We start from the raw sequence: 71,626 nt of genomic DNA, 5'->3' as shown, positions 1-71,626 counted from the left end.
TAATATTCGACATATTATTCTTACGCATTAATGCTTGTTTTATTATGTGTTAACACTTGTTTCGTTGTTCGATTCTTTATGTGTTATTCTTGACATATTTCTCTATGTGTTAATACTTGTTTTATCTCATTATTTAAGTATCATCCTTGATATGCTTTCTTATGTGTTTATACTTGTTTGTGTATCTCCTTCGACATACACTTCCCTCATGCATTTTACTCGATTATTCTAAATCCGACAACACTCATATTGTACAAATGAGACGAATTCACCAAAATAGGCGTGAAACCCACAATTTGGTGAACGACTCTCAATCTACCTATTCTTTTTTTTACACGAGATATCGCGATTAAGCTAGGAGTGAAATCCACATCTTAATGGTAAATCTCAAATTTCAAGTTCTAGTGGACCCTCGTCAACACGTCGAAATTAAATTTTGACCCGACGAGTACCAACCACACTTAGGATACGAAATCGTCAAGTTAGGGGTGAAACCCGCACCTTGTCGACTAGTTCCACTCCTTGGCATTTTTTTCATAAATCCCGCCAAGTCTCGAAATTTCGATTGATTTGGGACATGTAGTAACCGGAAGGGTAAATACCGTTAACCGACTTGTCGGCGAGAGTATTTTACCTATTAGGCCAAAACATGCTCCTCAAATTCAAAAGACTTTTCGACCACTTTGGTTAGTCAAAGTTCCGTTTTGGAACACTCCAAACTTTGGTCAAACATGTGTTTCTATTGTTTATTTTATACGATGCAATCTTTCAACCTCGAGTTTACCTTTGATTTCTCTTTTCACACGCACAACATATCGAACCTTTTCGATACACTTATATACGCATGATTTTCATATAATTTAAATTCATATTCCTTGTAACAACTAGTGGAGATGTATCATCGAGATTGGAGTGACTTCCTTACTTTGACGATTGACTCCACCCCTCTTCCCTTAAAACGACTTCACCAACGAGTTAGGGGTGATTCCCTTACTTAGGTGACCGTTACCCAAAACTTATCTTTCAAAATATTTTATTATGCAAACCCGATCATGTTTTATACCTAAATCATTTATCATTATTCAAAATACCTACTTATACCGATTTCAAAATACATTGTTTATCAAACGTACTTCTTATTCTACCATCCATTTTCACTCAAATCATATACACGAGATTCTTAATCATGTCTTTACCGTTTTACTACACGAATTTCCAAACCTTACGAAATGCTACCTATCAATTTAATCGGTCTAATGAATCTCTTGCCCATGAACTTCACATCTGATTTATTAACTGAAACACGTTCACATTATATCATCATACTAGAGACTTCCACTCTTAATCGAAATCAAACTAACCTTTCTCAATTACTTATAAGACCTCATAGATGTTATATGACCGTTTACCAAATACTCTTTCCAACATCAATAAATCCTTTGTTAAAATTATTTTTAAACAATCACTAAGTTCTTTTACTAAATTTCTTTTCTAAGGGTCGACGTTTTCACAAGAACTTTCAAAGTCCAAATTTTCATGTTTTGATGCAAATGAAACAAACCCGTTATTTAAAAAAAAAAAAAAAACCTTCTCTACAACGCTTAACTCGTCATCCAAATTTCAAAACACGTGGGCTAGAAGACTTCATGGGGACCGACAATTTTTAACATACGCGAACTCCTTTTTTTTAAACAAAAGTAGCATTTCAATCATTACAAAATACGTTAAGCATGACCAATGAGTACTTTATGTTCCTTTACATATACAAACTATATTCTACCTTTCAAACCAAGCTCAATCTAATTTTGATTTGACAAACTCAACGTTTTGTTTAAACAACTATACATGCACATCATCATACACATTTTAGTCGATATCTCGCGATAACATCATTTATATCGTTCGTATCTACATACTTAACCTTTTTTTTCTCTACAATGTCTCAACGTACACCATATACGCAATATTTATTTTTCATACCTACACCTATGTTCATACGTTTTATGCTTGTACTCATACACATACTACTTATACGTTTTACGCTTCTGCTTGTACACATACTACTAACACGTTTTATGTTTATGCTCATACATACATGCGTATTCATACTTAAACTTATGCTCATACTTTCATCCTTACTCATGATTCGTACATTCGTACCTATACGCGAGCGTAATCCGAGGGATTCGCTTACGTGGGTCCCATACATGCTTAAACATAAACATGCTTACATACGACATTCTTCTACGTACACATTCTTATTTTCAAATTCATGTATACCTTGATTCATACATAACTAGTACAAGCTATGTGGATCATGCGACAATCAGTATAATCGCGGGTGCACACGGGATTATAGTGATAGGCGTATGAGAACCATAGAGTGTACTACTGTGTATGGTAAGACACGGAACGTAACATGACCCCAAGTAACGAAACGGACGTAATGTGGTTAAAACATGGTGGATACGCCGCTGGTACTTCCTATATATAAGTGTTTTCACCATGTTACCAAACTTTCGTAAAACGTGCCATGAGAAATTCAGTGTGTTGCAGACCTTTTGGACCTAATACAACTTCACGCAACTCACAAACGCATTATATCCAATTATTCATGACGAGACTTCATCCTTAACACACTACGTTCATCTATCCAACACTTATGCTATTCACATACTTGTACTCTTTAAGAGTCATTCGTTCATTCTATACTCGTATTATTTTATACAAAACTCGTTCGCAATCCAGCTTGTTTAAACATTTGAGTCCTAACTTACCTCGTTACCTATAAAATAGCCTCCCTATTCTTGATTCTTGTGAAACTATACTTAGTATACCTCTATTGCTTTATTTAAAGTAACAAACCTTGTCGTTCCTCTCAATAAACAGGTTTTACGAAAGTATGATTTTTTTATACTATCCTTAAAAACTTCCCCTTGCAAATCTACCTTGACGTTCTCCAAAATTTGGTACTTTTCAAAACTTTCAAACTTCCCAAGTTTCAATTCTTAATGATCACCTTTATGCCAAAAACTCTTTCAAGCCTTCCTCTTGAATAAATTTCGGGACGAAATTTCCTAAAGGAGGGGAGACTGTAACGCCCTGCGTTTTCAAACATCCTACATTTAGAAACCTTACGTGAAATTCTATCTTTGGAAATCTTGTGTTCTTATAACCATTCTTTCATCGTAATCGTTGTAAAATACGGAACTTGCTTCGTAAATAAAACTTGTACATTACACTTTTTACCTAGTTAAATCATGTTTTATTTCATATTTTACCTTGTTACAAGTTAGGGGAAACATTGTTGCATATTATTACACAACTTAATTAACAAAATTACTCATTATAATGTTTTAAAAAAATAAAAAAAAATAAAGAAATATGGCAGCCCAATTCAGCAAAATTCAGCCCCATATAGTTGGGTTTTGTGGGCTAGTTTCAAGGTGTAACCCCTTCTAAACACTTCCAAAGCCCAACCCATTGAAACCCTAATCCTTCCCCCTATAAATACCACTTATAACCAGCCTCCCTACCACTTTTGCAACCCTAAAAACTCACAAAACATCCACCAAACCGTAGCTGAAAGCAAGGGTTCGAGTAGATTGACACCCCTTCACGAAAATGAGCATAACTCACTCAATTCTTATCCGATTCACTCGATTCTTTTTCCTACTTGCTTGTATAATCATGGGGTTCGATTCCTAGACTTCTCCTTGGAGAAATCAGACCTGGAAATGCCCCGAAATAGTCCATAAACTTTCTGTTTGTTTTTATGTTCATCAAAAACTTGTTTAAACCTATGCAACTTGTGTCTAACACATCTCATACCTATGTCCTAATGCTTACAACTTATCCCATGGTTGGTTAAGCTTAAAAACAAGGTTGAGACATTTAAAATCAGAGGATTAAACCTCATAAACTTGGTGTTTTGTTTAGGGTTTTTAACCCACAAGTCATGTCAAACTTTGTCTTTGATACATGAGTGATTATGGAACAACTTGGGTTGTCCAAACATACAATCCTCACATGATTTGATGATTTCTCTTAGTTAGTGTGTATATTTCTTATTCTTTATTGTATGTTCATGACCCTCCTTGGTTGTTTTTTTTTACATCAAGTGTAGTGGTGAACACATAGAGGTGCCTAAATGGAAGACTTGATCTTCCTACCTCCTACATGACTTCTATGACATTTAGAGGTACCAAAATGAAGATTTTAATCTTCTACCTCATGCTTGAACTATTGGACATATATTATATAACCTAAATATATTATTCGAATAATCGAATCTTTGATGATGAACTAGTGTTCATATGTCGGGGTACTAGATTACATCATCCTAGACTATGATAACTTGTCACGATTCTAATGGAACCTTGTTCCATGAAAACATCTAAACTCCTTCGAGTTTCCTAGTGTCAAGAACAAGCATCATATGTACTAAATGATTATTTTCCATGTTATTCTCATATCTTATTTTTATGTTGTTTTGAACACCGAATCTCGACTCTAAACATACTTGAACCTTAACCCTTATACATTCGGACTCTAAATCTCTACTCGTCAACAATTGGATAATCGGAAAACATATGCAAACTTTGTGAGTATACTCGTACTTTTCCCCTTTTTACTTTTACTACTTTTGGGGTGTAACATGTTTACCTATTGAAACTTACACATGAACTTTTGTCTAAACACATGAACATTCCTATAACATGCTTGTATATGTGATGACTTGATACTTTAAATTTGGGTGATTCTTATGTGTTGAACTTATCATTAACTTCGTACGAGCCAAACCTTGACATATGTAGCGCTATAGGATTAACGACCCGCCTCTACTGAAACTTTGGTTATGTCATGAGCAAGTTGCGTTTTCTTGGTTTGATATGTTAGACACATGCCATGTTTAAATGTTTATCTTGAATCACATGCTTGCTATGAGGAATTGTTCAAACTTATCTTTTGCTATGTACGTATCAAACTTGTATACTCGCCTTTGCTTTTGCATTGAACTTTATTTTAAACATGTTACAGGTTGAGGACGATGATGCTATGAAATGAAGTAGCGTTGATGCCTAGATACACATATAGACGTTAGGGTTTAAAATGTTGTATCAAAATTTTGATATGTTATCATGTTGTTTTGTTAAACTTGTCGTATTTGAATTTCTTGTAACGTTGACTATTTGAAGTTATGAAATAAAATGAAATTTGGATTTTCTAAATATTGTCACAAATAGCGTTATGATGTCTCTAGCAATCTTCACACTTCGTCTCATCCCGATGTTTCCGCCATTGGTTGGGGTGTGACATGACGCTTGCTTTAATTTCTGGGGCTAGACCCCCAATGAAACGGGCTATCCTTTTTGGTTCAGGTGTTACAAGGTAGGGAACTAGCCTTGACAAGGAATTGAAGGTTGTGAGGTAAGCCTGGCAGTCCAGGTTCTTCATCACCAGAGACAGAAAATCAGACTCTATTCCTTCGGCCTCGTGCTGGGGACAGTAATTCTCCTTGATTAGGGCAAAAAATTGTTCCCAAGACATGTTGTATAGCGGTATCTTTCCGGTGGCTTGAATCAGCGACTTCCACCATTGCAGTGCATCACCTTTAAAGGATTGTGTCACGAACTTCACAATATCTCTTTCAGCACAGCCACTTATATCCATCACTGTCTCCATCTCATCAAGCGAAGTCATACAGTCCACTGCCCCCTTCTCCCCAGTGAAATCCCGGGGTTTACAAGACACAAAGTATTTATACGTGCAACCCTTGGCACGTGGGGCATCATAAAGCACAATCTTCTTGGAATGATTATCATTTTCATTCGAAGAATGTCTATCATCCTCCTTCTTGGATTCCTCCTTCTTGGATTCCTCCTTTTTAGACTTGGGTTTGACAGAAGGTAGCTTGCTGTGAGCCTCTGAATGAGTCTTAGATTTATTATGCGGTGTAGACAAGGTTTTACTATGGGTCCCGCTGTACTCACTGTACTGTCTTTCTAATGCCTTAGTAACCGCATCATCTACCAGTGCTTTCAACTCCGCACCAGTTAACTGTATCTTGGTGTTATCGTGGTTTTCCACCGGACGACTATTTACCTCGTCCGACCTAGCCATGTAGCTTCACTGCTACATATAAACAATAATGGGCAAGGTTTTATTTAACAGCTAATACAGTATTTTATGTAATTTATTAACCATGGTTTTAAATAGCCATTGTAGGTTAATTTATTAATCAAATATTAATTCAGGACCTGTATTGTAATCCTATATTATAGTTAAGAATTAACATATAACTTAGTCACAAGGACAGTGTTAGTCAATAACCCGGATTCTTACAGAATCAAGGTATTAGGGTTTGAATCACAGTTCATCACCCTATTCTAGACAGTGAGTTGCAGACTCTAACTGTCCCTTAGTCCCTAGGACATTAATTATTACCCGTAGGCACTTCATTCCCAAGGAATGGACATTTACTTACAGGGAATTTCAAATTAACCCAATTTTCAATGATGGCCTATGTGACTTTTACTGTGTCACAATTTGCCCATTATGTTAACATACTTACAGATGTTAACGGAATTTGGAATCTTCTAGACAGGTTATGCCATCTTGGCCATGTCTGCAACGACACGTGGCTAGGCTTTTACCCCTTAGATTCTCTTTATAACGCAGATCAATCCTAAGTTGAGACATTAATTATGGACCTGAATCTAATTATAGAGATACCATCTTGGCCTTGTCTTAAAATGACATGTGGCTAGGTCTTGCCCCCTTTTAGATTTTGTCATTTTATATTAATGGTAGGTCTTCTTTTAATTTAGGAAATGTTATTTTCATTTTATTTTAAGTTTATTCATATACTTATTTATAACAACAATCATGAAAATTTCAATGCAACATTTCACTAAATAAAGATTTAACGGTACAATACTTGCCCTAAACGGGACTTCTACAACAACATGCCCACGCAGGGGCGAAATACAACAAATAAAACAACAAACAAACCCACGCAGGGGTCAACTGAAAGACACGCCCACGTAGGGGCAGAATACTAAAAGACAAGCTCGCGTAGGAGCTGAATACAGAAACAACAAGTCCACGCAGGGACTGACTACAACTAAGCAATAAACAACAAGGTCTTCAGTGACCCCTCCTCTTGGACTTCCCCTTTAGCAAGTCTGACAGACCCTTGAAGAAGCCTTGCCGCTCTATGCGGTCTTCTCGAACTTCTCGTTCGACCTGGTTCAACCTATCAAGAACCTCCTGCTGACGCTCCGGTGGGATAAGCTGTGGCTGCGGTGGCTGGTACAACGGCTGAGGAGGTGGTGGCTGCTGGAACACATATGGAGGGTACCCGGTAGTCCAAGGACCACCATAGGGCCCTTCAGGGTGTCGCGCGTTGTAATCCCAAGCCTCCTGATATGGGTCCACGTTGGCATAGTTAAAGCTGTTGTGGCCCGGCATTTCAAACGGGTTGTACGCCGCAGAATAAGCAGGAATTGGGTTGTCAAAACCCAACGGAGGCACCTCAGGCACTGAGTTAACATCTGGAATGGGGTTTGATGGAACCCCCATCTGTGGTTCTTCTTCTTCCTCCTGCAGTGGCGGATAATGGCTGCCACTTGACGGTTGGGGTGTGCTGATACGGACACCCCCTCGCACGGACATCCGTGCGTTCGACCTCCTCCGCCTCGGCGGCTCCGGAGGCGGCTGCTGTTCCACTGGTGGTGGTGGTGGCGGGGTGACTACCACGAATCGTTGATCCTCAGAAGGATCTTGCTGTTGCTGTTGCTGCTGTTGCTGATACGGGGACGAGTGTTCAGAAGGCGTGAAGTACCAGTCCCACTGCTTGAACCTCTCTTGATAACTATCCGGACCGCGGTATGGTGATCCGTGAAAAGATGACCCATCCGAGATTTCGATGGGGTGGTTTGGCGTTCCTGTAGCAGGCTCCATTGGATTAGTATCCTCGTCCATGTCGTTTTCCCCAGAGAAGTGGTCTTCTGGTCCGAGTGGGTTAAAGCCTCCAGGTTCTGGAAAAATGTTGGCCGGGTTGAATCGGCTTTGGAAAACTGGGGTTGGGTCACCAAAGGAATGGTGGGAGTTGGATCTCTGTAATGGTATGAAAGAGGGTGGTTGTTCGTTGGGCTCGTTTTCCGATTGAGGCCCAGAGGAGTGCTGGTAAGAAGGCGAAGAGCTGAGGGAAACTGACCGTCTCCCGGGTTCAACATAGAGCCTCCACGGCTCTTGTGGACTAGTGCTCATGGTAATGGACGGGGTACGCCGGTGCGAAGGCCCGGCTTCGTGGTCGTGACCCGTGACAGGGGCCTTGCCTCGTCCGCGAAGAAATCTTGGTGGCATGTTGACCTGCATACACGTTTTAGATAACAACAATATAATAAACTAAGACCCAAAATAAAACAAAACAGAGTTTGTCCTATGTTCTTTGTCTAGACTCGGAACTCGAAGAATGTGCAATTCGTGCACTGAGACTAAACACAAAAGGCTAGTGTTTAATTCACTCAGTGTTGGCTCTGATACCAACCTGTCACACCCCTAATTTCCACGTGTCACCGGTAGGCCCGGTGGGGGACTAACGTGACGTAGTTGGTATCATCATAGTCAAACAACACAAATTATAATGCACAGCGGAAGCAAAGATAGATTTATTTCAACTTAATTTATTGTAATATTCGAGTATCACAAAATGTCGAAATAGAATCCACAGGCAGAATCAAATAAAAAGGAAACTTCATTTCAACAGACTTCATGCATCCTAAGCTTGCGAGACTTCTATGGATGCTTAAGGAGTGACCAGCCTATTACGCGTAGTACCTGCACTTAGTCTTTTTGGAAAATACGTCAGTTTACACTGGTAAATACAATTTAACTGACTCATTTTGAAAACGTTTAAAAATGATTTAAATGCACGTGGCATAAAACTTTTTATAACTTGGGATAATTATTTGCTTAATAATCTTGTAAAAGAATTACATGTTCGTTCTGCGTTCAGTAGCCCGGGTTCGTTCCGGGTTAAGGATTAATAGACACACCACTTAATATAATTCCGCCGCGAGACTTCTCTCGTACCGACGATTATACATGTTATACAGCGCTACGGGTGTACGCCTACACCCGAGTGCTAAGGTCGTGGCCATTCTTTGAATGATGCCAAGGATATCCGGGACATGGTCATTAAGCCCCCAAAGGCGTTAAACAAACAAAACAGCATTTTCAAACGGGTTCAATTGACTGCACATAACCAAGACCGGTTATGGTCAATTTCCCGACCAAGCGGTATTTTATATACCGTACCCCAAGCCCGTATAGGGAAAATAAGTTAAACGTATTTACCTGAGCAAGTATAAACCAAATATAACGAGTGCAAGTAGCTTTTACTGGGCTCCTAGATCTGGAAATTAAGGTTTTAATAACCTATTAGAATCCTAACGAGTCTTAAGCTTAGACCTGTTAGTTTTATATAAAGATTACGGTTTTAAACGCACAATAAGGCGAAGACCGTTTTAGAATGTGGTTTTGCCCCAACAAGCTTGCACACTTGTTTTATATGGGTAACATAATCACATTCTGGATTTTGAGACCAAAAAGATATGGTTTGACCCTTTTCGGCTAAAATGGCCAAACTAGTCACTTAAGCCGATCCGAACGCGTATAATGCGTAACGAGTAATCATAAGAGTCAAATACAAGTTTCTGAAGTCAATATGCTTAAAATATGTTGTGATATCAGAATGATACCTTTCATTATGCCCCAAATGATTATGAACCAAAACTATGCCTCAAAAGGGCGTTTTGGTCATTTTATAAGGTGAAAAAGGGTTAAAATGATAACCTGAGTTACAGGTCTGATTAAATTAGTAAATATACTTAATTTACTAAGTTATAACAGTAGGGTATCAAATTTATGTGAAATTTATTATCTTTAACCTTACTATGCACAGTAGGGGCATTTTGGTAATTTCACATGTGCCTAAAAGGTCAATTCTGGAAATTCTGAGTTCAAAACATTTGCCTACTGTTTAAAATATAAAAGTATACTAATTACATCAGTAGGTTCAAACCCTTATGCTAAATAAGGTTCTAGTGCACACTTATGTGTTAAAAATGCCTAAAAAGGCGATTTGGAGCCATTTACGGGTTTTCTGTAAAAAGCTGATATTTTCAATATTCCAGAAGGCTCAAAATAATTTATTTATCATAACAAATCAGTAGGAATTGGTTTGAGGTCAAAAGGATTTGTAAAACTCAATTTATGGCTAAAAAGGGCAAAACCGGCATAAACCGAATTAATCTTAGAACACTAAGTTATGCTCAGCCTAAAAATAAATAAAAATCACCAAAAATCCCAAAATATTATTTTATAACAGTGGGTAAAAAGTTTGGTATAAAAATTTGGGTTTTAATAGGCTATACGTAATTTACGCCATTTAATTAGTAAGGAAGCTCTTAATTATGCTATTGAGCATAACTCTTAATCTAGACCTCAAACTGACTTCAAATTTTGGGTGCAAGTTTATAAATCAGTAGCTAAGGTGCCTACCCTTTTATATTTTCAAAAATCCCCTTTTAAGGTCAAATGGGCATAATGGTCAACATATAAGCGATTAACGGAAACATGCATGTGAATAGGATATCTAATGAACCAAGTTGTATAATCTCAGAGAGTTATACTAACATGTAAATAGGTTCAAAAGAAGCTCTAAGGCAATCCTAATCTTGGCTTAAACGGGTCAGAGCTGAAAGTCAAAGCAGAAGTCAAACTTTGCGACTTTCGGTTCCAAACCGAGCCTAACTGAAAATTGTCGAGTTGAACATGTTGGAACATGTTCTTACCTTAATTACCAAGTTATTTTAATTATCAAACAGATTGCATGTAACCTACATTGCTAATTATGCATTAATTCGCAAATAGTCATTTCTGTTGACTTTTTATAATGTACTTTGACTCGACAATTAGCATAGTTAGAGTGGGATTCTGGAATTACCCTTTTAAGGGTTTGTTACCCACATAATTACCTACTTAAAGGTATTTTTAATTCGGGATATTAGTGAGTAATTATGGACTAATCCCGAAGTCAAACCTTAATTACGTTGGTTTGACTTTTAGCTAATTAACTAAGCTAAAAGTAATTAGAGGGGATTAAGGACACTTACAAGAGTCCTAAGAATGCTTATGAGGCCTAAGAAAGATTTGTTGTAGTCCAGGAGCTCCAGAGAAGTCTTGAACCAAAGTTGCAAATGAGCATACCAAGTGTTCACAACAACAAGTTCTTATATAGTGAACCTTGAGGTCCAAGATGATGCCAAGGTAGTCTAGAGTGGTTACAAGATCACCCCAGGTGTCTCTATGATGCTATAAACTGCCTAGCAAGCCCCTGGTTTCGAAAACCATTCATTTAAGTCGGTTTAACAGGTTGAACGGGCAGCTGTCCATTTCCTGCTGCCAGCGACTGCCTTACGGACCGTAAGCTTAAGGCCTTGCGGTCCGTAAGCATTTCTTGCGGACCGTATGCTGAACAGTTACGGTCCGTAACCGACCCTTGCTGAAATCGCCCAGGTACCCTCCTTACGGACCGTAAGACTAGGGCCTTGCGGTCCGTAACCGTTGGTCAGAAACAAAATTTTCACAAACTTCAAGTCTTGACCATGCAATCTCGTGGATTCCGAACTTCATGCTACTTTCTCAGTTGTGGGACCTATTGGCTCAGCCATTGCATGCTTGTATGTCCCTTACATGTTTCTACACTTTGGCATCTTGTAATTTCTTAAAGTGACGGACATTTCCAAGGATTTAAATCTTGGATTCTCACAAGAGTTGGTTATGCTAGTTAACCATTATTAATTTTCTTTTTCACAAGAATTCTATTCAGCATTTTAGTAGCAACATTCCCAATAATCCAAATTCCATATAAAAGACGGACTTTAGAAACGACCGGTTAATATATATATAAGATGTTTGTCAAACGATTTAAGGATCTTGGGATTTATAAATTTGGGTCGCTCAGAGGTATTTTAATAACATGTCGCCCTTGGGGTCGTTCAGAGGTATTTTAATAACATGACGCCCTTTTTAAATCCTACCATACATCTTTTTATTTGATCCGGTTTGCCTGACACATCTGTCTCTCATGACACGTGTCTTTATTTTATTGGACAGGAATTTCCGAGGTGTTACAATGAGGGAGGAGAAGGTCTCTGGCATTCGTTATCATGACAATACGGTGCAGCTAGACTTGAATATCCCACCTGTCTGCGGCCATTAGATCGAATACATTAGGCCTACATCAGGTATTGGCCATGTGGATGGCGCACACTTTCCAGGGCATCGGTCTTTGGTTTCGAACGCGAGACTACATAGTTTTTGTCCCGAGGGAGTTACCGGAGGAGATACCGGTTTATCTTGAGCTGAAGCCTGGAGTACCAGCGCCAGCTCAGCCTTAGCCTCAGCAGCAGCAGGAGCATCAGCCTGATGATGATCTCCCACCACCACCGCCTCCCCCCAACATCCACCGCAGTACCCACAGCATGTCTTCGACGATTTGCCTCCTGCTGCTCAAGCGGTCGCTCAGGACTTCGATCGTCGCCTCTGACGTGTAGAAGGCTATCACATGTGAACGGTTCAGACGCTGATAGTTATGGTGGGCCGCGGGACTGGCGGAGTCACCAGCGCCAGGGGATGACGACTAGCCTATGTTAGTTTAGTTTTTATTTTGTATTAGACATTCAGTTGTACTTTTGTTTTGTATGTACAAACTGATTATATATTTATGCAATTAGTCTTTTATTTATACGATGTTTGTTTGGAATCTTTTCGGATGTTTCTTTCACGACATGTTGTACGATGTTTAATTAAGAGTTAAATGCTTAGTTGGTTCCTGTGGTTTGCAAAAATTTCATACTTGGTCCTACTGGTTTACTAATTACATGTATGGTCCCAAAAGTTGTCAAAAATAAACTCGGTTGGTCCCCTGACGTAACCTGTATTAAATTTCTCAGTTAACTATGTGTGAAATGACTATATTACCCTTGAACAATTAAAAAAAATAAAAATATATATAAAGAACCTGCGACTACCCCTGTCTTCTTCAACCCATCTCTCTAAAAAACTCTAACATCACCACCTCATCTTCTTCCTCCCCTCTCTCTATAACCCACTTCAAACACTCAAAACTCACTCACCACCACCACCACTACACTCATCATCAAACAATCAATCAATCAATCGACTTCCCAACTCACCGATCGATCATCTTCCGATGAACAACAACAACTACAACAACAACAATCGTCGCTATCCTCCAGGTGGCACCGGCAACAGCGGCAGCAACCACCACAGTCCGGACAACAACAACACAATCAGCAGCAGTTGTGGTTGCAACGGAACCCTAATCCTGTTGGTTCTTCTTCTGCTAACGAAATTGATAAGTCCATACAGTTAGATGCTGGCATCAAGAACTTCTGCAGCAGCTCGATCTGATGACAGATCTGTCACACCCCCAAAATCCACATGCGGAGTATCACCGCTTAGAGGCGTGACGGACCAGGATCAAGCCACCAATCATATTGAACAAGCATGTAAAAAATATAAAACCCAACACAATATAATTGGTGTCCAAACAAAACATAGTTTAAGTAATCAGCGGAAGCATAATGTTTAAAACCAAAGTAAAGTTCAAATGTATCAAACGTTTAATATGGCGTACAACTATCCATGTCCCACAACGATCACGCCTCCTCGTGCAAGTTCCATAAATACCTAACGACCTGCAAGGCATGTAACGAGTCAACAACAAAGTTGAGCGAGTTCACAGTTGGTGTTCTTTGTTAAGTTGTTTCGAAAACCATGAGTTCATTTGTAAGACATAAGTTAACCAGTTTACCCTGTTTCCCAAACATATCCATAACCAGTGGGGGCTTCCCCATGTGAACCACTAGACCCTACCATATCGACCACTGACTAAAGTAAGTTGGTGCCCTGACGTCAATGTCTATCATCATTGACTAGTGCCCAGGTCCATTAGTTCACGCCCGTCCTCTGCAGCACGGTGTGAGGCTTGTCAAACCTAAATAGCGCTATCTAACTAATGACCCGCTCGCCATTGGCCCGACGATTAAGTCGATATAAAAGGAGGGACTTCATGATAGAAAGTTTTGGTCTAGTATCCGTGTTGTCACCCTTCAGTAAAGAGGGTGTGTACGTAATCTCCAAACCAGGAGATTACACAGGTTCTGATTAAATACTTATCACATGTTGTCACCCTTCAATAAAGAGGGTGTGTACGTGTTCCAAACCAGGAGATCACACAGTTTTGGTTTCAATCCTTTACCCATTCCCAACCCTTGGGAATCCCATGCCTTGTGGAAAGTGTGAACTCACCTCGGTTTGCTCGGTTTGCTAAATTACGTGCTCACAAATAATCAGTCAAGGCCTATAGTATGCACGTATACACAATCAGTTTAAGTTCGTAACGGTTCACATGCAATCTATGTCACAAAGTGTGCTTAGGCAAACATTATCAAGTAACACATAACAGTTATCTCATGTTGATATAATTCATGTTTCACATAGTTGAGTTTTCAGTCTATTCTAACATGGGTTGTTAGTTAATAGACTTAACAGAGTTTACATACTAACAGATAGGGCTGGCAATTTTGACACGAACACGATAACACGAGACGAACCTACATGAAGTTAACAGGTTTCGTGTTTGACCTTAACAGGTTTTGTGTCTAAACAGGTCGACACGATAAGACCTGCTTAAATTTCGTGTCTAAACAGGTTAAAACCCGTTAACCTGTTAAGACCTGTTAATGACCTGTTAATAGTTTTAAATTAAAAAATCTATGAAATATATGGGGTGTGTCATGTGTGGACCCGGACATATGAGGCGGTATACAATCCAAAATTTTGAAATCTTTCTAACTTCTTCACTGTTCACGCTCAGACCCAAATAAACCCTACTTCTTTCATTCGCCGGCCGCCGCTCAACCTTCACAGTTCACCATCGCCGGCGCCGCTCAACCCTTCGTCGTCGGCCGCTGCTCACCTTCATCGCCGCTCACAGTTAAGGTAAATCGAACCTGTTAATTTCATCTGCTCACTGAACAAGGACAATAAAGATGGATCTGTTTATTAATATGCATATTATTTTTGAAATTGAATTTATGGTTTCAGCTAGTATGAAGAACTTGAACAAGGACAATAAAGACGAACCTGATTATTGATATATAGGGTTCTTAATATGTTTATTTGGGGTTCAATGTCAGTGAAACTGATTATGTGATGATTGTCATGGTGGTTTTCTTTTATGTAGATAATGAAAAGTGAATCCATAAAAAATGACTGGCATGGTTTATTGGTTTTAGATCAGCTTGTCTTTATTGGCTCATCATGAATTGTAAATGATGAAATTGAGTCTTTGTGTTGATATAGTTGCTGTTCAATCAGATTAAGAACTGATTGCTAATTGCTAATTCCATTAAACATGTTCCTTAATTGCTAATTCCAAATATGGAATTATAGGTCATGTTCGTGTCTTAACAGGTCGTGTTCGGGTCTTAACAGGTAGTGTTTGTGTCTTAAACAGGTCATATGATATGTTGGCAACATTTTCGTGTCTTAACAGGTCATTTCGTGTAACCTGTTTATTAACAGGTTCGTGTTCGTGTTTGGAAAATCTGACACGATAAGATTTCGTGTCGTGTTCGTGTTTACAGGTTCCGTGTTCGTGTTTTATCGTGTTCGTGTCTTAACAGATCGGGTTGACCCGATATGCCAGCCCTACTAACAGAGTTATCATACTAACAGGGTTAACATACTAACAGGGTTAACATACTTAACAGGGTTAACATACTTAACATACTTAACTACTGTTACTTAGAAGTTTCACGAGGAACCTTAAGGTTCGTCTAGAAGGAGGTTCGTCAACTGAAGGTTCCCCAACTGAAGGTTCCCCGGGTAAGCATGATCATCATTAACAGTTACAGGTTCAATATGACATTAGCAGATTTAATCAGTTACAAAACACAGAAACCCTAATCACGATTCTAGCAGTTAATCATGAATCATCATACCTAGCCGCGACATGTTACCAGATCATCATATCAAAGGCATCACAGTATTTATCATCTAGCATGAACCCTAAATCATCAAATAATCATATATTGATCAAGATTGTAACATGAAGGAATACAATTTCGTAAATCATCATCATGCAATTTCTCAATAAATCGATTTGCACTAGAACAGAAAACCCTAATTTCATGATTTCAAATTTAAGTCTCAATCATAGTAAAATCTTTCAACAATCGAACTCACTTATAAGAATAGTATTCTACACAAACGGTAACACGTAAATCAAATCGACCATCGTGACTAACCGGTTACGAGACGAACAAGCAAGGTTTTCGAGAGCTTGGGGTTGCCGTCACGCAGAGGAGAGGAAGAGAGAAAGACCTTAGGGTTTTCTAATGGCAGTTTACGTAACCTACAATCGTTTATACAGAAGTTATAAAATGTTGGGCCCTTAATGGGTTTTGGCGAAGACTGGGCTGGCGAAGGTTGTGAGTGTGAGGAAGGTTAAGCTTCCTCGGCAAAGGTTATGAGTGTGAGGAAGATTAAGCTTCCTCGGCGAAGGTTGTGAGTGTGAGGAAGGTTAAGCTTCCTCGAGTGGTTATTGTGGCGAAGCTTTCAAGCTTCGTCGCGTGTGTGTGGGTGGCGAAGGTTAATACTTATATCACATAGTCAAATTTCACAATTTAATAGTTAAAGCAACTTATAACCTAACTACATCAACACATGATAACCATGAACAAGTTATACTCAAGTAAAAACCTTGGAAACTCGGGTTGTCACAAGATCATCATCTAAATCATTGCCGGTTGGTTCTGTAAGCAATGGGCGAATAGCTTGGAGGATTGGAATGATCAAATGGTGCTTCTTGATTGAACTAGATCTATATTTTGCAGGCCATGAAATAATTTGAATAGCCTGATGAACCGTGCTAATTTTGTATACTTGAACTAGAGCAAACCTAACAAGAGAACTGGACTATGGCTTTGATTGATTCTCTAGGAATGGCAGGTGGAGATTCAATCAGTTCATCAAATATCTCAAAACCAATTGACGGATATTTTCTCAAATAATTTAAAGAGAGATGGGAGGAAGAAGATGAGGGTGGGTCATATTTCTTTTAATTGTTCAAGGGTAATATAGTCATTTCACATATAGTTAACTGAGAAATTTAACAGAGGTTACGTCAGGGGACCAACCGAGTTCATTTTTGACAACTTTTGGGACCACGCGTGTAATTAGTAAACCACTAGGAACAAGTATGAAATTTTTGCAAACCATAGGGACCAACCAAACATTTAACTCTTTAATTAAACATGTTTGTGTAATTTAATAAAATTGAAGATCTATAAATTGTTAAAATAATAAATAATATAGAACCAATGTAGCAATAAAATTGGTTAAAATTTATAAAAGAATAACATAATGAGTCAAATCTTCAACTTTTCAAACAAAAATGTACAACTTTTAAAAATATATATTTAAAAAAAAAAACTAAAATCTACAGATTATAAAAAAACACAACATTTTGTTAACTTTGTTTGGGTAAATAAGTTTTAGTTGTGTATGATTAATGGTCAAAATACACCTAAACAAAACATCACATCACATCACATACCCATGCGCTACTCTTTGGGCCTAAGACCAGCATATAGGTCCCGCCCATAGACAAAGACTGACGGGTGTCAGTCGCTGGTCGTTGACCTGGTACCTATGCGCTACTCTTCTGCCAAAGTGCAGCGCGTGGGGTGTACAAATAGACTAGAGGGGTGTAGGAATAGACCGGGCCAAAAAAAGGTATGGTGAAATATGTTAACTAAAAGATGTTAAAAGGTGATCTTTCTGATTCAGACATTAAAAATACTCTATACGGGTACGTTTAGCATCACCCGATTTAAATGTTTTAAAAGATGCTGGTAAGGTGCATCAACACAAATTTAATTATATATGTCATTCTGTATGCTACCCACTCATCAAGGGCATTTACCTGCACCAACAACAGAAAAAAGATATGAAATTTTATAAACATATTGCCAGGCAATAATGCAACAAAACTGGATTTGACATCTAAAAATGAACCCCGGAAACTCTTGTTTAACATGCTTTCCCACAGTTTAACGCCATTTGTGTCGAACATCAAAATCTCTCTTTGACAAGAAAAGCTGGTATATACCGGGTCAAAATGATAACATGTCCATCTGCACAATTGCCTGTGAATGAAAGTCATTTTTACAAATTTTTCCCTCGAAACAGTTTACATGCTGATGCGGATGCCACATAGGCTACTTTGCTTATTAATATTTATTGACGATAGAAACTTACTTGTAACGGAGCATGTGAAATTATATGATGTATCCGCAATCAAGAACCGTCTCCCTCATCTTCCATATCTTCAAGAATTACGTATTTTGCAGGGACGTTACTGTGATTTTCTCCCATGTCACCTCCACTTGCTATTTTATTTTGGAGTTTTTGGTACCTAACAAATGATCCAAAAGGCATGAGAAATATTATGTATGAACATTACAAGGAACCACTCAAAAATGCATATGAGCGTTCGTTAAGAATAATGTAATATTATTTTCATTTTTTGAAGAGAATATTTCCATGATATTAATTAAGCCCAGAATAACGAGGGGTATTGGGTATGTGGTCGAAAGGGATTCTAGCCAAAATGGGTTCAGGTCAAAACGGTTCATTTCAAGAAGTCTATCCAGATCACTTACTTGTACCAGTTGAATAGACTCACACCAAACATAATCGTGACAAGACCAGCTCCTTTCAGCCATGTAAATTCATCATGGAAGTAAAATACCGCTACCTGAAAATAAAAATTAGTAACAAAATTAGATATGAAATTATCTGTCATTAGCATGCTTAATGCCTGACGATACGCATATGAAGTTTGATAATCAGAAGAGTGTGATATTTTATTTGTTTAAAGTTTGGGATATCTGGAACAGAAACACTTAAAAAGAATCATTATAATTAACTTTTGGAAAATCAATACACAAGCATCTTTGATCTTTCAGTCATAATTATATTGATTCAGATGTTATCATTTCGTATTGCAATGTATTCAAGGTTCCCAATTGAACTTTCTGAATGTTGAGTTTTTTTTTTCAAAATATTTAGTTGGGGTTCATGAGTCAAAGATGATGTCATACCAGTATTGTGACAGCTTCCTTCACAACTCCAGCTATAGTTACTGTTACTGCACTTGTTATCGAAACAAGAACGAACTCTGTCAACACCTGCAACAAATAACACAAGTAAGCATAATAGTTCTGAAAGATATATTTTTAGAACATACGGCATTACAATAGTTCTGAAAGACAAATTTTTGGAATATATAGTAAACGCCGTAAAAAACCAACATGCTTTCTTACTTTCTTATTTTGCATAAAAAAACCCTCAATTTCTTGAATTCTTAAATTTGTCAAATAATACACAAAATATGGTCCTTTAGTTTTGTTACCCATTAATCAGTCAAAATTTAATGAACTATTTAACAATTTTGTCATAAAATAAATGATTTTATTTTGACCATTTTAAGTGGTAACAAGTTTAAAGACTTTAATATACCAAACTTTGACAAATTTTAAGACTTTAATATACAAAACTTAGCTTGAGGGATTTTTTACAATTTTAGGGACTTTAATATGCTAAAAACTAGCTTGAAAGACTTTTTTTGTCGAAAAGAATAAAACATGTTGGTTTTTTATTGTACTAACCCTAGAATATGCCATAAAGTGACAGTACAATAGTACTAAAAGAAGTAAGTTACCATAAAAAAAGCAAGAGTTCCCCCCAAAAGCATGAGTAGGGCACTTCGGTAAATATGCCATGTGCTATCAAAATAACTACTTTTTCTAAATTCATCCCATGGATCCAACATGAGAGAGAACAAAGCCGTTGCAACTGCCATTACTGGAGTTACATAGCTCATCAGCACCAGGGGATTTTTCAAACCTGTTCCAGAAATAACAATAAATAAATGAGTAAAATGCCATTTTTGTCCCTGAGGTTTGGCCAGTTTTGCGATTTTTGTCCAAAGGTTTGTTTTTTCGCATCTGGATCCAAAAGGTTTGAAATCTTGCCATTTTCATCCGGCTTGTTAACTCCATCCATTTTTCTCCGTTAAATCAGGGGTATTTTCGTCTTTTTTGTAAACTTAAAGGGGAATTTGGTCTTTTGAATACTTGTACATTATGCTAAATGCTTGTACATAAAGAGATAATGATTGAATTGCTCTTAAAGTTAACAAAAAAGACGGAAATACCCTGACTTAACGGAGATAAATGGATGAAGTTAACAAGCTGGATGAAACTGACAAGATTACAAACTTTTTGGATCCAGATGCGGAAAAACAAAACTTTGGACAAAAGTCGGAAAACTGGAAAACCTCAGGGACGAAAATGACATTTTACTCTATATAAATTTATACATACACACACACAAATATACATGTATAAATGCCGAAGTAATCAAGGGGAGGTGTGTACCGTAAACTTCTTTCTGTAGGTTTATAGGGTATCAGCAGTAATCAATATTTTTTCCAACCCAGCAAAAATAAAACATGACGTAAGTGCAAACGATTAACTAAATATAGATATGAATTTAGTCAAAAAAAACTAAATCATTGCATTCGAACATTCACAATACCTGAAGAAGGATCTGAGTCATGGTCCACCGAAAACCAGACATAACAGCAGCAAGCATGACAAATATGAAGCCCCAAAATTCAAATGCAGTCTCTTTTGCAACTGTAACAGATAACAGATTATTACACGTATACAAGCATTAACAATATTTGTATATTTATGCTCATAATTAATAAGCATAAATATTTATACTGGTGTGTGCAGTCAAATTCAGAGTTCAAGCAACCCATTCCATAAATACACTAGAGATTCCATCATCGAAAAAGTTGAGATGGAGAATTAGATCATTTTAACGCCACATGTATTACATAATCAGTGGTTGCATATTACTTATACATATATAAATACATTGCACCACGAAATGTTCAAATTTACCTGTTAATAAAATCCCAACCGATATTATCAACATAATGCCTAAAAGTTTGAGACTTGGAGTCTCCAACCTACAAGGTAAACTTGATATTAGTGTCCAAACGAGAATATTAGTGTAGCATTCAGTGATGTAAGAGGGTTGAAATTCATCCATAATTCTGGTTTGAAAAAGTTAAAAGTGGTGTTTTTTGGGTAAAAAGTAATACAGTTCAAAAATAAACGATCATGTAACAATCTGAAACACAGCAATTACGTTCATGTTTACGTTGGCTAAATTAACATCCAAGCCTTTTTCCATCACTTGGTGTGTATGTTGGACAAGTTTAATATATATAAGCTTCACATGGGATGTAAAATCAATTTTGTGATTTATTCCACTGGTCACATATAAAACATATATTATTATGGACTGTTATGAAAAGGGTCTTTGCAAAAGTAGAGAGATAAATAGATGAAACTCCTGGAAACAGCCAATTTGTAAATAAGTAGAAAGTAAACAATACCTGAATGCAAAAGCAAATATCAAGAGAAATATAGGAGATGCAGATTTGCACTGCAAACAGGAAAAAGATTATCAAAAATCATACCCGCTTCCCACAGTGCATTTTAGCATTAAAGATAGAGTAAAATGTCATTTTCGTCCCTAAGGTTTGGTCAGTTTTGCGACTTTCGTCCAAAGGTTTATTTTTTTGCATCTGGATCCAAAAGGTTTGAAAGCTTGCCATTTTCATCCGGCCCGTTAACTCCGTCCATTTTTTCTCCGTTAAGTTAGGGGTATTTCCGTCTTTTTGTTAACTTAAAGGCAATTCGGTCTAATGGATTCGGTCAGGGTATTTTAAATGCTTGTACATAAAGTGAAAAAGACCGAAAATGGCAAGATTTCAAACCATTCGGATGCAGATGTGGAAAAACAATCCTTTGGACGAAAGTCGCAAAACTGACCAAACCTCAAGGACGAAAATGGCATTTTACTCTTAAAGATATTTCAGCATAACATGAATAGAGAAAGCTGACTTACCATGGTGGCAAATGTAACGGAAATAAAAACAAGGGATGCATTGCTCAAGTTGACATCCAGTGCTGTTGCAAAAGCCGTAGGTACAACTGTGAAAGGCAAAATCCCTCTGTAGCATTAGTTATTAGAAAAGTTAATTGAAATAGCAACAGATAGGAAGAACAAGGACTTATATTTAGATCAAACGTTCTGCCGTAATATAAAATAAACCTATTGTTTAAGAGCACCTTGTAAAAACTAAAAAGTAACCATTTGATTTTCTAAAATAGTGTCAAGAAAGCCACACAACACTCAGAAAGATGACAATAACAACACTTTAAAGTGTATAAAGTAATCATTTGCTTATCTCAAATAGCAAACGAAGTTTATTACATCTATGATATCAACAAAATGGGACCCTATTTTCTTTTTGAGACTTCTAAACAGCTTTTTCGTTCAAACAATAAAAGAGGGTACCCACTTACCTCTCATAAAGTAATCCTTTCGTGCCATAGGCACTGTAGGTTCAAATTTGTGTGACCAAAAGTATGTGATGCCCCTTGATAAAACAGCTTGCATTGTAAAATGAATCGTATTCATTAATAACGGAGCAGGGAATCTTCCCATATCATCTCCCAGTAGAGTCTTATTGTACCTATTTACCGTTAAGAAACACATTATATAACTGCAACTCAAGATGGAAGACATACCAAGCTTGTAATATCAAACAATAAAAGGAGACTTACAGGGTCAATAATGTACTGAATATGTACCACATAAGTATCAAAAACAACGTCTTGAGTATATCAGAAACAGCTATAGGATTCTTGGAGCTCGATAAACCCTCTTTATGTTTGTGAACAAAATCGGTGTCATAAGCATTTTCGATATCAAAAGAAGTATAATTCTCATTTTTGTTTCCTCTTCCAGAGCTAGGAGCAGAAACCATGCCCACATGACCATTACCATTCATATTTACATCACGCAAATGAGATCGGTCTCCGCCACTCTGTATCTCTTCCCTATTAAAACCAATGTCTTGAAGCACTGGCAGTTCAAAATCATCGTCCACTTCAGACGTATTCACAATTTCCACATCTTTCACACCGTTTGGATTATTTTTCCCATCACTTACACCCCATCCAGAAAACGAAGGATCCCTATGGAAACCAAATCTTTGACTATGACCGCCTTTTCCTGTGTTCAACTCACTTTCCACCATCTTATTCCAAAATTGCAGTCAAAGCTACTTAAACCCTAACTTCAATTACATCCATTTGACTGATAAATATCAGCAACAAAACAGCACATGAATCAAGCCTCTGCAGCAACGATCGGCTCTATATAGTATCAAGTTTGACCTTAATCTTATAGTTCTGAACTCCTACTGATCAAAGTTCCTCAAATGTCACAGGCACTGATCCATTTCAGCAATATAAACACAGAATCAACCTCCTAATCTCAAAATACAACAAACATTGAATCTCAGAATCAATTGGTTACTTTCTAATTCATTCAAAACACAAACAATTTCATTCAATCATCAGCTAAATCATTGTAAAATTTCATCATACCTTGAGTCAGTTATTTCATGCAATATCCTTGCTATAATGCCACATACATGATACGATACGAACGAATTCAAACGCCAATGAAATTCGTAGAGTTTAGCATCAAGTTTGACCTAAATCGTACAGTTCTGAAGTTCTACTGATCAAAGTTCCACAAATACTAACTAACAGTTGTGATCTGTTCCAACAATATAATCAGAATCAACGTCCTAATCTAGATGTAGAGCAAACATTGAATGTTATAATCGATTGCTTACTATCTAATTCAATCGATACATGAACAATTTCGTTTAATCAGCTAAAGCATTGTAAGATTTTGATTGAAACGCATACCTTGTGTGAGTTATTTGAGGAGATGTCGTTGATAATGCAGATATGGATGAATTCAAACGCCAATGGAATTCGCAAGAGTTTCAAAATTGTGGATCTTCGAATGCTTTGTCAGAAGAGAGAGAGAGAGTTTTGTATAATATAACGATTTATTAACACATATAGTCCTTATATTACTGCATAAAATCTGATGAGGTCCTTACATAAAGAGTAAATTACAAAAATGGTCCTTTATGTATGTCATTTATTGCAAACTGTGTGCTTTATTTTCAATAATTACAGAAAACGTACTCGATGTTTGCAAACCCTTGCAAGTTATGTCCTTTACCCCTAACTCAGTTAACTTTTTGTGGTTAAATCTGACAAAATGGACCCCACATGAAGTTAATTGAAGGGCAAAATGGTCAGATTTTTAAAATTTGTTATAATAAAACTATAAAAGACCATTTTACCCTTTATTAAAAGGGAGGAAAAAGACAAAAAAAAGCTGAATGTTAATTGAAAATTTTGAGCAGGATTTGATTTTGGATGAAAATGGCAACAAAATTGAAACCACATGGACCCAGATTCAAAAAGGTTGAGTTTTAGACTAAAGTGGCAAAAGTGACCAAACCTCATGTATCATTTTGGCAATTTACTCTAACACAAATCCTATGTATCTTTATTAATCACTATTTTTTAGAAATATGTCTTGTTTGACAACTGAATACTATTATCCTCTTCAAAAGATACATTTCATGTTAAAGCAATGGAGTCTTACGAAACCGTGCGAACCACAGATGCCACATTGGGTGGCCTTGTCCGTGGATTGTTTTGATAGACATGACTGTGGGAGTGAACGACTACGTGCTGTGTTCCAGAGATCCACTTAACAGGGGAAGGGGAGGCGAGGGAAGGGAAAATGGGGTTTTTTTTTTGCCTGATAATAATCTTTCCAATTTGGAAAGACATAGAGGGGAGGGGAGGAATGGTGAGGGATTTTTAACTCGGGAACACACAGTGTCAACCCTTACGAGTTAAGTGCTAACCCTTTCAATGTATTTTTTTCAACTTTTGTTTGGTTGGCGTTTGGTGTGGTGTAAGTATTAAAATTATCACACTTAAATAACAAGAAGTGAGAGAGATCAAGAGATAACAACAATAATATTAATTATTATTTGAATTTTGAGTTTATCTTCTTAGCTTATTTATTTATTTTTTTTTACTTTTAATTATTGTTTACGTATTTGGGTAGGTTTATGGTTAGTGGTAGTATATATAAACTCTCATCTTCATAGTTTTTTAATGCTTAAATATGTAAGTTTCGTGTGTAGAAGAAATACACATATTGTTTGATCAAACCTTATTACTATTCAGTAGGCCATCGATAATCCAAATTTGCCGTAAAAAAATAAATAAATAAAATATTCTTAATATTGAAAAGTCGGCAAACATAAAAAAATGGGCTAATCACGAGAATAGCCAAGACTTGGTCAAAATTTCAAAAATGGCCAGTTGACACCCCATAAAATGGGCTTTCACGAATTCTCACGTGGCTCAAATTAAAATTTAAGAACTTTCCCCATGACCAATCACCTTTTGCCACGTATGTTGCTGTGATCACCATGTTCCCTTAGTCTCTCTCTCTCTCTCTCTCATCTTGTCTGTCATCCTGTCATCTTGTACTGCTGATTAATATTTGTCTGTCATCTGGTCATTTACATTTGCCAAAGATGTGACAACTCGTTCCTACCCACTCAGAGAACGCACACACCAAACCTTCATTACCACCATTAATGGCGGCATCTACAGATACAACCTCAGCAGCACCGTCGTTGACTCTACGTCACGCCTGCAACCACCACCCTCACCGAGCACCACCACCCTCCACCCACCACAACCACCACTGTAAACTACAACCACCCTGCAACCAACCACCACCTGATATGAACCAATCGGTTGATAGATAATCCGTTGAGTGGATCAAGCTCAAAAGAAATTAGCAAGATGTAAGACTTGAGATAATTCTCTATAATTTTCATTCCTCATTAAAATAAACAACTAGTTGGCTTTATATAGCCTTCAAGAAAGGAAATTACATAAGAAAATAATACTCCACTAACCCACTAACACTCTTAATTAACTAACCACTAAACATGAAATAAGGAAATTAATAGAATTGCATGGGAACATGTCATTGAGATCATGGGCACGTATCATTCCACCCCACTCGAACTCGACTTGTCCGCAAGGCGAAAATCAGTATACGACTTGGTGGAAACCACGACGGTCACCACTCGACTCGTACTATAGAATTCGGAGTTGTTTCCAATATCAAGCGCCACAGTGGGCGCCACTCAGGTTTCCCGAACGCCCCTTTGCCTGATGTCAATTTTTTCTTTGTCGGCACTAAACACACAACCTTCTTCAATGGGTTCGTAACATTCTTCGTGCTACTGATTGTGAAGGTAGCAGCGGTCATGGCAGGTGCTTTTCTTGTTAGGGTCGCCAGTGAAGGGTAAGGGCCAAAGACACTTGATGACGGTGCCAAATTAGGTATTGGAGCCACTGATTTGTTGTTTTTTTGTGATGTAGGGTGAAAAGGAGGGACAATTGGTGGTTCCAATGGTGTGTTTGGGTTTGTTTTCTAAGGTGGTGCTAGCGTGGGGAGGGGTTTCTTGTCATCTTCAAGTGTGTTGGTCACAAACGGAAAGGTTAAAGGTAGTTGTTTAGGAGACAAAATGGTGGCAGAAGCGGGCGGTGGTGTGGCTGTCGGACCAAGTGTTGCGGTGGTGGGATTGGAAGTGGGTGGTAGAGTTTGTGGTGGTGTGGCGGAAGCGGGTCTCGGGGAGGGTGGTGTCAACCGAGTTCGGTTCTTGAGAAAATTAATAATCTCAACAAGCATTGACTCGATTCGCTCCATCGAAGCATTCCATTCACGAGCGTCCATGATTGACGGGTGGATCACGGTGGCTCTGATACCAATTGATATGAACCAATCGGTTGATAGATAATCCGTTGAGTGGATCAAGCTCAAAATAAATTAGCAAGATGTAAGACTTGAGATAATTCTCTATAATTTTCATTCCTCATTAAAATAAACAACTAGTTGGCTTTATATAGCCTTCAAGAAAGGAAATTACATAAGAAAATAATACTCCACTAACCCACTAACACTCTTAATTAACTAACCACTAAACATGAAATAAGGAAATTAATAGAATTGCATGGGAACATATCATTGAGATCATGGGCACGTATCATTCCACCCCACTCGAACTCGACTTGTCCGCAAGGCGAAAATCAGAATACGACTTGGTGGAAACCACGACGGTCACCACTCGACTCGTACTATAGAATTCGGAGCTGTTTCCAATATCAAGCGCCACAGTGGGCGCCACTCAGGTTTCCCGAACGCCCCTTTGCCTGATGTCAATTTTTTCTTTGTCGGCACTAAACACACAACCTTCTTCAACGGGTTCGTAACATTCTTCGTGCTACTGATTGTGAAGGTAGCAGCGGTCATGGCAGGTGCTTTTCTTGTTAGGGTCGCCAGTGAAGGGTAAGGGCCAAAGACACTTGATGACGGTGCCAAATTAGGTGTTGGAGCCACTGATTTGTTGCTTTTTTGTGATGTAGGGTGAAAAGGAGGGACAATTGGTGGTGCCAATGGTGTGTTTGGGTTTGTTTTCTGAGGTGGTGCTAGCGTGGGGAGGGGTTTCTTGTCATCTTCAAGTGTGTTGGTCACAAACGGAAAGGTTAAAGGTAGTTGTTTAGGAGACAAAATGGTGGCAGAAGCGGGCAGTGGTGTGGCTGTCGGACCAAGTGTTGCGGTGGCGGGATTGGAAGTGGGTGGTAGAGTTTGTGGTGGTGTGGCGGAAGCGGGTCTCGGGGAGGGTGGTGTCAACCGAGTTCGGTTCTTGAGAAAATTAATAATCTCAACAAGCATTGACTCGAGCCATCGAAGCATTCCATTCACGAGCGTCCATGATTGACGGGTGGATCACGGTGGCTCTGATACCAATTGATATGAACCAATCGGTTGATAGATAATCCGTTGAGTGGATCAAGCTCAAAATAAATTAGCAAGATGTAAGACTTGAGATAATTCTCTATAATTTTCATTCCTCATTAAAATAAACAACTAGTTGGCTTTATATAGCCTTCAAGAAAGGAAATTATATAAGAAAATAATACTCCACTAACCCACTAACACTCTTAATTAACTAACCACTAAACATGAAATAAGGAAATTAATAGAATTGCATGGGAACATGTCATTGAGATCATGGGCACGTATCACCACCCTCCACCCACCACAACCACCACCGTAAACCACCACCACTCTGTAACCAACCACCACCCTCACCGAGCACCACCACCCTCCACCCACCACAACCATTACCTTAAACCACCACTCAGCAGCCATAGGTTTAGCAAGAGACAAAGTAGAGCTGACGATGGAGTTGGGGTTTAAAGAATTTTGGGGTTTTGTTGTTTGCGTTCCCCATACATAAAAATTGAGTTTACACAGCAGGTGAACTTGATGAGTGAAGTAGGTTTAAGCAAAAGACAAAGTAGAGCTGGTCTCCATGGACAGAACGCAGACAAGATGAGAGAGAGAGAGAGAGAGACTGAGAGAACATGGTGATGACAGCAGCACACGTGACAAAAAGTGATTGGTTATGAGGAAAGTTCTTAACTTTTAATTTGAGTCGCGTAGGAATTCGTGACAAAAAGTGATTGGTTGTGAGGAAAGTTATTAACTTTAAATTTGAGTCGCGTAAAAATTCGTGAAAACTCATTTTATTATGAAATATCAACTGGCTATTTTTGAAAATTTGACCAAATTTTAGTTATTCTCGTGATTAGCCCTAAAAAAATATACAGATTTTGATACCCTTCAAATAGCAAATTCTTTTTACCTTTCCAAAAGAATCGGATCTTTACCCATTCGGGCCGGACTGGAAACCACTTGAAGTACTCGAGGGTCTAAACACATTATTTCACCCACAGCAATAGCACCAACAAAATAACAAATACCAATATTGCCCTTGGTAGCACAGCCACCGTAACACCACCGGCCGGAAAATATCTTCATCGGCCTCCGATCGTCATGCCTCTTATGGTAATCGATTGATTCCGATCTTCTTCAATTCTCAATCTAACGTCTGAACTTTGTCTACAACAGCGTTTATTCTCCGATCTCCGATCATCGTCTCCGACGCCGCCTGCAGCTACAGGTAACCGTCATCTATCCTTTCTCCGATCGAATTGAGCCAGTAATTTGACCTAATTTTGTTCGTAAATCGTTTATCTAGTTCTTAATCAGTTTCAGAATCGTAAATTTGTTCGAAACTCGAACAATTCATCAGAATCGTTAGGGTTTTTAATGTGTCTAAACGTTATCTATCAATTCGCGAACGAATTGAGCCGGAGTTTGACCTGATTTTGTTCGTAAATCGTTAATCTAGTTATTATTCTGTTTCATAATCGTAAATTTGTTCGAAGATCGGCTAGTTTATCTGAATTGTTAGGGTTTAAACGTGTTTTTTAACCTAATATGTTAATAATACGTAATTGATAGTATAAAATTTCGTTGAAATAACCTGAGCATAAAATTAGGGCTGACGTTTGAATTTGTATCATAGTGTCATGTCAGGTAGAATCACACAAGTTTTATAATTTGTCTTTGATAACTAACAATAACTGTAACAATTTCACCATTTGATATCAAAATAAATGCAACATTTAAAGTTTTATTGTTTAATTTAAAAGAATGAATGTAAGAATTTTGATTTGTGTTTTGAAATAACTTCTAAATGCTTTGCTTCAGGGCTGTAAACCAAAAAAGAGATCAAGTCACCAAACAATGGAAGAATGGGGTACAAAGCCGATAAGAAGAATCCCTACCTTGGTTGATCTTTGTGTTCAAAAAGCTATAGATAATGTTAGGTATTTAGGTGATGTGGGAGAGACGGACCCGTATCTTTTAGACCTGTTTTTACCGCATTGTACTGTAGAACAGTTGACGCATATTGAGGATTCAACCGTGGTAATTGATTTCTTTTGACATAGTCTTTTTCTAACTAGATGAGTGTTTATATTCGAGATGTTTTTAATATTGTATGATATGCAGGACCGGGATTTAAGCCCAGTTACTAATAAGCTGTGGAAGAACTTTTACACGCAACAGTTTGGCTCTAAGAGCACCAATGTTGTAGTTGAAAGAATGAAAGAAAAGAGAGTTTCGTTTAAATGGAGACAATTGTATGAGGTGTTGATATTTTCTTTCCCACCAACTTATGGGTTTATTTTATTAGTGAAAAATAGCAATGCTAATATGTAGGTTGCTCAATTTGCAGGCAAAGTTAAAGGACGTGGAGGAGGCTCAACAGAAATCATTTGAACGAATAAAGCAATTGTATAAAAAAGAAGATGCCAGTAAGTTATTCATTTATCATGCTTGGGGACCATTTTGTGTTCACCTTTTTGCCATGTGTTACTTGATTTTGTTTCTTGCACCGCTGACTTTTGTTTAGTGAACTTTACGTTGCATTTCACGATGCTGAAGTCAATTTTAATTTAGATTTTATTTCATTGTATTGTTTTTAGTTGGTCTTAGTCAGGCTATTTGGTGTGGAGGAGGGTAGTCCTCAAAGGATGATCCGCCACGTAGGCGTCCACGTAAGCTGGTGTGGGGATGAGCCTAAAGGGGATGGACCTAGGGTGTGGGGATGAGCCTCAATATATTTATATATGTGTGTGTGTGTGTGTTAGTATAAAGAAGAAAGAGAGAGGGGAGCGTCGAGAATGGCAGGAGGAGGACTTTGGCGATGTGCCGACCCGGAGGGGGGCGGTGTGGACGGAGCTCGCCGGCTCCGGGACGAGCCCCACACCGCACAGTCTTAGCGGGTTGTTTTCTAGTGAAGTAGTTTTTGCCATGTTATCCTTCTAGAGGATGAGCATATGGTGGTTTTTACTACAACAATAAGGTTGTTGTGACAAGTGCTGATAGGAACCTGGGGGAAATTAATTGGAAAAAAAACAAATAATAATGTTTAAAAGTTTAGGGGATGGGGCTGGTCCACGAAACCAGGAAGAAGTGGGGATAACTGCTCCCACTAAGTTTTAGTTTAAGTATCTTGTTTCTGCATTTGTTTGATTAGTCGATGTTCGTTTTATAAAAATTAGGGTTCTAAACTTTTGTTCTTGGAGATCAACCCATCTCGAATTGGGTCACTATTTGTATTGTTCTTATTTCAATCCAATTGGAATTTTAGATTATATCAATGGTTTCATTGCTGGGAAATTCGAAGGTGGTGCAGACCTGGTACAGTTCCTGCGATCACATCACCACACAATTGGATGTAAAGTTGGATACGAGAGAGTCATTGAAGGAAGGAATTTCTACTCAATTAGCCACCCCAACCAGTCCGATTCTACCATCAACTGATCAGGCTGTGCTTGCTTCTCAATTAGCATCAATTGTAGCCAGATTAGACTCTATGCGGAAGGATATCGCAGAGATCAAGGCTTGGTGGATTATTAAGGAATCTTGGGAGGAGCCCCACGACCCACGACCAGATTTGGCTAAAGAGGAAACACCTGACGACAGCCCTAGCGATCACGAAGATCGATCTGCTCATGTTTTGGGTGTCCAATTTAAGATCGCAGTTTTAGAAACAACCCAAGATAGCGTGAAGTTGTTGTCTACCAATTTGCATACAAACAGGGATCACATGAAAACCTTGGTCAACCTAAAATGGCGTGAACTGAATTTTGAGGTTGGAGATGTAGTTTCTTCTCGAATTCAGCCTTATCAACATTTAAAAACTGTACCACATCAATTCTTTGTTGGGGGCAGTCACTTACGAACTCGAAGCACCACCAGACTCACGAGTTCATCCGGTCTCCCTTGTATCCTTGCTGAAATCTGCAGCGGTTCAAGTTCCCGCGACACCTTTAGCTCTCTTACCGATTACCACAGATTCGGAAATTGATCTTCGATCTCATCCTATAATTGAATGGCTTATTGCGTGGCACAATAATTCCATTTTGTCTGACTTGAGGAGAAGTCGTTTGTCGATGTATTGATAGGAACATGGGGGAAATTAATCGGAAAAAAAAAACAAATAATAATGTTCGAAAGTTTAGGGGATGGGGCTGGTCCACGAAACCAGGAAGAAGTGGGGATAACTGCTCCCACTAAGTTTTAATTTAAGTATCTTGTTTCTGCATTTGTTTAATTAGTCGATGTTCGTTTTATAAAATAGGCTTCTAAACTTTTGTTCTTGGAGATCAACCCATCTCGAATTGGGTCACTATTTGTATTGTTCTTATTTCAACCCATAACATCGACCATGAGAGATTCAGTTTAAATTTCAGCAAATCTCTTGTTATAGAGGTTGTGGACGTGGTAAAGTTATGAAGAATTCAAAGTTTATACTCATATATGTCAATTATATGAATATTATTCTAGATTTCTAGTAAATGCAGAACAAGGAATATAACTGCTTTGCTGGTGAGGAAAAAGAAAACAAACAAATATTGTGTAAAAGGGGGTGGTGAAGATGGAGAGTATGCTACTGCACATGCAGTGGCGAAGCTTGAGATTTTCGACCGTGGGAGCGGAAGTCACCGGACCTAAGAGTTTCTATAAAACTGGGGGGTCGAAAATGAATATACCCAAAAATTTCTATACGAAAACTACATACTCTCCACAACTGAGCGAAAAGTTTGGGGGGTCGGCCGCCCCCTCCCGCCCCTTAAAAGCTTCGCCCATGTGCACATGGTTTCTTGACACCAGGTGTACCAATCATATGTGTAGAATAAGGATTGCTTTATAGAGCTCGATGATACGGAAAGGAGGAATTCTTATCAAGTTGAGAAATGGAAATCATTAGTATATTCGGGATGTCTTTGTATGTGCCAGATGTGAAGACTAACTCACTAGGAATGGGTCTTAACTCTTAGAATAGGTTATAACATGCATTGGCTTGATATACTCAACTTTCCTTTTTGACAAAAGAGGCACGCTTGAGGCTCCACTAACTAGTGTTTTGAGTTAACATTTTGTGTGGTGTTTATTCTTGTTATAGTGTTGTTATTAAAGAGGAGTTTTAGTTGTGGCATTTTCGTACGACCATATGATGTTTTAAAACCTTGAATTTGGAAACAATGCAAGTTGTCTCTTGTTGGTAGAAGAAATCAAAGTGCAACAAAACCTCTTGAACGTATATGTGGTCCTACGTCGTGTATCATGTCAAGTGGCAATGATAGGTATTTTCATACCTTTACTTATTTAGCCATATACTATTTGGGTTTATTAAGATTTAAAGGTGGTGAATGTACTTCTAATGAGTTCAACAAGTATTTTTGATGCAGATAGACCTGGTCTCTTTAATTATCGCTTTATTTGAATTTAATATTTTATCTTATTTTGTTTCCTTTTGAACTATGATTCGTATCTTATAAATAGGATGTTTAGGGTTATTGTTTAGACAGTTTTTGATTATCTTTTAAATGAAGAACTTTGTCCTTGAACCTTTCGGTTCGTTTATCGTCTTTGATTAATCATTACGCTTTTCGCTTTTGAGTCATTTGATTGCACGCGAAACTGCATCAATTTTTAAGATGGGAGAAAACATAACAAAGAAAGTGGGTACAGGTCATTCAATACAATAACAAAGAAAGTAGTCATCAACAAAGATGTGACTTTTGCAGATGATGAAAGTGAGAAACGGGATACCAATAAATAAAGTGATCATTTAACGGATTCGATTTTTATCTGTTAAGAAGATAAGGAAGATGAAGTTGTTCATAATCCCATCATGAATGAAGACAAGACTCTGAGGTCACTAGTGATGATGATATTCACGGCTCAAAAAAAATTAAGTTATTTGAAATTTCAGTTGTGATATCTTTATATCCGTAGGGTAATTTAGGAATGAAATTTAACTTTCTCTATGAATATGATTTCTGTTATATATGTTGTATATATTGTTATCTTACGTTAATCGTTCTTATGTTATGACAGAGAAACAAAGTCGGCAAGTTCAACTGTGCACCAAGGTGCCTCCCTCCAGCAGCTATAAAAGGAGCTTCTTTGGAGGTACCCTATACAAGTTGCAGGCTTGCAGCTTTATGACATTCAATTTTTTTTTTTTTTTTTTTTTTTTTTTTTTTTTTTTTTTGTGAAATGTGACTGTTATGCGACTTCTGTAGGCCCCGGTAGCAGCGGCAATACAAAGAGTGGCATAATGAAGAAGGCCAAACAAGAATTTCTTAACAGGTACTTGTTGCCACCATTGAAATATTTATGGTTCATTTTTGAAAATATATTATTTTATCACTTAAAGTCCTTATTAGAGATGGCAATCCATGATATAACCTGAAACATGACATGAAAATAACCTGTTTAATTAACATGTTGACCCGCCTACCCGTTTATGATTAGAAATACAAAATATTAAAATTATATATAAGCTCAACCAACCAACTCGTTTACGACTCATTTAAGCCGTTTACAACCTGATTACTACCTATTGTTAACCCGTCAACCCTTTTTGACTTGTTTAGATGATTGGGTTACACAGGCCGTGTTCGGGTTACACGATCTTAAATGTTTGGGTTAGGGTGGATGTTTGACACAAATAAGTGTATGGGTCGTGTTCGGGTTCATCAGTTCAACCCGCCAACCTTACACATTTGACAGCGCTAGTTATTATCTGGTTTGGTTGTTTTCTTGACAGCCGAGAGGTCCAAAACCGATCTGCTATGAAGAAGGTTACGGTGCATAACAATCGCAGGTATCTTTCTAGTTGGTTAATATCTACATAGAAATAATAACCCATCTTCATGGATCGTGACCCAACGGTTGAAATCTTAATTTTATTGTACAGTACACCAACAGCAAGGAGACCAATTCATTCGAACCCGTCTATAAGGAAACCAACTCATTTACCTGGAAAATCTGCTGCCTCTAGTTCCAAATTTAGCACACCAACAGCAAGGAGATTCTGAAAAGCGTATACAAGTCGCGTAAAAAATGATTTAAACGTTCAAAAGTCAGTGTTTGTTTCTCTATTTACTTAATACACCCAGTTTTCTTTACTAGTGTTGTACCAACCAATATGTTTGATAATCTGTATCCCAAAAGTATTCAGTTTGACATGCATATCATTCAATTTCAATTTTTTAAGTGTTGGTTAGAACATAGTTATTAATAGCACTCATAGCGAGCGCTATAGCGAACAACGCAGCGTAGCACTTATGTGTCGCTATTTGATTTTGGCGCCTCCATAGCGGGCAATAGCGAGACTTTAGGTTTTTTTGTTTCTTTTTTCTGTTTTAATATAAATAGCGATATTTTATAGGTATAAAATAGCAGGATCCTTAGGTTTTCTATCAAGCATACACAAAAAACAACGCTTTATAGGTATAAAATAGCAGGATCCTTGGGTTTTCTATCAAGCATACACATAAAACAACGCATAAAATAGCTTATTTGGATATAATATACAAATCAAGGGTTGAGATTGGGTCTGTTATACTTTTTGTTTTTTCAGAAAAAGCTGAAAGTCTGCAAAAGATGTTACCCGTAACACGTCAACAAAATGTGTAACATGTGGCATAAGGGGGTCCATTCATTTGGGTTTCAAAGTTTTCTTAACTAATATGAGATTTCTTCCTATCATTTGTGTGTGTACGAGCGCGCTTGCACTATTTTAGAAGAAAGACTACTCCTAAATGGAAGTTGGTTCTTTATCATCGGTAAAATATCTTTCTAGCTCGCTTATTTCTTCCGATGTTCCAGCTTCCAAGTGTGACGTGCATTCTAGCCTACGCCTCTCTTGTGTGCTAAGACGCGCACTAATTCAACCCAAGGTATAACCTTAGTTCAAGGAAGAATCTTTGGCATGCATAGGATCTTTTGGACAACAGGTGTCATAAGTCATAAACTTTAGTCTAAAGTATTTTTTTTAACTTTTGCATTCCAAGTGTGACATTTTAACTTGTAGCGAGTAAGATGTTTTTATTACCCATTAACAACCGAATATAAATTTCATATGATGAGCAAGCGTCACTGGTGACTCGTAGATCAAAACAACAGTTCAACATGACCTTGCCTTGATTATACATATAGTACAAGAACCAAACAACAATCATTAAAATGAATTATGAAAAGGAACTTAAACAAGATTCGGCCCGGCCTTCTTTCAACTTCCCTTAAAGTCAACGCACAATGACAACCAAGTCAAACCGCAGACCCCGATAACCGCCGCTTTGTGGCATTGGAGACTGACACCTGTCCTAGTTTATCCGCAACAACTCCAGGTGATGACATCCGTTCTTGAGCAGGAATGTAATGTCGCATCCATACACCCGTGTACACCTAAGGACATCCCACCAAGGTTTTATATATACGTCGCAACATATGTGAATAGGTACGTGTTGCAATGGGTTTTTTTAGTACAAGTTGGGTTGACCCGCAAACTCTTTTTTATCCCATTTACATCGTTTCATTTCGTAGCTAAATCTTTGATTTAACCCCTTTGAGATAGCACGCAATCCAAATCAACCCGTTTCAAAAGTAAAAAGGTGGAAACTGAACATACCTGTGCGGGCCTCATGATCTTTGTGTCGGGATCATCAAGGGACTCGCGCCAGTGTGACAAATAACCCGCCATTCGAGGTATGGCAAACAAAACAGGAAAGAATTCTGTTGGGAAACCCATTGCCCTGGTTGCAAAACATATAGCACATCGATATACAATTTTATAATTTTTATTAATCAGCAAACGGAAATGGATGAAAACGTCATAACAACATACCTATAAATTAGCCCAGAATAAAAATCAACATTCGGGTACAACTTTCGTTTAACAAAGTACTCATCTGATAATGCAGCTTGTTCCAACGCAATAGCCACCTGTTGACAGCACGTTAATCAATGAATATCCTAAACAATATGAACAAGAAGATATCATTTTATAAAGAGTTAATTACTATTTTCGTCCCTGTGGTTTGTCAAAAATCACTATTTCAGTCCATTAGTTTAAAAATTGCGATTTCAGTCCCTGTGGTTTCACTTTCGTAACCATTTCAGTCCACCTCGTAACCATTTCAGTCCCTATACTTAACATAATAATGGATTGAAATGGTTACGAAAGTGAAACCACAGGGACTGAAATGGTTACTAAAGTGAAACCTCAAGGACTGAAATAGCAATTTTTAAAGTAATGGACTAAAATAGTGATTTTTGACAAACCACAGGGACGAAAACAGTAATTAACTCTTTTATAAACTTCAAAATACCTCGATAAGGGGATCCCTGCCTACAATTGAGAAAACCTCTTCTGCTAGTTTTTTAATAACCTTTGCTCTCGGATCATAGTTTTTGTACACTCGGTGCCCAAAACCTGACATTTTTCGTTTCCTGTAGACATCGACCGTGAAAAACAATCATCGTTAAGTTCACATTCACTAGGTTATTGTGTCGACGGTTCAGTAACTATATCAGAGAAAAAAACCAACCTGTTTTTCACACCTTCAATGAACTCTGGGATATTGTCAACAGTTCCAATCTCATTTAGCATCTTTAGGACCGCCTGTGACACAAAGATACCACAAGAAATTTAAATAAATTCATTTTGCAGGTTCATTTATTATAGAGTTAAATGCCATTTTAGTCCCTGTGGTTTGGGCCATTTTAGTCCAAAGGTTTGAAACGTTGCCATTTTAGTCCAAATAATTTCAAGCGTTGCCATTTTAGTCCACTGGGTTAACTCCATCCCTTTATTCTGTTAGGTAGAAGGGCATTTCGGTCATTTTACATGTAATTAAGTTAACTAGAAGGGCAATTCGACCATATAAAATGATCGGATTACCCTTCTAGCTAACAGAAAAAATGGACGGAGTTAACCCGATGGACTAAATGGCAACGCTTGAAATTATTTGGACTAAAATGGCAACGTCTCAAACCTTTGGACTAAACTGGCAAAATGGTCCAAACCACATGGACTAAAATGGCATTTAACTCTTTATTATAAAAAAAAAAAACATGAATGTGTTGAAAAAAGGAACCCTAAGTGTTTTTTATGCATACATGATACAACCTTCTATAACATGTTTATTTAAAACTTTACTTTGTCATTTGTAATAATTCTTTTTTTTTTTTTTTTGTAAATAAAATAAAACACAATAACTGTCTATATAAATAATATCAGCATACCTCATTTGCTCCACCATGGAGAGGCCCGTATAATGCTCCAACAGCTCCAGCAAGAGCCGTGTATACATCAACACCACTGCATGCACATCAGAAAACTATTTTTTATATTTCTATTTTTAATTTGTCTCAATATAATTGTCCAATTTCAATACCTTGATGCAAGATGTCTTGCTGCTGCTGTGGAGCAGTTCATCTCATGTTCAGCATGTAAAATAAAGAGAATATCGAGCACTCGAGCAAGTCGGGGATTTGGTTTATAAGACTTGTCACCTCTGCAAGTTTATAAAGTGTATATCTCAACTTTGTTTACATAATCAAAATACGCAACGATAGCATTTCCATAATAAAAATAGCCAAACAGGTAATAATGTTATTTACAATGAATCTAGCATGTATAAGAAGTTCTCCGAGTACGAAAGGTTGCTGGAAGGAAGAACAGGAGGCCTCCCTGCCATTCTTAAATAAGCCGCTGCTGCTATAGTTGGCGCCTGTGATTAATTAATAACGTATAAGCTCAAATCATCAAAAAAAGTACGATAAACAGCCTTAAAAACAGGTCAAAATCAAAGTCAAAAGTCAAACCTTCCCGAGTATGCGCACTATTTGCTTGTCTCTCACTGGCTTAGACTGGTACAGGTCTTGACCCTATATCAACAAAGTAAAAACTGAGAATGTATTCAAAATGATATAGAAAAAACCGAAAATCAGCGTATTGAGTTGATAATGTTTGAAAGTGGAATTACTTACTTTAAGAGCAGGGTTAGCATCGGGATGGAATACAGAAAGGGCGCTCATTGCACTGACTAGAACACCCATTGGATGAGCATCATGAGGCATGGCATGTATGATATCCTGCCACACACGTTTTACGTTTTTAAGATAGAAAATCGTCCCACGTCAAGAAACCGGAAAAACAATTATCTAAAGGAACTTAAAACAAAGTCACCATGATAAATATGTTCTCAAGTTTTTATACAAAACTTTACTAGGTTAATACCATAAAAATCCGACATACTTCCTTATTTTAGGCTGGGACACTGCTTTGTATAAGATAAGAAAGCATGACGGCTTTTTATGGTATTTACCTAACATTATTTATCCAAATTTGCAAGCAAGATTGAATATAAAACCATCTAACCAAAATTCCTTGTGGAACAGCTGAATGTTGTGCTACAGAAAACTCCCAATCGGCTAACTGGCTCTGAGAAGGTAAGTTTCCATACACTGCAAAAAAACAAACATTAGTCAGACACGTCACAAAATTCGAGAACATGTACATTGAACTGTTAGTATTGATCATGTTTATAGGGCTTACTTAAAAGGTATGCTACATCCAAGAATGAACTACCCTCTGCCAACTCTTCAATCGGGTAGCCTCTGTATCTTAAGATCCCTTCGTCACCATCAATGTAGCAGATTGATGATCTAACAGGAGCTGTGTTAAGGTAGCCTGGGTCATAAAGCTTCAAACCCTTATCATTGTTTCCTGTTGTTATCTGTAACAAGTTATATTATTACACCTTTAGCTTCATCGTCTAAAAAACTATCGAAACGATTATTAGACTCCTACTTGGACCAGCTAGACAGAGGAAAACACGACAGAAAAGTCCCAAACATAAAAAGTAGCATAACTTGGGATACAAGTGAAGTTACGGGCCAATAAGCAGTAGACAGAAAGATCTCGAAAATGTGACAAACTGTTCGACCCAAATTTCATTTCTAGTATAAAGTCGGGCAGGCATAACGGGTTAACCCGATCTGTTAAGACACGGACACAATAAGACACGAACCCGAAACACGTAAACACGAACACGACATGAAATCTCATCGTGTCAGATTTTTGAAACACAAACACGAACCTGTTAATAAACAGGTTACACAAAACGACCTGTTAAGACACGAAAAAATTACCAACGTATCATACGACCTGTTTAAGACACGAACACGGCCGAATTGGGGAAGCTGTGAACCGGACAGGGAATGGTGGTGTTTGTGAGAGAGATTTAAAAATTAGGGATTGGATTGTGGAAAAAGAACGGCGTGTGTTTGTGTATAATTCATCTCAGGTACCACGAATGATGACCCCCTGTCCACACCCACATATAATATTTTTTTATTTTTAATTATAAACATGTACTTAACGGGTCTTAACAGGTTAACGTGTTTTAACCTGTTTAGACATGAAACCTGTTAAGGTCTTATCGTGTCGACTTGTTTTAGACATGAAACCTGTTAAGGTCAAACACGAAACATGACTTCGTGTAGGTTCGTGTCGTGTTATTGTGCTTGTGTAAGAATTGCCAGCCCTAGTATAAACAACTGGTAAATCATTAATGACCTTAACTTACACGTTTATTTACGTCTTTTCTGAACGGCAAACTAACGTATTCCCAAATACTCCTATACCTTGCAGATTTAAACCCTCAACCTCTTTAATTTCATAATTTATTTTTTCAGTTATTATACTCTAAAATTTGACTATACCTGCAAAATTTATGCATTTATTTATATATTTAATTTTTGTATCTATTTGTCCAGTTCTTAAGATTTAACTATACCTCCAAAATTAATAATTCTCACTCTAATTTAATATTTTGTGTTTTGTCATAAAATCAGTGCACCAGATAAATACAATAAAATTACAATACAACACCATATCACACATATCTAGAATAAACTTATATATCTAAAGTAATTATATAATAACTCTAGAGTAATTATAACTAGCGTAGTTTCAAACATATCCTAAATTACTCTAGAGTAGTCATATAAAATTATATAATTACTAAGAGTAATTACTAGCATAGTTATATAATAATTATTGTAGAGTAATTCTAATTCAACTCAAACATCTATTTACAAAAATGACTCTATGTTAGTAGTTATCATGGGCGGTGATGAGGGTGTGCGGGGAGGACCACCATACAGGGCCAGTAATTTCGAGGGGCACGTGTTTTTTCTTAAATCCGATATATATACATGTTAATTTTTTTTAAATAGCATACCCATACCAACTCCAAAATAGGCCCATTTACAAAACAATTTTTATGGTTTAGAAGTTAGCCCAATATCCATTTGATTTAGTGAGCCCAATACACATTTGATTTTAAATAATAATAATAATAATAATAAATAATAATAATAATAAATAAATAAATAATAATAATAACAATAATAATAATAATAATAAAACATTACGGGAGGGCACATTTTTTCGAGCTCGAACATGGTATATGAATTCTCAGAGACGCCCCTGGTAGTTATATAACCAGAGTAATTACTAGAGTAATTATATAACTAGTGTAAAGTAAATCGACACATATATAACCATCGTAATTATACAATTACTCTAGAGTAATTACTAGTAATATGACTTCGCACGTTGTGGCGATAATATGGCTTTATTGGTTCGTTTTATTATAGTATCAATATTGTAACGACACTTTGTATAGCAAAAAAAAAAAAACATAGCGCAACATATGTAACTTTGTATAATGAAATCTATACTTCGTTGGTAACCATTGCAGCTTAAAGTAGAGAGTGTCGGTAACTTTCTGAAAGTTCAGGTCTTGTAATGTAAATTTGTTAAAGAGTAAACTGCCAAAATGGTCCATGAGGTTTGTTCACTTTTGGCACTTTAGTCCAAAACTCAAACCTTTCAAACCTTTTAAATCTGGGTCCCTATGAGTTCAATTTTATTGCCATTAAACGGAAAACCTGGTCAGATTTTCCAGTATTAATCCAGCGTATTAATCCAGCTTTTTTGTCTTTTTCCTCCTTTTAACGATGGGCAAAATGGTAAGATTTTTTTAATTAGTTATAATAAAACGTTAAAAGACCATTTCGCCCTTCATTAAAAGAGAGGAAAACGACAAAAAAAAAAAAAAAACTGGATGTTAACCGAAAAATCTGACTATATTTTGATTTTGGATGAAATGACAACAAAATTAAAACCACTCGGACCCAGATTCAAAAGATTTGAGTTTTTGACTAAAGTAACCAAACCGACCATTTTGGCAGTTTACTCTTTGTTAAAAAACAAAAATATTTTTTTATTAAAATTTTAGGATCATATAATAAATCTATTAAAATTAAAGGGTTTAAATAAAATTATGAATTAAAAGATAAAAGTTATTTACTAATTAATATTGTACAATATAAAATTGTAAATCACTATTTACAAAATTGATAAAAATATGTTATCAAAATCTATAAAACTACCTTCTTCAAATCAGTAGCTTTGACGGTACCTTCATCAGAAACCGGAAGTTTGTACTTTTTACCGGTTCTTTCATCAACAATTATCAACGAACCTTTCAAATTGACCGGTGGTGCTACAAACACCTGACCCGAAACCGGTGATTGATCCAGAACCGCCGGTATAATATCATTTGATTCAACACAAGCAGAAAGATGAGCTGATAGAACTGCTAATCTGCTACGAGCAATCACACTGGAATTATATTCCATTTTGTTGAATATTTGGATTCTGAAACCCTAATTTTGGTGCTGGAAATTGTTCGGTTTTGTGTGTATTTCAGTATTTGTATGTGAGAGTTAGTTGCTTGTAAGATGATCGGTAGGAGTTTGATATTATAATTTATTTATTATTTTTAAAATTTTATTTTGTATTTTATATTATTATTCCTAGGAATGCTACCATTGACAAAATTGGGTTAGGTTTATCTTTTAGAGAAACTGTTTTTCCTTTTTCTTTCTTTCTTTTTTTTTTAATTTTTTTTTATTTTTATTTTTTCTGATTTTAGCTTATTTTAATTCTGCCTATAATGATTCTTTTACACACTATGTTATATTAACAACATTTATTTAAAAAAAAAACTGTATAAGTTTTATTATTTAATGGAATTTCTTCATTTTTACTAGAGAAAAATATTGAAATACACATGTAGTTATGTTTATGTATGATTATGATTAACTTTTTAAATTGTATCGTCAGTGAATAATGAAAATAGTTATTTTTTTTGGTTGTCTTATAGCTTTGTAGCCGTGTTAGGTAGCAATTTCGCTTATAAGTACTGAAAAGTTACAACATATCTACTTTTGCTCGCGTATCAGATTTTATGTTTAAAGTTCAAATAGGATAGAGTTGAAATTGTCAATAAGTTATAATATAATAGTTGTATTAGAATTGTATTACTAACGAGACAACTTGGTTTAAGTTAATTTATATCATTGATATGTCTAATTGTACAAAAGGGAGGTTACAATCCGGACGAAGACATGTCAAATTTGTACAATTACCTCTCTTTCTCTTGATTCTATAATTTTCCCTTGATATCGGAGCATCAATTAATCAATAGATTACAAGAATGACGATGAATTTAAGTACATTGCAACAAAACTTGAAAAGAATTCAAAAGAACATGAAAAGATGATGTGACGGTCTGAGACAACATCGTTGGTAGTAGTAGATTGATATGAACAATCAAACACATATTTGAAGACATTTTATGGAAAGATGATGATGCAACAAGAATCGTTTATACGGAAATTTGATACTTCAAATTTGAATCATGGTGTCAACCATTGACTACAAGTGATAACCGATTGAGCAACTTATCAACAAATCAACATCGCCACCACATATCCCATGCCCCTGCACTCATTCGACATCACCTCCTATTGTACCCGATTCTATCTAACATACCGGTTGAACCGTCCGATAGAACCAGTTAAACCCGGATGAACCGCCCTATACACCCAGTTAAATCGTTTCTGAGCCAAATCTGGTACGCTATAAAAACTTGATTTTAAAACATTGCTTATAGCAAAATTACCATTCTTCTGAAAATTTCCATTTGAGTACAAATTGGATAACAGTTTAGGGATATGACACATTAGGTCCCTAACCTTTTAACGTATTTCAGTAAAGGTCCTAGATATATTATACCCTTACTGAAATATGACCACTTGTGATAATATATATATTTTTAGAACGACCAACAAAATCAATTCCGAGCACTCTTGAGGCATCCACTGGATCAAACGGAGTACTCCGAGAGTAACCCGAGTCCCCACCACCAATTCTGGGAAAACCCGATAATCCACCCGCCCGTAGGCACAACGGTGTAATTATCTGTAAAACCTGTTTGACTCAAGGTTCGAACCCAGGATCGACTTGTGATAATATATTAATACGAAAATATAAGTGTCCTAAAAAGGTACAAAAGTTTATCAGCTTAATAATTTTAGCCCATGACTCAACAAATCTCTTCAGAAAGGTCCAAAAACTCTGATGTTTCAGAGAGACCTGACACTTTTATCCCCTTAAACCTTCCAAATGGATATATTATTACAATTTCCATGGGAACTTTTTTTTATTATTATTATTTATAACTGCATTTCCAAAGGGCAACCAGAGGGATAACTTATTGATACAAAGATGAAAAAACAACCAAATGAAAACCAGCCTGCCCAAAACTATTAAATGATTAGCCGTTTCTAATGCCGAATGCGATGTATTGCACACCAATATCATCAGTAATAGACCATTGACCGGTCAATGGGTCGAAATCAAAGCCAGCCATCTCTTCAACCTGAAACAAAATTTGGTCAAATAACCAAACAAAAAATGAACTCAAATTATTTATTTGCTTACAGAGATCGAAGCGCGCTGCAGTGTCAATACTAGTTCTTCAGGAGTTATAAAGCTCGACCATTGATGCGTGCCCTTGGGAAGCTGTTAATATATGATTTCTCAGCGTACAAAAACTCGAAAGCCAAAAAGGCAAATGGAAACATTAATAGCAGGTAAAAAAGGAAAAATGTTAAAAAAGAAGTTATTATCATACCCATTGCAGGATGTACTCTGCTGCAACAATTGTAGATGCGTATGCTCTCATAGAACGGTTTACTGTCGAGATGACAGTAGCTCCATTGGATACGGTTAATGCTGACAAGGATTTGCAAAACTCAGCAGGGGCTGATACATGTTCGATTACCTGATCCGTAGGAAATTAAAATAAATGCATAAGAAGATTAAGGGAAAAGGATCAAAGAACTACTACAGAACACATTATAACATTTTTCAAGTAAAGAATACATGAGATATGGACTAGTACATTATACCTCTAAAGCAATAACCGCATCAAACTTTATCTGCTCTTCGACCAAATTTTCTGTTCACAAAGTAGCAACAGAAGCATCTTTACAAATTTTTATTTGTAAGCAGATGGATAATATTACAATAAGATTAAATGGATGTTGTTGGCTTCACATAAAGGACATTAGCATGATAACACTTAAATGTGTGTTACAACTCACACACACACACACATATAGTGTGAGATTCAACGTGGAGCCATAAAAAGTGGGGAACTGGGGAACCATGTAAAAAACCCATAAAAATTCATTTTTAAAATGATTTTCAATGATTTTTTTACATGTAAAATTAGTAGTTTCCCATTTTTTTGGTGGTCCCCTTTGAACACAACTATATATATATATATATATATTTATATATGAAATGATAAAGTAAAAGGTCGAAAAACATATAGGAGGTACCAGCAGTTGTGCAACGATATTCAATAGAGGAAGCTACCGGATCCAAATCCTAAAAAAATAAAGTGTACATATAATTATGTACCCAAAACAATAATTACCAAAAATACGCGCCCTCTATCCCAAAGTAAAAGAAACAATTTCTTTTATGGGAATCCCAGAACTATGTACAAACAACAATATCATTTTACTAAGGTCCCAGAATAAAAATGAAACAATTCACTTTTTGTCAAAGTTCTAATTCATAATACCATTTTGCCAAAAAGCAATCATACATTTATCAGTTCCATTGACTTTAGTCTACAAACTCTCCTGTTTTTCCATCATGTTTGGCTAACAATCGAGCATGTTACTGAAATTGTTCCGTTTGGATCTCAAATCACAGTTGTTTTGGTCAAAGGATGTAAATTTCAAGACTTCAACAGTCAGGTGTCACAGGCCACGGCTAGCTTTTTGTTTGGGGGGGGGGGGGTGGTGTTGGAGTTTTGATTCAATTGACTGATTAGCAAATTTCTAGGGAGTCAAACCAAAGATAAGCAACTAGAAATATTGACAAATATATCTCGAGAGTAACATGCTGAAAATGATGTAAAATTAACGGTAATGCAAGAGCTATCAGGTACAAACACAACACCTATTTGATTAATCATACCGCATGAAGACGTGCAATTGTGATATTCTTCTCCACGACATCAATTCCTGTCACTGAAGCTCCCATGCGAGCCAAAGGCTGGACGGTCAACCAAAAAGATGTTAGAATTCTACTAGAAAATTGTACGCTAATCATTAATATTCATTATTCTATGACTACACAATGAGTATACCTCAGATAAAATACCTCCTCCACAACCAACATCTACAAATTTTAGTCCTTCAAATGGTCTTGCAGAAAATGGATCCTTGCTGAAAACAGACCAACTTTGATACTATGTATGTATATTGTATAATACAATACTAGGTTAAAATCCCGTGTATTACACGAGTTGCATAAATATAATTTTATATAATAAATAATAAAAAGATATATTAAAAAAAACTCGTATATTGCACGTGTTACGTGCAAAATAAAATATAATGTCATATGTTAATACAAACAGTCATCAAGATTTATCTCTTAAAAATGAACATTGGTGTACTATTTATTTATTATAAAATTTTACTTTGTTTTTTTATTTTGCATAAATATAATTTTATATAATAAATAATAAAAAGATATATCTTTAAAAAAACTCATATATTACACGTGTTTAATAAAATATAATGTCATATGTTAATACATACAGTCGTCAAGATTTATCTTTTAAAAATGAACTTTAATGTACTATCTACTTATTATAACATTTTACTTTGTTAAATATATATTCTTAACTAATTTTTTGTTTATTATTATTTAATATGATCATAATAAAAATAAACGTTTATATTCTTATCTAATTTTTTTTTGTTTAAAATTATTATTATTATTATTTAATATGATCATAATAAAAAAAATGTTTATCCTTATTTAAATATTTATTCTTATCTAATACTTTTGTTTAAAATTATTATTATTATTTAAAATAAGGGATAAATAGGAAAATAAGGTGAGAAAGCACCAAAAAGGTGACACGTGTCCAAAAAAGATTTTCATTTATTAGTATAGAAAGATAAGTGGTATGTTTATGTATAAAGCGGATTAAAAAGATGCTGCATAAACATTATAATCGCATATGATTATTTGCAAGTGCTAGAACATTTTCTCTATGTGGTGATCATGTCATTATGGATTCTGAATGCTAAACATGTATAATAATAATATAAGCAATTAATAACCGATGGATGAAAGGAAAACGATACCCAAAATGTCTGCAAAGAGTCGACCGAATAAAAGTTAGCCTTGCAGGATTCATGGCATGTAATGGCTTAAAAGGCCCTTCCATATCCCACCTGTCCACAGACAATATCTTATCTATTAAACACTTGACAATGTTAAGTGTATCGCCACTGGCCTTACAAGTTATACAGCTAATATTTGTAGCTCGTTTGCAAATTCAAGGATTAAACAAGAGGTGATTAAAATAATTAAGTGCGTCAATACTCAATAATGTCGTGTTGGCGGGTTGATGCCTTTCGCGTTAGTAGGTTGGCGGGTTGATCGCTTTCAACCCAAACCCAACCCTTCTATTTATTTATGTCGTGTCGGACCCACTTGAATCGTGTCGTTTTCAAGTCGGCCCTTTTAATGTTATTTGTGAATATGAGTAATACCTAGTGACTTAGTAATAAATTGCACAATCAATTACTACGGCTTAGATGAAACATTTTTTTATTATAGTTGGTGTGCTCTTAATTGGTTTTTGTATCTTTATCTTTCATTCCCAATTAACAAACTTGGTTCTATATATTTATCTTGAGAATCGGTAGTTAAAACTAATAAATAAAGTTTTTGGAAATTAAGAGGTATTGAAGATTTCAAGATGGAAAAATATTTCACTTTTGGAAACTAATCATTAGAGGGAAAACTAAAAAAAACCCTTGAACGAGTAACACGTTAACCCGTTTATTAAATATGTCAAATTCGGGTTGACCTGTTTTATAAAACAAGTTGTGTGACTCGTGTTGTTTTCGTGTCGTGACATGAATTTGGTAGTGATATTTAAACAAACCAATCTCTTCATACTAACTAACAATAATAAAGAAAAGTAGACAAGCTTACCAACTATCAGCCATAGCTGCAAATTTGGCTACTTCAGTTTGGTTCAAAGAAGCGGCAGTTGCATAACGCCTATGGTGAATAAGGGGCTGGAAACCTTCAACAACTGCATGTTTGAAACTAGTTCTTGCAAACATCCTGCTAAACATAGCTACTGCAATACAATGTTCCTAATCAATCTTCAGTTCAATATATATTATCTATATCTATATACTTAGGCCACCCGTAGTCGTGCCCAAGGGGGCGTTTTTTTTGCGCCGGAAAACGCCCAAACACGCCGCCCCACCACCCCCCTGGGCGTGTTTGGCTGGAATTGTTGTTTTGGCATTGTTTAAATCACGCTATGGGGGCATTGTTTTGGCCAATTACAGCTATCTTCTTTAGGTTTGACCAATACCTTTTTTTTGTTAGTTTTTATTTTATTTTATTTAATTGTTTACACCCTTTTAACATAATACCCACATCCCCACTGCACCCATTTTAGAAAAACGCTCAATAATGCCCCTTGCTGACTGTACTGCCACATTGCGGAAAACGCCCAAAGGTGGAGGCATTATTCACCCTTACCACTACGCATAGTCTTACTGTATAATAAATAAAAATCCTAAGAGGACACATGTTACAAATCTAGGCCACCTAAATTTTTGTTTTCTTGTTTTTCTCTCCTATTAAATAATTATGTTAAAAAGTTTAATTTAAATTTTCTAAATAAAATTAATTACGGATATCTATTATTTAATTATAAATACTTATAATCTATAAAAACATTTCATCAAAAAGTTGGTGTGCAAAAAACTATGTAAACATTTCATCAAAAAGTTGGTGTGCAAAAAAAAAAAAAAAAAAAACCACTAACAGCAAAATGAATTAAAAGCATGCAAACAAAAATCTTGAAGGGTCTATACAAGAATTAGCAAACGCATGCAAACAAAAATTTTGAAGGATCTATACAAGAATTAGCAGTTTAAACAAATTTAATGAAGATGGAGACCTGAATGTAGACAAAATAAATGGTCTGAAGATGGCATTTTGAAGGGATGAAAACATGAGATTTATCTACTCAGTTACCTGATTTTGACACCAGAATAAATTTCTGGTATGCTATATGAAGAAGAAAGGACCCAAAATTTGATGATGAAGATCCAAGAAATCATTTAGGTGTCGGTCGTTGTGCATTTAACTTCATCCTCTTTATGGGCTCATGGGACACAGCAGAGATACTCCATTTTCTCCAATTTTTGTTTCGACTAAAAATTATATAACCATCAAAAACACGTTAAAGGTCATTAAAACATGTTTAAAATTGTGCCCTAAAGGGTTTTCGTTTTTTTAAATCTATGCAAAACATTATTTTTTGGAAGGGGCGGTTGAGTTGGGTTATTTTATTTAACCTCAAATTTAATTAGGTTGGGTTAATTGGGTTTGGGTTACAATGGAATATTTATTGGGCTAATAGCTAAATTGTTAACCTAAAGTTATTGGGTTAAATTGTTAAGTAAAGTTGTTAAAGAATGATTATATTAACTATGTTATATTTTAATAAAAATCAGAGTTTAATTTTTTTTATAAAATAATAAGACTTTTTTCTAAGAGGTGCGGTTGAAAATTTCCAAGGGGTGCGGTCTAGATTTTGGGCGAAATTTAACCCTAAAAATGTTTTTTTTTCAAGGGGTGCGGCCGCCCGATCCGCCCCTGATTTTGTAGATCTTGCACTGTTCATTCTTGTGGTTTCAAAATTACATAATTAGTGTTGATGGTTTGAAAAAACTTCACAAGTGGGCTCGATAGTTACATTTTCATAACATGGATGGTCCTTTCCGGCTAACGTCGTTAAATTGTTCAGTCCAGTCCATGTAAAATTACCAAATTACCCTTGGTTATATATTACAAAAAAACCAAGTTATATATTATATTATACTAATTAAAAAAAACTTAGGGGCTGTTTGGTAGCCTCTGAATGGTCATTAAGAAGCTACCTCTTAATGGAACCATTAAGAATTTTACCAATGAGAAGGTATAAGAATGTGACATGTGATGATTTACCATTCAGAGGTTACCTCTTAACCATTCAGACTTGAGGTTACCTCTTATTCATTCAGAGGTTTTAAACCATTAAGAGGTAGCATCTGAATGGTCATTAAGAGGCTACCAAACAGCCCCTTAATAAATAAAACTACATTAAAAAAAACTTATATATATACATACACACCTTACCCATCCCCACCCTCCCCCTCTTGTTTCCACACACCACCGTACCACCATCAACAACACTAACACCACCACCATCGTACCACCACTACTACCATACCACCAACATCATACCACCACGAGCAATATGACTACCATACCATCATTAGCAACACCACCACTACCAACAGGCTCACCACTGCCAAATCTGACCCTGTCACCACTGTGATTCACGCCAGTTCAAACAAAACCATCATCATCATTGCTCTTCCATCATCTCGTTTAGGGCTTCGATAATTGTGACATTCGTTACCAAATCAAATGTGACTTTAACTTGATCTTTGACTTTATTTGGAACCTTGTGTGTTTAATACTAGACCTTTTCTTCCGAACCGTTCTCGCAATTTTTTGGAATGACCTTTTCCTCATTCAAGTAAACAACTTCTTGAACATCTAGAACCGTAAACAGAGACGGGTCAATTTCTTTCGCATCAATCAAGTTTGCTTGTTTATCTTTCTTTCGATCTGGGCACCTCGAAACAAAAGCATTAAACCTTCAAATAATCCTTTTTGCCTTGTTGTTTATCCCCTTCGTCGGACCCGTCTTATGACCCGTGGTTTTGATCAGATTGGTTTCGATCACGTCCACACCACCACGTCCACGATTCAAACCTTTTTCGTGCCCCTTACTCAAATCGCATGAATTCGATCTGTAACACCTCAGAATTTTGAGTCGAATTATATGATGACACGTGTCCGATAAACTCTCATTTTATGCCACGTTGTTTGGCGAGAGGGACCAATTGTGTAAAAGTTTATGGAAGAATGTTGTGGAGGGGCCATATATGTCAACATGCCATTTTATTGGCCTCTGCGTGACTCTTACGGACCGTAAGCCTTTAGTGCTTACAGACCGTAAGGAGGTGAATTATGTTGCCACTGGTAAGCGGTTACGGACTGCAAGACCTTGTATCTTACGGTCCGTAAGAAGTTCAAATCTGTGTGCGCTCACTTGGCTTACGGACCGTAAGCCTAAGGCTCTTACAGTCCGTAAGTACGGTATCTAGGCAGATTTTGTTTGAAGGCCAAGGCTTTCTTCCCTTGTGCCACCTATCTCGCGAACCTGAACCAATGTGCAGCTCTTGACACCTCAAAATACACCTAGGATGATCCTAGAATATCCCCTAACCCTTGGCATGATCAAATGCTTCAAGTTCCACTATAAATCGCAAAGCATTTTCACTTCATTCTTTGCTCATTTCCTTATAACCTTCTCTACTACTCTTGGAGTGGCTTCTGATCTGTAGAGGCCCCCATATTGAGTTCATCCTTTTTAGCTCTTTCATTTTATAGGCTAAGTATTTAGCCGAAAGTCAAGCAAATTGACTTTTGCTTTGACTTTCAGTTAAGACCATTATGGTCCAGCCATTGTTCGAATCGAACATGGCTACGTGATCGTAACAAGGTAGGTGTTAATCTCTCAAAAGGGCACCTCCTGGAAATCACGTTAAATTGGTCCAATGACGGGTCAAAGTTATGTTAAATAAAAAGTCAAAAACGTAGTTTTCGGAAAACTTATAAAATGAACTTATAAACGTTTTAACATATCTTTTTGACATTATATTAGTAGGTAAATACTTTTAGAACATGTCTAAACATGTTCAGCCCATCATTTCCAGTGTATATGTCGGTTCGCAACCGAAAGTCAGGTAGTTTGACTTTTGCTTTGACTTTCGATTCTGACCTGAATTAGCAAACTTAGCTACTGATTCTAAGTTGCATTATGACCATAATTATATGTAGTATAACCCTTTGTGAATATACTACTTGGTCATAATCAGTTGTAGAGTTTTTATACAAGTTAATGTATTATGCCTATTTTACCGAAAATGCCCTTTTGGTGCATAACTTGGTTTTAAACTTTGATGAACTTATGAAATGGATAACCTACTGATGTGGTAATATAATTAACATGTTTTGGCATAATGAACTTGTTTATGGTTCATCCGATCACCCGATACCGCCTATGCTCGTACGGTTAGCTTTTGTAACTTAGTTTACGTAAGTTAACCGAATTGGGTCAAACTATTTCAATTTCTTTTATATTCCAGAATGTAATCATGTTTGACCATATTATACAAGTCTTAGTACTTGTGAGGGTTTAAACTACATTCTATCCTGTCACCGCTTAATCTAACGTACCGTACCGTTTTCATTATTTTTAGTTAACCAGTCCAAGTCTATGACTTGAATAAGACCCGTTAACATTCTAATTGGTTATTATACCATTCATTCTAGACTAGGGCATCCAGTAGATTGCAACCTTGCTAAGTTAATTATTATACCAGTGTGCTTATATTTTGTCTTGGATTGTAAGACTCGGCTCATTTAATTGCAAATGGCCACGACTTAAGCATGGAGTGTAGGCATATACCCGACAGATGCTAACGCTATCATAAAATATTTTTCTACCCATATTGGGGATACCCTTTATGGGTTAAAGTGGCGTGTTGGTTAAACATGTTTTTGGTGTTTTGTACCGGGCCCCGTATATATTGATCGACAAGCATGTAAAACTGTATACAAGATATATTTTATATTTTCCCAAGTTATTTATGAAAATACATGTGCCTAGTGCACCTAAAACAATTTTGAAATATTTTCAAAATGTGTCGGTTATTTGTATTTACCAGTGAAAACTGGCGTATTTTCAAAAGACTAACCGCAGGTTGCAAGAATATGTAAATGGGCTGGAAGTTTCCCGGTAAATGCTTAAGAGGAATTTGCAACTCGTTGCATTGAAGCCTAAAAGTCTGTTGACATAGTCATTTTGTTATTTTCGACCCACCTGTGGATCTTTATACACTTTCCGTCTGTATAATTATTTTGGAATATTCGGACATTATAATTTGTAATAGTATTTTAATTCCCAAGACTTCCGCTGTGTTATTTGTGTATCTGTATCAATCTAGTCATGTACCCCAAGTCCGGACCCACCAGGAAATACAAGGTGTGACAAATTCTGTCTAAAACTTGAAGAGAAATTAGTATTATTAAACATAAGTTTCGTTTGTGTACCTTGATTATCCGACTACGACTCTTCATCTTTTATGTGTCCTTCATACGCCTTCGTTCGATCAACAACATCGTCGAATGCAATTGCCTTTAGATCCACAAGTTGCTCAATCGAGGCTACCATATGAATGAACCGCCTTGGTAAACCGTTGAGAAACTTTTTCACGATATTTAGTTCCTCGAGTACGGAACCGAGAGACACCGCTTTTGAAGACATTCATGTTAACTTGCTTGAAAATTCATCAATTGTACTTGAATCCTTCATAATTAACGCCTCAAATTCTGACATGAGTGTCCGAAGTCTTGCTTCATGATGTGCCATCAATTATACATAATATGAATTTACCCCCATTTATTAATACTTTTGAAGCAATTTATGAAGGAAACACTACCTAAATCGTTCCTTTTCAGTTTTGTAGGATTCAGAGGTCCAAAACAAAAAAAAAGCAGAAAACAACGAAAATGGACGAAAAACACGAAGTTTCCAAAAAGCACACCCGTGCATAACATAGTGCACGGTCGTGCCTACCACTAAGGTTGAGCAATTTAAGGTTCTAAACTGCTAGAACCGTGGAACCGAACCGGAACCGCTAGATCTGAATCGTATTGTTGTATTTAGGGTCCGGTTTCGGTTCTTAAGTTTGGGTGAAAACGGTTCCCGGCTCGATTCGGAACCACCAGGTCCGTTTAAAGAACCGCTGAAATCGATTAGGATTTAAAATATTTATAACCCTATTTATTTAATGGGGTTTTCAACTTCATACAACTACGTCCATCTATGTTTTTATTCCCTCCTCTTATATTCGGTCGCATTCCATAATTTCATCTCAAGTTTTCATTCCAATTCGCCTCCTATTTAACATGCAAACGGATGATCCTATATGTATTAATTTGTTTGCTAACCATTTGAATATGTATTGTTTTCTAAACATATATTGTTATTTTATTTTATCTATGTATTAGACTTTAGATTATCTCCAATGCATCCTTAATATTTTTGCCCTTACAAGTCCTTACAAGACCTTACCATTGGAGCAAGGGTGCCCTTTAAGATCCTTAACAATGGAGCCCTTAATTATGGATGCATGTTTGTATTGGTTTTGTTGATAAGGTGGGCCCAAACTATAAGAAAAAAAACTTTTATTTAAATAGTGTGTGTAGTGGGTAGGTGATGAGGTGGACATTTAAAAGAGTAAGGATATTTGTAGGGTTGGAGATAAAGTAAAGGTTTTAATGATTTATAAGGATATGATGTGGCAGATGACGTGGCAGCTAAGAATGCTTAAGGGCGTCTATAGCATTGGGGATAGTCTTAGAGCATTATTATTTTATTTTATCTATGTATTAGAGTTTAGAGTTGTCGCAACCCCCGATCCCTAGTCCCGGGGAACGGGCGGCCGCGAGCCAGTTTCGGTGGTATCGCGTTATTGTCTAATTTGGCAGCGGAAATTTTCATCAGGACCGTAGTTAGGAAATATTTTATCAGAGTAAACCACCACATTTTATAACATTAAGCACATGGGTAAAACCCAAGTTTTCAATATACACACTTTTATAGGAATAAATCCTATTTTATTTAACAAAACATCTATTTTATTCTTAGGTAACTTTATTGCCACTTTTCCATGCCTTCAGTGCTGTCCAGCTGGCTTCTATTTGGCTTTCACATATTGTTACCTGAAACGCGTTTTAAAAACATTTTGTTAGTGGGAAATACTGGTGAGTGAATCCTAGTTTACTCAAGTTTAAGTAGACCATTTCACAGTGTACAGTATTGAGGGCGATCTCGCAATTACATTTGTTTCCAAGTTATACCAATTATCACCCGTCGGTACTGTCAGACCTGACTTGTGGAAATGTTACTCCTTGTGTCACACCCCAACCGATGGCGGAATCATCGGGGCATGGCACTGAGCGAAACAGATTGTCCAGAAGTTTCCACAACAACTATCATTACTATTTAGTTAAATAATACGTCCCATACCGTATCCCAGATAGTAAAACAAATTATTACAGATAACATCTAGTAAAATATTCCATTCCGACAACTCAGATTCAAATATAAAAATTGTTCAAATGCTTCTAGAGACTCGATCTGCAAGATCTACAGACAACTATGCTCTAGACGCTTATTCTAAGCTCGCCTTCCTAGCAGATAAGCATCCTAATTGCCTGTCACATACGTTAAAATAGAGTCAATACATAAAATGTAAAGGTGAGCATACAAGTTTGATAATAGCATAATAGAGTTCGAAATAGTTTATGCATAACCAGCACGTACGCAGAGGAAAACGAAGCATGTTAATTATCGACATGGATCTATCGATACCAATGACTGCGGGTTGACTGCCCGAGGCAGTTCGCAATACATGATTACCACCGTAATCCATGCAAGTAATGGTCCTTAACAACCCCCGTGTGAACGGCTGCTGAGTCTAAACTATAGTACTATCGTCGTTAAGGCAGGTAGACAGCATTCCACGTGTAAACATAACAACAAGCATTCATTTAGTCACGTAACACATGCAGAACGGTTAGCGTTTAAAGTAATTGAGTAGTGTGTTCGATTGTGATTTAGATAAGTAAAGTATGTAACACCCAAAAGTGTTAAAGCAAAAAGGGTTCGAGTATACTCACAGTGATTGATGGATTGAAGGGAGCACTTGAGAGTAGGGTTAGCCTGAATAGTTCGATAGCATAACGATAAGCAACGCGTAAAACGAATACAAGTGTTGATGGGTCGAACAGCCTGGTCGATCGAACGGTAGGTTCGATCGGACGGGTTGTTCGTTCGGTTTGACAGTCCGTTCGGACAGCCTGTTCGGTCAGCCGGTAGGCTCGATCGGTTGGGCTGTTCGAGTGGATTGTTTCTTCCTTTGAGTAGGATGTGTTTGTGTATGATGGCTTGTCCTTTTGAAGTTTTCGTTATAGTATTTGAGAACAGTGAAGTGTCCTTACCTTTCAGGTCGATCGATCGAACAGGCCGTTCGATCGGCCGGCTTAACCGATCGGTTAGGTACCTCAGTAATAAGTCCTCAGCAGGATGTCACCTGATCGGACGACATGTTCGATCGGGTGGCACTCCAATACGTAGAACGAGTTGAAAATCGATTAAGTGTTGAAGCATAGTATCTCATGATCCGAAGAGTAATTCAAATCAAACCGTAGTTCGATCGAACAGCACTTCGTTCAATACAAGACTTCATGAAATTGTTAAAGTGGGGGCCATGTGCTAGCCGATCGGCTGGCCTGGTCGATCGACTGACATGTCCGATCGGTTGGGCAGTTCGTTCGAACAGCTTGTCCGATCGGTCAGCATCCTGACCTGGTCGGCCTGTTCGTCTAACACTTGGCTGTTCTGATTGCTTGACGTTATATCGAGGTATCTTGACAACGAGCTGAATCATGGAACCTTCGTTCTTACTTGTTTCCCCTGCTCGGACAGGAATCACCCAAGTCCGGGCGGTGAACGGTTCGGAACGGAGTTTAAAGTTTAACCCGAAATCGGTGAACCTTGTAGATAGAATCCCGAATCTCGAACCGCACAACTACTAGAGTGATTAGTTAGTGGGTTCAAGCTCCGTTTCTACCGGTTTGAAGGCATTGAGTGTAAAAGAGTTGAAAGAAAGTTGGAAAATCCATCTTTCAATCTTTTCCACCGTGTAAATGTTTAGATCTAGGATAGATCTTTGTTTGTTTATCTGGAAATTGGCTAGATCCAAGCGATTCTTGGTGGATTGAGGCCAAAACATGAAGTTTGATGTGCGTGAAGTGTAGTATATTTTAGATGTATATTTAAGCCCTTTTTACACTTTTAGCCAAGTTTTAAATTTATAAAACACGATACTCACTAACACTAAACACACATATGGGCAAGTGCACCCATCGTGGACGTAGTATAGTGTTGGTAAGATACCGAGGTCGTCCAAGGACACAAGAGCTTTTAATACCGGTTTATCCTCAACGTCTAATCAAATCAAAAAGGTTAGAAAAATGTTTTAAACTAAGAAAATAAAAACTAACTAAATGCTGAAAATAAAAATAAAATAAAAACAGATAGACAAGATGAATCACTTGGATCCGACACGTGTATTAGTATAACCTTTGATTATTTTCGCACTTTTGCACTTGTTTAAGAGATTATCTTAGTTATTGTAGTAGGCCCCTCTTTTGAAGGCGACGTTACCCTCAACCCAGTAGTTTGAGTCAGCAAGGATACAATCCTAAAGGGTCGGATTATTGAAAGATAATGAATTAAGTTATTAATGCAAATTGTGGTAGGCCCCGCTTCTGGCGGTGACGTTACCCTCGGCTAAGTAGTCTGAGTCAGCAGGGATACAGTCCTAAATAGCCGGGTTATAGTATTAATAGTAGTTAACTTATGAGGGGGTCAAAGAGTTTGGATCCCCGCCATCCAATACCTATGGGCATTGAAGGAGATCCTACTAAATTTGACCCAGGTCCCAAGCAGGACCTCTAAACGCTGAACAAGGGCAAGACCCTTACCAAACCGTTCCCTTAACCCCCGACCAGGTAGCCAACATACCTCCATATAGACCGTGGAGATATGAATGGTGAAAATCTTTTATTTTATATAGACAGTAAAATAATGCCAAGACACCACGGACAAACGATAAGGAAAGATCACCTTCAACATAAGTAACTAGTTATTAAAGTCATTAATACAAAACCAAATAAAAAGTGCAAAAGATTAAAAATAAAAAGTATTATACTAAACACTTGTCTTCACCAAGTGATGTAAGAGACTTAGGCAAACATGGCCTTGATTGTCAAGAACTCTTACGATCAATCTTGGATCCCGAGACGACTCACACACTCTACGATGGACAATGGATGATGGTGGTGGATGATGGTGTTATGGTGGTGGTGGGTGGTGGATGAGGTGTGAGAGAGGTGGTGTGCCAAGGGATGAGAGAGAATGAAGCCAAGCTCCTCTATTTATAGGCTGAACAGAGGGCTGGACACGGCCCCGTGTCCGCTGGACACGGCCCCGTGCCCGCCTGACACTCTCTCTCCTCATTAATTGTAATTGCGAATTACAATTAATGCGCCTGCTGTACTTTCACCACGCCCCCGTGTTCGCTGGACACGGCCCCGTGGTGGGCAATGGAAGCTTCTACTGGTTTGTCTTTTCTGCTGCTTCCTGGGCACGCCCCCGTGTTCGCTGGACACGGGGCGTGTTCAGACTCTGTTTCTTTGGGAGGTGCCGTTGAGGGTCCGGGCAGTCTACTTTTGTTCCTTTTCTTGTATTTATGGTAGAATTAGTGGTCTTTTTGCTTCTTTTGTGATTTTGAGCTCATTTCATCCTGAAAATACAAAAGGAAGACAAAAACACTCTTTTTCCAACATTAGTACTTAAAAGGGGTTAGTTTTATGCCTTAATTGATGTGTTTTATATGTTGCATTTTACACACATCAAATACCCCCACACTTGAACTTTTGCTTGTCCTCAAGCAAAACTCTTTATATGTGGCTTACACTCCCAAATGGAATAGGTAGAAGAGAAGTTTTTTAGCTTGTCCTAGAGTGTCGGGAATCCAAGGTTTTTATAGGCTTTATTTTTATTTATTTACAATCCTATTCGTTATGATTTATTTTGAACTTTTCATAAGATAAATTACTTATTTGGGCATAGCATGCCTTATTAAAATTCCATTTATATACAAGTTCACATACCTCACGGGAGATCACTCAACACTCGGCCGAAGGTGTATATTTTAGTGAATCACTCGAGAGCGGCACGGAACTTACGTCTTTCCATAGGCTTGCCAAACAATCAATCCTCCTCCTTTTTAACTTTTTACCTTTGTAAATATCAAGAGGACTTTTTGGGTGAAGGCTTGGGTTTAAAGGTGGGTGGTTGGTTAGTGGTTAGTAAAAAGGGCGAAAATCGTAGCAAGTGTCGATTTTCGTAAAATACCTTGTTTTTAGTGACCTATTATTTTTGAAGTATTTCTCAAACAAGCTTTTTATAGCTTTTGTTTGTTTTTGACTTCATCATCATTTTTTTTTTCGTCACATAAAAAAGGTGAGTTTACGAAAAAGCGAACTTGTTACTAAAAAAAAAAAAATAAAAAGGTTTTGGTGGGTAAAAAGGGTTTTGGGGTAATGAAATGAAAGGTTTAGGCTCAAAAGGGTTTTCTAGGGGGATTTTGGGTACGTAAAAAAAATGAAAAATAATGGTTTTGAAAGAAAAATGGTTAGTCCTAATGCCTCCATCATTTACTTACTTGGGTTTAAGTTGGTAAGGACCGGGAATGTATCGTCGTGGCAAGTTCTAGATTTGTAAGGATCGAGCGGCTATTCACACAAGAAACGAAAAATGAGCATTTAATCTAAATATGTGTATTTTTATGCTCAATAAAGGCTCAAAACTCACTTTTGTGGGAATGGGTTTTTAATGTGACTAAGCATATATAATCGAATTTTAAACTAGACTTGTTATGCCGTTTCATAATTTTCTTATGTTGGTTCCTTTTTTATCACGACGCTATCGGTTGTAAACTTGTAAAAATATAACCCTTTTTTTGAACTTGTTCTTCCCAACTTAAACTAAGACAAGTAAATAATAAAATAAAAAAAAATGAAAAAGTTTTTGAAAAAATTTGGGGTGTTTAGCGGTTCCAATAGAGTTTTGTGTAAGGCTTGTGTTTAGGATTTTGCAAAATTTCAAGGTTTTAGCATCCCCCCCACACTTAAATTACACATTGTCCTCAATGTGTCCAAAAATAATATTTTTGGTTGATTAGAATGTATAAAAGTATGTTAAAAAGCAAAGGTTTATGTTACTGGCAGTCTAGACACGACCCCGTGTTCAGCGGACACGGCCCCGTGGTGAACTGCCAGTAACGATAACTTACAGAAGGTGGACACGGGGGCGTGTCGGGTGAACACGGCCACGTGTCGGGCAAAAAATTGCAGGTCAGTAGCCAAACAGCAGATCTGGGAGATGGACACGGGGGCGTGTCGGCTGGACACGTCCCCGTGTGGACAGTCTGTTAGCCCGAAAAATAGGTTTTTCTCCCGGTTTCTCCATCCTGGGGCTGCAAGTGCTAATGTTTAGCACTCGAACCCTTGCATTGCACCTGTTTAATCATTCAATACCAACCAACCAAGCACAAACCATCCTAATTTACCATTGTCAAGCATTATCCAAACATAAACTAAAAACAAAATAAAGATAAAAAGTAGTTCGGGAAAGTAAATTGTTCGACAAATGGCACGCAAGCCATGAATTGTTTGATAGATAAGAAGGGCATTCAAACCTGTGGGCTCATCACCAGCCAGCCCGTTGTTCCTCCAAGCCTCCTACTCCATGTCTTCATCACTACCATCACCTCCGCCCCCTTGCCTCGCCATGTACTCCCGGATGCTACCGATATCATCTTGTATATCGTTGACGCTGCGCTCGATAGCTCCAACCCGGTGGTATGTGTTGTTGGCGAGGTTGTAGGTGTTCCTGGTGCACATAAGGTTTTCCTGCAAAAGATCATGTAAACTTTGAAAATTAGGAAAACCGCCTCCTTGAGAGGAGGATTGACCCGGATCGCCTTGGGGTGGGTATTGAAAATGTGGAGGTGGTGCATGAAGAACTAGAGCCTCCTGCGGGTTCCATGCGTAGCCTTGCGTCCTCTGAAAGCTCACCGTCCCGTCCTCCGCTTCATAAAGCAAGTTCATGGCTCGGCAAATATGATAATCGACCCGTCCTGACCATGGACTCCTTTCGAAGGACCTTGGGATATTCGTGAAGTGCTTGAAAAGATGGTACACCCATCCCCCGAAGAAGATTGGTGTAGGAGCAGAGGCAAGGCGGTTCAAGTGCATGTTTCGCAGTAGGAAGTAAGGAACATCGAGGGGCTTCTGGTTGTGAATGCAGTGAAGGACAACCAAATCTTTCAACCCAACAACGCCACTACTGTCATGGCGTTGGTTCAGCGAGTACGTGAGGAGCCTGTGGATGTAGCGGTATAACGGGTCCCTCAGTTTGGTGCTTTTGGTGCTGCTTGGGTTGTAGATTCCTTCACCTATTTGAGCCCATGCGGCTTGGCGTTCGGTCGCATCCAAGTCTCGCAATCCCCCGGTATTCTCTTCATTCCCTGCTTCTTCATCCTTGTATAGCCCAATGATGGCTCCAAACTGCGCCATGGAGGTTCTATAGGTGGTCCCTCCACATCGAAATTCAACCGCCTCGTGATCAAATGGTTCGCATCTCGAGTTGAAAATGAAGGTGCTATAAAACTCCATCGTACATTGATGGACCGACCGTAGTCGGGTGGTCAATGCGGCATGCAGTGGACCCCTCACAATGTTGTTAAAGCGGTCAAGTTGGTTCACCATGGTTAGCAAATCAGTACACGCCCGCCTTGGGTACTCTTCCGGTCGTGTTTGTAGAACCTCGTACCGTGCCCTAGCATCCAGTTCATTTGCGCCAAACCTTGTGAATTTCGACATCTGAAAAGAATACATAAAAAGTTAGTACGAAACAAGGAAAATCAGAGTGAAACTGCAAACAGTGGGCTGGACACGGCCCCGTGTTCAGCGGACACGGCCCCGTGTCCAGGCGTCTGTAACCCAAAAATTTCATTTTTCGTCCCGGTTTCGAAAACCTGAAAATTTTTAGCCCAATAGTAGCGGTTTTCCCCGAAAATGAAACCCTAAGTGTCATTTTTTTCATAACAAACCGTTTACCCTTTCAATTTCGTGTTTTTCGGTTCAAGAACAAGGGTTTGGGGTTTTATTTGGAAATCGGACAAATCTATCAACAATACTTGCCTAGTTACTTTCTACTACACTAATCTAAACTACTACTAACAAATTTCATCAAAAATTTTGAGTTCGATCCGGATGAACATGAAGAACCCTAGATTTTTCCCCAATTTTTGATGTTTTAACTACATGCAAGTAACTAATCTAACTACTAATGAAGATAGAATCATACCTTGACGTTGTTAGATTCGGTGGTGACGTAGAAAAACTGCAGAAAATCGCCTCGAACCAGAGAGTTTTCGGCTAAACGGGGCGTGTGGAATGGTGTAACTGATAAGAAAAGAGGGTTTTATCCCGACAGTCGCCTCGACACGGCCCCGTGTCCAGCGGACATGGCCCCGTGCCGGGCGAAGTTTTTGAAATTTTTTTTTTTTTTGTGCTCGTGTGCATGCCCCTTATTTCCGAAAAATGATTTACCGGTTTTTAAACGTACACTTACCTGTAACATGTCGGGTACGAGTTTATTCGTTAACCGTTTGAAGTGAGATCTCCTCTTCCTCATCCTCAATGGATGCTCGGTAGAGTTTCAGCCGTTGGCCATTGACTTTAAATGGTGTCCCATTTCGAGTTTTAATTTCTACTGCACCGTGTGGAAAAACATGGGTGACGGAAAAAGGTCCTGACCACCTAGATTTTAACTTACCAGGAAATAATCGAAGTCGTGAATTAAACAATAGAACTTGGTTTCCAACCCGAAATTCATTAGATTTAATATATTTATCATGCAAATTTTTCATTCTTTCCTTATAAATTTCGGAATTAGAATATGCATAATTCCTAAGTTCATCTAATTCGTTTATTTGACAAAATCGATTTTTACCGGCATTTTCCAAATCTAAGTTTACGTTTTTTATTGCCCAGTAGGCTTTGTGAGCTATTTCTACTGGCAAATGACAACTTTTTCCATAGACGAGTTTATATGGGGTTGTGCCTATAGTGGTTTTATAAGCAGTTTGAAAAGCCCATAAGGCGTCGTCTAATTTATCGGCCCATTCTTTTTTATTTATTCCTACGGTTTTTTCAAGTATTCGTTTTAAACCTCGATTAGTCACTTCGGCTTGCCCATTTGTTTGAGGATGATATGCTGTTGAGACCCGGTGATAGACCCCATACCTTGTTAATATTTTTTCGAGTTGATGATTGCAAAAATGGGTACCTCTATCACTTATCAAAGCCTTTGGTGTCCCGAAACGAGAGAACAGCTTTTTCAGAAATTTTACCACCACTCCCCCATCATTTGTTGGAAGAGCCTCGGCCTCTGCCCATTTAGACAAGTAATCGACTGCCACAAGTATATATTTGTTTCCCTTTGAAGGTGGGAAAGGTCCCATGAAATCGAGTCCCCACACATCAAAGATTTCACAGACGAGAATGCCATTTTGAGGCATTTCGTTTTTGGAAGAAATATTACCTGATCTTTGGCATGCATCACATGTCTTTACAAGGTTTTGTGCATCCTTGTAAATGGTCGGCCAGTAAAATCCTGAATCAAATACCTTTCGTGCGGTACTTGCGGCACCATGATGTCCTCCGTATGGACCTTCATGACAATGATGGAGAATTCTTCGTGCTTCATTACCATAGACACACCTTCGGATGAGCTGGTCAGCACACATTTTGAAAAGATAGGGGTCTTCCCAAAAGTAATGCTTTACATCAGCAAAGAATTTCTTTCTTTGATGATGTGGCCATCCTTTGGTGACTACACCGCTAGCTAAGAAATTAGCGTAGTCGGCATACCATGGTTCTTGTCTACTCTCTATCATTTCCAAGGATTCCGTGGGAAATTTTTCGTTGATTTGCTCGTCCCTGGTTGTCTCCAAAGCTGGGTCTTCTAAGCGTGAGAGATGATCTGCAGCAGTGTTTTCTGCTCCTCTTTTGTCCTTGATTTCAATGTCGAATTCTTGGAGGAGTAGAATCCATCTTATCAAACGGGGTTTTGCGTCTTGCTTCTTGAAGAGGTACCTGATGGCTGCATGGTCTGTATAGACTATTGTTTTAGAAAGAACAAGATAAGAACGAAATTTATCAAAAGCAAATACCACCGCTAGTAATTCTTTTTCTGTAGTTGTATAATTTTCTTGCGCATCATTAAGAGTTTTACTAGCATAATAAATTGGGTGGAAATGTTTTTCTTTTCGTTGTCCCAAGACTGCTCCAACAGCAAAGTCACTTGCATCGCACATGATTTCGAAAGGAAATTTCCAATCTGGCGCTATCATGATAGGTGCATTGACTAGCATTTCCTTGAGGGTTAGAAATGCTTGATTGCATTCCTTGTCAAAGATGAAGGGTGCATCTTTTTCAAGTAGTTTTGTTAGAGGCCTTGAAATTTTTGAAAAGTCTTTGATAAACCTTCTATAAAATCCGGCATGTCCTAGGAAACTTCTGATTGCTCGCACGGAGGATGGAGGAGGTAATCGAGAAATAGTCTCTATTTTTGCTCGATCAACTTCCATTCCTTCGCTTGAGATTTTGTGACCGAGTACTATTCCCTCTGTTACCATGAAATGGCATTTTTCCCAGTTAAGGGCGAGGTTAGTTTCCTCACATCGGGATAGCATTCGTTCAAGATTATCGAGGCATTGGTCATATGAGTCTCCAAAGATGGAAAAGTCATCCATGAAGACTTCCATTGTCTTTTCGATCATATCATGGAAAATGGCGACCATACAACGTGCAGGCGCATTACATAGACCGAATGGCATGCGTCGATATGCAAAAGTTCCGTAGGGACATGTGAAAGTTGTTTTCTCTTGGTCTTCCGGTGCTATCGGTATTTGAAAGTAAGCTGAAAAACCATCTAAGAAACAATAAAATTTATGACCGGATAATCTTTCTAACATTTGATCAATGAAGGGTAAAGGAAAGTGGTCTTTCCTAGTTGCTTCATTTAATCTCCTATAATCTATACAGACTCTCCATCCTGTGACGGTTCTCGTTGGTATTAATTCATTTTTCTCGTTAGTTATTACCGTCATACCTCCTTTCTTTGGGACTACTTGAACGGGACTTACCCACGGGCTATCGGAGATAGGGTAGATTAGTCCGGCGTCGAGTAGCTTGATGACTTCATTCTTAACCACTTCTTGAACATTGGGGTTCACTCTTCGTTGTGGTTGAATTACCGTCTTGTAGTCATCATTCATTAAAATTTTGTGCATGCACATGGAAGGGCTTATTCCTTTAATATCTACAAGCTTCCAAGCGATCGCGTTTTTGTGTTTTTTAAGTAAGTTAACTAATTTCTCTTTTTCTAAATTACTTAATTTAGATGAAATAATTACGGGTAAACTACCTTCTTTGCTTAGAAAAGCATATTCCAAACCTTTAGGAAGTTCTTTGAGCTCAATGGGTGGGTCTTTAGAAGACACCTTATTTTGTGGCTCATCTAGATCAAGAACCTTAAAAGTTTGTTATATGGCTATCTCTTCCTCGACAAAGTGGTCCTCTTCGTTGGTTGTATCGGGTGGTTCAGCTTCATCTTCAATTAGGGGGTCATTGTTGCCAAAAGGATATTTCATTGAGCGTTCAAGATCTATGCTCCTTTTGAATGCCCCTAATTGAAGAGGTAGATTGTTGAATTTCCGGTTTTTCAAAGCTCTATGAGTTTGTACAAAAGGTTTTCCCAAGACTAAGGGGGCATCATCTAAGATGACGAAGTCGGTTGGGATTACCATTTGATTTGTTTGAACCAAAACATCTTCAACTACACCGATTGATTTTATTACTTTCCGATTGGATAGAAAAATGGGTATTTGAAGTGGAGTAAAATCACTAACACTTAACTTTTCAAAAATATAGTTAGGCATTATGTTAACGCAAAGATCCTTATCGATGGTGATATTACTAATAAATGAATTTTGAAAGAAACATGGAACCGGTGTAATGTTAATTTCAAAAGGGTCTTCTTTTATTAGCGAGGTTTGATCATTAGTTAACTTAACACTTACCAAGTCTTTGATTTTAGCACTAGTGTTTAACTCTTTTAAAAACTTAGCATGAGGGGTTATTAAACAATGGTTTTCGAAAGTAGGTGACAAGAGGTTAATTTCTTCGAAATTAGACTCTTCTTGAATTTTAACGTTATCGGACTCACCATTTTCGTTGTTTAACTCATGTGTCGGTTTTTCACTTTCTTGTTCTTCCATTTTTACATTTTCAACTATCTCTACGTTATTATCATTTTTTAGTTCTTCTCTTGCGCGGGATTCCTCTTCCCTTGCACGAGATTCTTTTATGCAACGTTCGATAGTTTTAATGTGTTCTAATATCCTATTGGTCACTTCGGTGAGATTGAAAGAATCTGGATCCTCAAAGCTTGAATCCGGTTGTTCGATCCTTGGCTCCTCATAGTACTCATATGAAGTAGATGGTTCACACCATTGTTCTTCATTGTAAGTATATGATGGATAAGGGTCGAAACTTTGTTCTTCATAGTACTCATATGAGGTGGGTTGTTCACGCCATGGTTCCTCATAATAAGAGTATGAAGGTGATGGCTCATATGTTGAATCTTCAAAGTATGAGTATGAAGGCTCATACCTTGGTTCATAAAAATATGAGTATGAGGGAGTAGGTTCATACCTTTGGTCTTCATAGGATGTGTATGAAGTTGATGGCTCGTACCTGGGCTCCTCATAATGGTTGTATGAATTGGATGGTTGATATGAGTTATTATATTGAACCGAGCGTGCGTTACGACAACTAGTACAATAATTACCCCTATAATCATCCTCATCATAGGTGTAGTTGTAACCTCTTGAGTATTGATCCATAAGAATCACTCAACAGACCACAACTGAGTCTCGGGACCAGAAAACAAAAATAAGACGGAAACAGAAGCTGGACACGGCCCCGTGTTGGGTGAACACGGCCCCGTGTTCAGGGACTGTATCTGGGCGTTTTAATTAAAGTTACTGGTCACGTTGAGCACGGGGGCGTGTTCAGTGAGCACGGCTCCGTGTTCAGACTCTGTATCTGGGTATCTACTCTAAAAATATGCAGCACGGGGGCATGTTCAGCGAGCACGACCCCGTGTTCAGGCTACTGTAAATGCAAAACTAAACTAAAATGCAGAAAAATGCGCGCGTTTTAAAAAGGTATTGAAAAACTGATTAGGCCGTCGATTTTAAGCTTTCTTAAAATCCTTGTGTCCCCGGCAACGGCGCCAAAAACTTGATGTGCGTGAAGTGTAGTATATTTTAGATGTATATTTAAGCCCTTTTTACACTTTTAGCCAAGTTTTAAATTTATAAAACACGATACTCACTAACACTAAACACACATATGGGCAAGTGCACCCATCGTGGACGTAGTATAGTGTTGGTAAGATACCGAGGTCGTCCAAGGACACAAGAGCTTTTAATACCGGTTTATCCTCAATGTCTAATCAAATCAAAAAGGTTAGAAAAATGTTTTAAACTAAGAAAATAAAAACTAACTAAATGCTGAAAATAAAAATAAAATAAAAACAGATAGACAAGATGAATCACTTGGATCCGACACGTGTATTAGTATAACCTTTGATTATTTTCGCACTTTTGCACTTGTTTAAGAGATTATCTTAGTTATTGTAGTAGGCCCCTCTTTTGAAGGCGACGTTACCCTCAACCCAGTAGTTTGAGTCAGCAAGGATAATATCCTAAAGGGTCGGATTATTGAAAGATAATGAATTAAGTTATTAATGCAAATTGTGGTAGGCCCCGCTTCTGGCGGTGACGTTACCCTCGGCTAAGTAGTCTGAGTCAGCAGGGATACAGTCCTAAATAGCCGGGGTATAGTATTAATAGTAGTTAACTTATGAGGGGGTCAAAGAGTTTGGATCCCCGCCATCCAATACCTATGGGCATTGAAGGAGATCCTACTAAATTTGACCCAGGTCCCAAGCAGGACCTCTAAACGCTGAACAAGGGCAAGACCCTTACCAAACCGTTCGCTTAACCCCCGACCAGGTAGCCAACATACCTCCATATAGACCGTGGAGATATGAATGGTGAAAATCTTTTATTTTATATAGACAGTAAAATAATGCCAAGACACCACGGACAAACGATAAGGAAAGATCACCTTCAACATAAGTAACTAGTTATTAAAGTCATTAATACAAAACCAAATAAAAAGTGCAAAAGATTAAAAATAAAAAGTATTATACTAAACACTTGTCTTCACCAAGTGATGTAAGAGACTTAGGCAAACATGGCCTTGATTGTCAAGAACTCTTACGATCAATCTTGGATCCCGAGACGACTCACACACTCTACGATGGACAATGGATGATGGTGGTGGATGATGGTGTTATGGTGGTGGTGGGTGGTGGATGAGGTGTGAGAGAGGTGGTGTGCCAAGGGATGAGAGAGAATGAAGCCAAGCTCCTCTATTTATAGGCTGAACAGAGGGCTGGACACGGCCCCGTGTCCGCTGGACACGGCCCCGTGCCCGCCTGACACTCTCTCTCCTCATTAATTGTAATTGCGAATTACAATTAATGCGCCTGCTGTACTTTCACCACGCCCCCGTGTTCGCTGGACACGGCCCCGTGGTGGGCAATGGAAGCTTCTACTGGTTTGTCTTTTCTGCTGCTTCCTGGGCACGCCCCCGTGTTCGCTGGACACGGGGCGTGTTCAGACTCTGTTTCTTTGGGAGGTGCCGTTGAGGGTCCGGGCAGTCTACTTTTGTTCCTTTTCTTGTATTTATGGTAGAATTAGTGATCTTTTTGCTTCTTTTGTGATTTTGAGCTCATTTCATCCTGAAAATACAAAAGGAAGACAAAAACACTCTTTTTCCAACATTAGTACTTAAAAGGGGTTAGTTTTATGCCTTAATTGATGTGTTTTATATGTTGCATTTTACACACATCAAAGTTCTTCAAGAACACCATGATGACATCATCCTAGAACACTTAGATCTTGATGATTTCACGGTTAGAAATCAAGATTTGAAAGATAGAAAGGTGTAGGAGCGTGCATTGATCAAGAAAGTACAAGATTTAGGATGAAATCTTACCGGGATTGAGAGAAATCTGAGAAATAGTGAAGAACATGAGCTGGTCGGTCAGAGAGTTTCCAAAAGTGGAAAGAATGACAATGACAGGGCTATTTATAGGCTTCCCAAAGAGGAAAGGGCTGGCCGATCGGCCAGGCATCCCGATCGGACAGCCTGCTCGATCGGACAGTCCGTCCGATCGGCTGGGCTGTTCGATCGGCTAGGAGCCTGATCGATCAACAGCCTGTTTTGAGCGTTCGGTGCGACGATTTCTGATATTTTGATTTTGATTGAAGACGATACGAATACGATAGAGTTTCCTATTCAAATTACTTTTAATCCCAACCACTATATCTACATACGAGCATCTATATATCACACTATCTTTTCGCCACCATTCATCATAATTCGATTTCGATTGAGTTTCGAGTTTCGATTTGATTGATCACCACACGTAACATAAAGTAAACACGCACAAGTAACACATAAGGCACACACACACGTATAACAACACCAAAGTTTGCACAATTCGGGTTTCGGGTTCGAAGATGATTCGATTAGTTTGATTATTGATTGATTGACTTTATCGCATTGTTACTTCCTACTATTCACAGGCGTAAAGCGTTTCGCGTCGATAAACATTCGATTACCTCGATTTCTTTGATTAATAACACTTACTCCACATAATACAACTAATAAATCATAAAAATAAACTAATTACAGTCAAAGAAGTCAATCTTGACTTTGACTTTGACTTTGAAAACACGGGGTGTTACAGCCTCCCCTTGTTTAGGGAATTTCGTCCCGAAATTAGGCTGAAAGCTGTACAGCACCGTGATTCACATTTGAGAGCTTGGAGCTTGGAGCTTGGAGAGAGAAAGTAGAGAGAGAAACTATTGCTCAAGGGGGGGTTCGTGGTGCTTGTACTTGTCGTATATTCAATAGAATCACGTTACATTGTATGTTCTTATGTTCGGTCTCGTTCGTGCACGGATTCCGCACGTCGCATGGTCGTTTCGCAATTGTTTCAAAGTTGAAAACCGCTCCTAACAAAACTTTCACTTGAACAACTGCGGGTACTTCGCCTTCATGTCGCTTTCGAGTTCCCAAGTGAACTCTGCGCCTCGTTTGCCTTCCCATCGGACTTTCACAATAGGAATGCGCGAGCGCCTGAGTTGCTTGGTTTGGCGATCCATGATTTCGACAGGCTTTTCCATGAAGTGTAGCGTTTCGTTTATCTGAAGGTCGTCGAGAGGCACAATTAGATCATGCTCAGCCAAGCATTTTCAGAGGTTTGACACATGGAAAGTCGGGTGGACATTACTGAGTTCCTCCGGTAGTTCGAGTCTGTAGGCGACTTTTCCGATCCTTTCCAGAATCTTAAAAGGTTCAACATATCGAGGCGCTAGTTTCCCTTTCTTGCCGAATCTGACCACACCCTTCCAAGGTGATACCTTTAGGAGTACGTAGTCGCCAACGTCAAATTCCAGGGGCTTGCGTCTTCTATCGGCGTAACTTTTCTGTCTATCCCGGGCTTTCGACAAGTTGTCTCGAATCTGGAGGACTCTATCAGTCGTTTCTTGTAATAGCTCAGGACCGGTTAATTGCGAGTGACCGATCTCGTGCCATACAATAGGCCATCGACATCTTCTTCCATATAAAGCCTCGAATGGTGCCATTTGTATGCTGGCATGATAGCTGTTGTTGTACGAGAATTCGACTAGTGGCAGGTATTTGTTCCAACTACCACCGAAGTCTATGACACATGCACGGAGCATGTCTTCAAAAGTACGGATCGTTCTCTCAGTCTGTCCGTCGGTTTGAGGATGGAATGCGGTGCTTAAGTTAAGCGTTGTACCAAGAGCTTCTTGAAACGTTTCCCACAATAGCGAGGTAAACCGAGCATCACGGTCAGATATGGTGTCACGAGGCGAACCATGATTACAAATGATCTCGTCGGTGTAGATTCGGGCTAGTCGTTCTACCTTGTAGTCTTCCCGTATTGGCAAAAAGTGGGCGGATTTGGTCAAACGATCAACTCTAACCCAAATGCTGTCGTGACCTGATGGCGTGGGCGGAAGTTTGGTTATGAAATCCATAGCTATACTCTCCCACTTCCATATCAGAATTGGC

The 71,626-nt window shown here is 37.8% G+C and overlaps 4 protein-coding genes across 11 annotated transcripts; 1 reads left to right on the top strand and 3 right to left on the bottom strand.

The window, feature by feature from the left end:
* Positions 1-17,918: 17,918 nt before the first annotated feature.
* Positions 17,919-24,173, bottom strand: LOC110894742 (probable sugar phosphate/phosphate translocator At1g06470). 3 transcript variants are annotated; one of them, XM_022141971.2, is made up of 14 exons: positions 24,036-24,161; positions 23,706-23,880; positions 22,878-23,586; positions 22,617-22,786; positions 22,156-22,241; positions 21,641-21,690; positions 21,141-21,208; positions 20,767-20,867; positions 20,607-20,619; positions 19,889-20,073; positions 19,269-19,355; positions 18,828-18,922; positions 18,424-18,580; positions 17,919-18,311 (listed from the first exon to the last, which is right to left on the bottom strand). In XM_022141971.2, the coding sequence occupies exons 3-13, from the start codon at positions 23,351-23,353 to the stop codon at positions 18,463-18,465; spliced, it is 1,449 nt and encodes a 482-aa protein (XP_021997663.1). In that variant the 5' UTR covers positions 23,354-23,586; positions 23,706-23,880; positions 24,036-24,161; the 3' UTR covers positions 17,919-18,311; positions 18,424-18,462. The 3 variants fall into 3 exon arrangements, with proteins under 3 accessions (XP_021997663.1, XP_021997664.1, XP_021997667.1); XM_022141972.2 differs by lacking the exon at positions 23,706-23,880 and having other exon boundaries at positions 17,926-18,311; positions 24,036-24,173; XM_022141975.2 differs by lacking the exon at positions 23,706-23,880 and having other exon boundaries at positions 17,926-18,311; positions 22,878-23,548; positions 24,036-24,139.
* A 4,795-nt stretch (positions 24,174-28,968) lies between these two features.
* Positions 28,969-35,214, top strand: LOC110894740. 4 transcript variants are annotated; one of them, XM_035980912.1, is made up of 9 exons: positions 28,973-29,139; positions 29,203-29,254; positions 29,848-30,063; positions 30,151-30,288; positions 30,377-30,455; positions 34,051-34,125; positions 34,239-34,305; positions 34,766-34,822; positions 34,916-35,214. In XM_035980912.1, exons 3-9 carry the CDS (start codon positions 29,884-29,886, stop codon positions 35,034-35,036), a joined length of 717 nt encoding a protein of 238 aa, XP_035836805.1. In that variant the 5' UTR covers positions 28,973-29,139; positions 29,203-29,254; positions 29,848-29,883; the 3' UTR covers positions 35,037-35,214. The 4 variants fall into 4 exon arrangements, 2 of the variants coding, with proteins under 2 accessions (XP_035836805.1, XP_021997661.1); XM_022141969.2 differs by having other exon boundaries at positions 29,848-30,066; XR_004874770.1 differs by having other exon boundaries at positions 28,969-29,254; positions 29,848-30,066; positions 33,738-34,125.
* Positions 35,215-36,031: 817 nt separating this feature from the next.
* Positions 36,032-42,912, bottom strand: LOC110894739 (citrate synthase, glyoxysomal). The gene is made up of 13 exons (XM_022141968.2): positions 42,469-42,912; positions 39,563-39,743; positions 39,386-39,471; positions 38,995-39,099; positions 38,830-38,892; positions 38,626-38,735; positions 38,400-38,519; positions 38,248-38,323; positions 37,551-37,624; positions 37,332-37,452; positions 36,848-36,945; positions 36,632-36,755; positions 36,032-36,408 (listed from the first exon to the last, which is right to left on the bottom strand). Exons 1-13 carry the CDS (start codon positions 42,715-42,717, stop codon positions 36,271-36,273), a joined length of 1,545 nt encoding a protein of 514 aa, XP_021997660.1. The 5' UTR covers positions 42,718-42,912; the 3' UTR covers positions 36,032-36,270.
* Positions 42,913-44,538: 1,626 nt separating this feature from the next.
* On the bottom strand, positions 44,539-49,663 carry LOC110894738 (ubiquinone biosynthesis O-methyltransferase, mitochondrial). Of its 3 annotated transcripts, none has more exons than XM_022141967.2 (10): positions 49,529-49,663; positions 48,464-48,614; positions 47,605-47,694; positions 46,593-46,671; positions 46,421-46,498; positions 45,772-45,820; positions 45,337-45,386; positions 45,060-45,209; positions 44,867-44,947; positions 44,539-44,804 (listed from the first exon to the last, which is right to left on the bottom strand). In XM_022141967.2, exons 2-10 carry the CDS (start codon positions 48,607-48,609, stop codon positions 44,700-44,702), a joined length of 828 nt encoding a protein of 275 aa, XP_021997659.1. In that variant the 5' UTR covers positions 48,610-48,614; positions 49,529-49,663; the 3' UTR covers positions 44,539-44,699. The 3 variants fall into 3 exon arrangements, with proteins under 3 accessions (XP_021997659.1, XP_035836804.1, XP_021997658.1); XM_035980911.1 differs by having other exon boundaries at positions 48,464-48,611; positions 49,529-49,618; XM_022141966.2 differs by lacking the exon at positions 49,529-49,663 and adding an exon at positions 49,452-49,503.
* Positions 49,664-71,626: the final 21,963 nt, after the last annotated feature.

This window comes from Helianthus annuus, chromosome 12 (genome assembly GCF_002127325.2).
Source record: "Helianthus annuus cultivar XRQ/B chromosome 12, HanXRQr2.0-SUNRISE, whole genome shotgun sequence".
In the NCBI taxonomy this organism is placed as follows: domain Eukaryota; kingdom Viridiplantae; phylum Streptophyta; class Magnoliopsida; order Asterales; family Asteraceae; genus Helianthus; species Helianthus annuus.
Note: the sequence above shows the minus strand (reverse complement) of the source record. Positions and strands in the feature narration are given on the sequence as shown.

What these genes read in the sequence shown, in the direction of transcription:
- LOC110894742 (XM_022141972.2), bottom strand. Translation starts at nt 23,353, where the DNA reads ATGGTGGAAAGTGAGTTGAACACAGGAAAAGGCGGTCATAGTCAAAGA. An exon ending in TTCAGTACATTATTGACCCT is followed by an intron (nt 22,787 to 22,877) that starts GTAAGTCTCCTT and finishes AACGGTAAATAG; the next exon opens with GTACAATAAGACTCTACTGG. An exon ending in AAAGGATTACTTTATGAGAG is followed by an intron (nt 22,242 to 22,616) that starts GTAAGTGGGTAC and finishes TGCCTTTCACAG; the next exon opens with TTGTACCTACGGCTTTTGCA.
- LOC110894738 (XM_022141966.2), bottom strand. Translation starts at nt 49,488, where the DNA reads ATGCCATCTTCAGACCATTTATTTTGTCTACATTCAG. An exon ending in GAGGAGGTATTTTATCTGAG is followed by an intron (nt 46,499 to 46,592) that starts GTATACTCATTG and finishes TTGACCGTCCAG; the next exon opens with CCTTTGGCTCGCATGGGAGC. An exon ending in TGCAGCGCGCTTCGATCTCT is followed by an intron (nt 44,805 to 44,866) that starts GTAAGCAAATAA and finishes ATTTTGTTTCAG; the next exon opens with GTTGAAGAGATGGCTGGCTT.
- LOC110894739 (XM_022141968.2), bottom strand. Translation starts at nt 42,717, where the DNA reads ATGGAATATAATTCCAGTGTGATTGCTCGTAGCAGATTAGCAGTTCTA. An exon ending in AAGCTACTGATTTGAAGAAG is followed by an intron (nt 39,744 to 42,468) that starts GTAGTTTTATAG and finishes AACTTGTTACAG; the next exon opens with ATAACAACAGGAAACAATGA. An exon ending in CTGTTCCACAAGGAATTTTG is followed by an intron (nt 39,100 to 39,385) that starts GTTAGATGGTTT and finishes CGTGTGTGGCAG; the next exon opens with GATATCATACATGCCATGCC.
- LOC110894740 (XM_022141969.2), top strand. Translation starts at nt 29,884, where the DNA reads ATGGAAGAATGGGGTACAAAGCCGATAAGAAGAATCCCTACCTTGGTT. An exon ending in AATGGAGACAATTGTATGAG is followed by an intron (nt 30,289 to 30,376) that starts GTGTTGATATTT and finishes CTCAATTTGCAG; the next exon opens with GCAAAGTTAAAGGACGTGGA. An exon ending in ACGGTGCATAACAATCGCAG is followed by an intron (nt 34,823 to 34,915) that starts GTATCTTTCTAG and finishes TTTATTGTACAG; the next exon opens with TACACCAACAGCAAGGAGAC.